Raw genomic sequence first — 72,089 nt, forward strand, 5'->3', positions numbered from 1 at the left:
AGTGGGGATTTCAGGTGGATTACATTCTGAGAGGGATGTACTTCCCATTTGATGTTTTAGAATTGGGTGAACCTGTTCATTGGTTTGGGAAGAACCACGACACGCACGAGTTAACATGTGGTAAATGACCGAGGTCGTGTGTGAGGTGCGATTTCAAATCGGGTGTAGAAATCGCTTGGGGTAAAACGAGCTTCGTGATTGTGGAGTTCAATGTGATTGGATGAGTCAGCTCGGTTGAATAGGACTTCTGTGAAGTCCTATTTCCGAATGGGATAGGGTAGCCTCGGAGATTCAACTCCTGGGTCGGGAATCGATCTTGTAATCGGATTTGGTGTCTAGCATTGAGAGGCAGTTGGAGCTACGTTTCCGACTATCAGTGGATAGTTCGGTCAGGCATGGACATTGAGTTTGGGGCCGGAGCTGAATCATCCTGGGGTCGACAATGAAATGATTCTGTTTGACGGGAGGTCAGACCTAGAGTAGAGTTTCGAACCTAGAGTAGAGTTTCGAACCTAGAGTAGGGTTTCGATTCCCATGTGGATTGGCAGGTCTTCATTTAGTGTTGAGGACCGAGTATTGAGGTTCACTCTTCAGATGGGTTCTGACAGCATTATCGGAGGTTGGTCATTGGTGCGAGATGACCCCGTTTCTTTGGGTTTCGATCGGAGTCGACTGGTGTGTCGGGCAGGAGTGTTCAACAGCTAAATATGGTTAACGACTTGTTCCATCAGTCGCGACGAGTAATCAAAGTTGGAGATGTTTTATCGATTCTGTTATTCGATGAGCGAATGACATGGGAATATACCGAATGGGCGATCAGTCAGGGAGACATACCACTACAGATACCAAGTTTTGGAGAGGCGGAGTTGGTTCTACAACAACGAAGGGTTCGTTCTTCTTTGAGTTGGAGGGTTCGGTTTGATTTCGGTTGTCTTGAGGGAGATCGGTTATGTTCCGAATAATCGGTTGCGCTTCTCAGGCTAATTGTTGGAATCTGAGTAATGATAAGGAATGATTTCGAGGGCGAAATCTAATTCAAGTGGGGGAGAATTGTAACATAATGTTTCGGATCATCCGTGATTTAGGGTTCGTGGGCTGCAACCCGGGCATGAGGAAGCCTTGGGGCTGCAACGAGTTGCTAGAAGCGTAGGGCTTCTTGCCACCTTTTCGTGGATATGAGGTTCATTGGAAACGGACTTATAACGATGAAGCTATGATAGTTTGAAGTTTTGGCAAGTTAGGTCCCTTATTTAAGAAAGGTGGCAGCTGAGTACGCGGGGCGTACGTGTGTGTACGCTTAGCGTACTCATGTGCGTGATTTTTAAGCGGAGCCACCTAGTACGCTGGGCGTACTAGGCCTAGAGTGAAAACCCTAATTAAGGGTGCGTCCCTATTTAAAGGACATGATGGCCTCTTCTGGCCACCATTCCCAGACCTCAACCCTCTCAAACCCTAATTTCTCGTACCTTGAGCTTGTATGTCCATTTGTGAGCTATTAAGTGTTCTTGTGGTTTCTTTGGAGTGAAGAAGGAGCTTTGAAGAGGAAGGAGTGGGAGGCCAGGCTTTGGATCTGAGCTTATCTGTGGTTGGAGCTTCAGTTATAGGTATAAATCTCAAAGCTTTCTCATCCTTTTTGATTTGTGCTTTATGTGGTCCATTTTAGGGGTTTTGGTCCTAAAGCTTGAAGCTTTATGAGTTGTTGAAACTCCAAAGCCTAATATATGTCCCTTTGAGTGTTTTAATGGAGTGGTTTCATAAAAATGGAGTCTTGGACGTCAAAACCACCCCATGCATGAGATATGAGCATTTTTGAGAATAGAGAGTGAGAGTTTTGGTGTTTGTGACTTCTTCAACTATGCAAAGGCTTAAAGTCACAGACTTTATGGAGTATGAGCCTTTAGGGAGTCCAGATCTGAGATTCGAGCTAAGGCCTTAACGGATTAAGACCAAATGAGTAGGAAGAGCAAAACTGGGGCGTACGCTGAGCGTAATCCCAGTACGCGCAGCGTAGGGTCGAGAATCCCCGATGCATGCATGGCGAAGGAGTACGCCCAACGTAGAGGGCTTGTACGCGCGGCGTACGCGCCGCCGTTGACTTTTAGTTGACTTTTAGGGTTTGGTCAATTTATGGACTATTAAGGTCATGGAAGGGTAAAATGGTCTTTTATCCTTCTTTGAGTTTGTAGAAGGGTTTAGTCTAGTTTCTTTGAGAGCCTTTATTAATTAGAGATAATTATCATTTGTGTTAGGCGGAGGCTAGACCGGTGATTTGAGTCGAGGTTATCCGATTTCTTATGAGGTGAGTCTTCTCACTATACTTACCTAGAGTGGTAATCTTTGTGTGACCGGAGGGTATTATGTGTTTATATTGAGTATTGTGATATCCTGCATATTGTCTTTGTGACTTATGTTCTGTATTATTCTGAGCTTACTAAGTTAGGACCGGAGGGTCCACCCGAGTTGAGGGACCGTAGGGTTCCACTGAGACACATTGACCAGAGGGTCTTACTTGAGTATAACCATGAGAGGCTAATGAGATATGTGTGGTATTTTGGGGAACTTACTAAGCTTCGTGCTTACCGTGTTATGTGATATGTGTTTCGGGTACTTCTCAGGATCGCGGGAAGGCACCGGCTTGGTTGTACACACACACACACACGAGATGGAGTTATGTTTTTGAGGATCCTGGATTTTATTCAAACAATTACGATCATGTGTTTTGGATAATTTGACAATTGGGGATTTTGTTAAATGTGTTGATGAGATTTATGTGAACTTAAAATGAAAATTTTGTTTGAAAATTTACGGTGTTACACTTAAAATCCCTATTTTCAAAGTACTAATGAATATTACAACAATCCCTATGCAATGTCCAATAACTATGGATAATCTACAATCAATTCATGACAGTATTAAATCAATACTTACTCCCAAAAGTATGACTCATTGTGGCAATTCGAATAAATTAATATCCAGGAAGTAACACGCAAAATGAAACACAATAATAAACTAATTTCCATATGGCTTCACACTCTTGAATGTAAATAATTCCTTATAATATAATCACCATAATAATTACAAAATTTTCTATTATATAAATGTTTCAAGGTAATCGACTTAATGACTAAACATGTCAACATTTTTCCCATGCAAATGCTCTTAACATGATATCATGTTTTCCTTTGGTTATCGCTATCGTGAACGAATCATCATAAATATATTCACTTCAAAACCAGGAATACATCCTCATCTTTATCTTGGATGTAGTGGAATCTCCTCCTTCTATGCATCGAACTTATGTGATCTCAAGAATCCTTAGTCAACATGACCGTACTTTCATAGAATGTTTCCAATGGCAATTTGTTACTTAAAACAAATCCAACGCCAACAACGAAGTTTTCTAGTCCATGTACGCTCCTTGGATACTTCACTAGTACCAGTGTGGTCTTACCCACATTGTCGAATCTACCACCATCTCCTACATGAACCTTTCATGTTACAACTTAAAATGACTATTCATTTAGACTATGACTTAAAATCATCTCTATAAATTATGTCACTCTAACTCTTCTCAAACATGTTCTCTACTATCTACAAGCAACTATTCCTTGGTATCTGTCAATACCTTAGAATGTTCTTGAAAATTATCTAATGATTCGGTCCAACAATTTCGAACACAATCTCCTCATGCTCAAAACATCTGAGACATCAGAATAAGCACACGTCACAAAATTCATGATCGATCCTATATCTGAGGCATTTAGGACTCAACTCATTTTATCAAATTCATGACTAGAACACAAGTGTAACAACTAAAAAATCACAACAAATTTAAACTTTTTAAAGCAACCCATAGTCATAAAACATTTACAAAATCGTTGTTTCCAAATTGTTTATCAATATCAGAGTATCCTAAAATCACAAAGCCATAAAACAGAGGATGTGTACGGTCACGCCTTCGCCTTATCGCGATCATCAGTAGTACCTGAAACAACAAACTAAAACCGTAAGCCAAAGCTTAGTGAGTTCCCCCAAAGTACCAACACACAAAAAGATAACATATACAATAACATGTCGGGTCTAATGAACCATCGGGTTGGAATACCCCAGGCCCAGTCAACCTCCAGGTCCAGTCATCCTCGGGATGGAATACCCTAGGTTGGAATGACAATATAGAACAGGTCTAGTCATCCTCGGGATGGAATACCCTCGTGCCCAATCAACCATCGGGTTGGAATGCCGCCGGTCTGTTGGCTCACACACAAAGTCGTAAGACTCAACCACCACACAAAATATGTCGACATATACATAACAAATAAACATATAATCAGCCAACAGACAAACAGGCAGATCTACAAATCACTACCGCATAACAACATCCTATAAACTAGGATACAAATCTAACATATAACTACAACATTGAAACATACGGTAAACTAGGATATCAATCCAATTAGTCGGCCTTGGTACCTTCGACCTGAAAGTACAATGAGGAAAAACTCACCTCACATTCTGAACAATAGTTGATGAGGTCTCGACTCCGAATCTCAGCTTTAACCGACACCTATTCATCCAAATGACCAATTCTCAAACACCTTTCAAATTACCCAAAATACCCTTAAGTCAAACTTGGTCAAATTCAAAGTCAAACTTGTCAAAATCAATAAGTCAACTGAGTCAACCCAGCTGAGTCAACTCAGCCGAGTCGACACAGAATGCGTATGCGGGGCGTACCCAAAGCTTGACCGCAGACGGGAGAGTTGACCTCGTACATGTTGCGTACTCAAGTTACACAGGGCGTACGCCAAGACTTCTCAAAACTCCATTAAGAGCTTAATGCCTTAAGCTCTTACGTCCAACTTTCAGATCCAAGGCTAAATCATCCTCAAGAGTCATAAAGTTTCCAACTTTATGACTTTGCATATCCGTTAAGTGCTTAACTCAACATCTTAATACATTAAGACCTTCTAAAGAATGCATGGAGCAAAACCAACCATTAAGACCCCATTTTTATGACTCAATACCCTTCTTAAGGTCTGAAAGGACAACTTAATGGGTCAAGAACATGTCATGCTCAAGATCACCATTTTGGGACCAAAAAGTGACTCAAAAGAACAAAAGTCTAGATCTACAAGATGGAGTGGTAAAGATGCAAGCTTTTTACCTTCTGCAACTTGCTAACAAGAAAGAAACCTCAGATCCAAAGTGCTTTCCAAACTCCAAGCTCTCCACACCACTCTCTTCTTCTTCAAGGACACTTCTAAACACTCTAAAGGCTCCAAAATTCTCTATTTCTCTTAGGGTTTGCTTGGGGGGGTCAATTTCACAGAAGGAGGCTGAGCAAGAATGAGATGTGAAGTTATAATGGGCTTTAAATATGTGCCAAACCCAAAAAATTAGGGTTTGCATGATCTTCATGTATGCCCTGCGTACGAGGTGTACTCCCAGCGCACTAAGGCGTGCCCTAGTACGCTTAACGTACACACGTACGCTTAGCAACTCCTAAAGTTCAAATTTACCAAAGTGCCACTATGGTCCCTTTTGCACCCTTTCTTATACTTAGGGACTAAAATGCTATATAATTCAATTATAGGGTCAAAATTAGAAGTACCTCATCATCAGCATGTTACAATAAGACTTTGATATTCACTCAAGTCTTTGCTATGAAGCATATGAACAATCTCTTTCTTAGAATTTTCTATGTTGAAACCCTTCAACACATTGTTCTTTGACTAGAATCCTATTAAACATGGTAATCTATACTTTTAGATCCAAATACCAATTATCAATGTCGATTTACCTTGTCCATCATAGTGAAACAATTCCCAATCTTTTGCACTTTGCATCTTAGGACAATGTTTCTTACGTAGGGTATTGTTATCTACATGCAATACCATGTAGATAACAACACTCCCACTAGCTTTGACATGTACTCAAGACTCATTTGGACTTCTAGATAGACAACACTCTTAACTTTCTCATGGAATAACAAATTACTGCTACGCGATGCTTATCTAAATCCATGAATAGATTTCTCATGCCTACACACCTTATTTGGATACTTTGTATGTTTAAATCCTTTCAAAATATGTCATATATCCTTTGAAGTTTTGTTATTGAGGAAAGTCATTTAAACATCTACTTCACCATACCATTAATCAAAGAAGGAAACAATGGTAGCTAATAACCAAATAGACCTTTCTCAGCTACTGGTGATAATGTTTCCTCATAATGAATTTCTTGAGTTCTGAGAGAAACCTATTTCCTACCATACTAGCTTTGAATGTGTGTACATTCCCATCCATGTTAGTCTTCACATTGAAGGTCTAATCGCAACCCATTTTCATAAGACGAGGTTTAGGATCAACCAATTTCAAAATTAGTTATCCCTCATGGACATAATTTCGCTATCCTTAGACTCTTCTAATGGCAGCCATAGGGCCCACCATTGCTTCCTAGTAGCTATTAGACTTATCCAAATTGATCAATGTTTTATAACTAATCAACAGATCTCCTTCCATAGCTAGAGGAAACTCATAAAACTTGGGAGGTGCTCTAACTCTACTATATTTTGCGAAGAGGTATGCTAATGCCATTTGACTCAACAGGTTTATTAACCTCAGGTTGAGATCTAGTGCCAAATATAGGTTCATTGTCAGGCATATATTGAATTTCTTCAAGTTCAGTGTGACTCCCACTGACTTCTTGATATCTATGTGTTCTTTCTCTTAAGGAACATTCCTTATAATCACAAATATCAAAAGTATTTAGTGAACGCAACACTTCATAAATCTCGATTAAAGTTGGTTATTGGTTTCTCGTTCAACGATAGACCTCACAACACTAGATCTAAATATGAGGGAATTTTCCAACTCCACATTTCATGAGGTGTTATTAAAACCTACTTACAAGGTTCAAAATATGCTCTACTATTTCAATGTGAGGGAACGTCCTTGGAGAAGCCAATTATGAAAACCTTTCCATAATCTCTATGATGATCGTAGATCTCGATACTAAGGCATTCTCCTTTCCTTTCAGATTGAAGAACATTTATCTTCTTGCCCAATCTTGATTCCATACTTTGAATAGATACTCTTTAAAACTTTTCAAAGTGTCAGAATTATGTTTAATCATATAAACATAACCACATCTATTGAACCTATCAATAAATATGACATAGTAGTATATGTCGTCCCTTGTGGTAGATATGATGGTTCTACACACATTATTGTGTGAAAGATCCAACAATCCTTCATCACCATTACATGTCCATGTGAACAGTAACTAAGTCGTCTTGCCAACATACGATACTCACATACATCATCTAACTCAAGGTCGAATGATTCTAAGTCTGGTCCTATTGGAGCTTGGTGATGCGATTCTTACTTATGTGGCCAAGGCGATTATTCCACAAGCACTATTACAAGAATCCATGTTCAAGTCATTACTTTTATTCTTAAAAACACAAACTACGATTTCATGAATGCCAATTTCAAGAAGATGTTTTAAACATAAAACCATCATATTTATAAACTATAATTGTCACCTTTCCATTAGCAAATGAAAATTGAAATTCATGTTTATACAACGCATAAGATGAAATTTTGATTTCTAGACATCTCTGAAGAGTGATAGCAAGCGACTAGTTTTATCCTAACTCCATTACTAAACACAAGCTCAAAATCCTCAATCATTGAGACATGCGACATTTGTCCATTCCAGTTATTAGGTTTAGCTTTCAATGCTTAACTTCTTTCTTTCCCATAGATCCTAAAATGCCATCATGCATCAAGGAAGTATGAATTGGATGTATTTATAATTTGATTATTTAAGTACTTTGTGTAGAGTCAAACATTTGACATTACAATCCCAAAATACTTAAGGAAATCTTTGTTTCCTATGATCCTTGTCATTGCATTAATTGCAACCTGCCTCTTTTGAATCATGGCTGCTTGGAATAGAGGACACCCCAATTCCATTCCTTCATAATGGGAAGTTATGGCCGAAACCATTCCTTTCCATTTAGGATTTGAACATTTCCAATACATTCCACCAACATTCAAAAGCGATAACTGGAATTGCATAAGAATTCTAATTTCTTTCCATTTTCCTAGTTTAGAGAAGTCTTTAAGAATCTTATCATTGTTTTCCTCCATACTATTCATATGATAAATTAAGTCGAATTTAACATAAGAAGTAATGAAATATCCAAGCACAAGATGTATAACATGACTCTGGTCAAGGTCAACATTGTGATTCTCGAGTTTGTCTATGTAGTGCTCATTGATTACACACAAAACTCTTTTCTTCAATTCAAATGCAATTAGGAAACCTTTTGATAAAAATTTTCAAATTGCTCTTGTCTTGTCATTTGGTGAAACATTTCACTCAAATGTGAATTCATTTCATATGTTCACAAAATTCTTTTGGAACATCGAGGACATAAACATAATGCTACAAGAGAACTTATTTGACAAATCTTCATTTTATAGGAATAGCAACTTATCTATAGTTGACACAATATTGATTTAAGAAGTATGCTCATTATGGACATCTTTCCAAATTTCAAAATGAGGAAGACCCATAACAAACGAGCCATTCGTGAGGGAGAACAAAGAGAAGCTAGGATTAAAAGGTTAGTGAGGAGGTGGGAGAGGATTCCATCTAACCTAAATGAGAAAGTTTAAATTAGTCGATTTTATTCTTAATTATTAACCCAATTTTAAATTAATGGTAGGATCCATAAATACAATTCGTAACATGAAGAGGGATGTCGTAATCACATCACAAATCTATTTAGGTAGGTAAAACACTTTACCAATTTCAATCATAATGAAACTACTAGATCTATTCAAATCATTGAACAATCAATGGCGTGTTAATCTCAGATTATGCGCTTAGCAATTGTGATTGGGATGCCGAGGATCACAATTAAGATGTGAATAACCATGCAAACTCGCTCAAACACTCTCAATCGATTTATAATCTCTCGTTGATGTGTCGGCTAATCACACACGCTCCATAAATAATCATAAACACGAGTTGTTTCATCATTTCACCTTTATAGTCCCAAATTAGTGTGTCGGTTAACCACACACGCTCCACTAACGACTCATAAGGAAACGATGTGTGTTTTCATGGATTAGCATACAATTTCACATTTTTCCTAAAGTAACTAGAGTGAGATTTTAAAAGGTTCTATTACTTTATATCATTTTACTTTTAATGAGGTTATGTCTTATCGAACCCCCTCCACCATACAAGGGAGCGGTGGGTGAGAGTGGACACCTAATGTCGGTCGTTTTATAGGCCGTTTCATTATACCCCCTAGAGTATGGCTTCGTGAATGAGGCATACTAGCGATTCGACTGACTTATGTTATACATATAGTATTAAACTTTTAATATATAAGTATAAGGGTGTATTTTAAACATTTTAAGATAATTTTCAGAAATTAATATTAATGATTTCAAAATTGATTCTCTTCATTTAATTAATCAAATAATTAAATTTTAATTAAATCATGTGGATAATTCAAAGATTCAAGATATTAGGAGATCAGATTACCAAATTAAATATTCAGAATTTATCCAATTAAAACAGTAGCTATTAATGTAATTATCCTAATCAAAATCTTAATCATACATAAAATTTCACTGAACAGGAGGTCCCTACGACGTGACAGATAAATCTCCACGCCGTGGCAGGAGAACTCCCTCTCCACTGCAGGCACAAACTCAGCATGGAACATCTCAGTAAACTGATCCCAAGTCACAACAGACCTCTCTGCTGGAGAATAATCTGATGTCATGAACTTCCACCAATCCTTCGCTCCCAGGCGAAGGAGGTTCAGTGCGAAACGAACCTTCAAGTTCTCCAGACATGAACAAGTGTAGAAGCATCCCTACACATCAGAGACCCATATCATAGAAGCACTTGGGTCCTTGACCCCATCGAACTTAGGAGGCTTCGTGTTGTTGAACTCTTGGTACAACATCGAATCACCCCCATGTGGTATGGCAGCAACAACTACAACAACAACAACCTCAGTGACGAAAACATAACACTCGTCAATCAAATCAATTGTCGTGGCCACCTCAGTGGCAACGATCCTACGAATCTCATCATCACTGGTACCCGGCCTCTCCGGGTCGCTGGAGCCTGAACCTCGGGTAACCGTCATACTAAAATACATAAGAAAAATGATTAAAACCAGGATACAACGCTCACAAACACTATACTCACTCCTGCAAGGTCCTTAGTTCCCAAGATTACTTCCTGAGTCGTGTACGGATCCTGCACTTTCAAAGTATGGACCCAATACTACCTTCCACACCTATCCATATTTGTCTCAAGTTGTCCTCCCAAGACCCTAAGTCACAAGAACACTATTCCTGAAGGGTATCTATACGCCCACAACTATAGGTCCCTTAGAACCATAACTAAGGACCTAGGTACTCATCCTAAGCTACTCCTCATCCCCACTATGCCTCGCAAAGATCTCTGTTATCCTCGCCAATTGCCTCGTGTATGCCAATCGTATACAATTCAGGACTTGATAAACAGTCGAATAAATGATTCTACATCAAGTCCACAACCAAACAAGGAATAGGAAGAAAGGATAAATCAGGCATTATAATGCTATAAAACCCTAACTATGTATAATTATGCAACATACACCAAGAAATTAGTAAAGATAGGTTCAATCTTATAAAAGCAGCCTCCTAGACTAAAGGCATCACAAATCAGGAAACTCTATCGTGTACTTCTTGAGGCATCCTTAGCCTCTCAACTAGCATGCAGTTCTATAAGCTCATAAGATAACAACTCAACACAATATGTAAAGCAAGTAGAGATATCTTGGGAAATCATCGCTCGAGCTTCGACTGATTGTACACACTGCTTCATCCTGCCTTTTCTTATCTGATATTCTTTGTTTATTTTTAATTTTTTTTATGAAAACTCTCAGATCCTTAGTTTGAGTTTAGAATCCCACAAGTGTTCATCCAAATCCCTCAAGCTAGGGTCCTGATACCAAATTGTAACATCCCAATTTTCAAACCAACTTTTTTCATTTTTAATTTAGATAAAACATTGTTAATAAACCCAAAATAAGTAAACATAAGTGTCAAATACAGTTATCCCAAAATATCATAGTATCAAAACATACGAAACACAAACGGTAGACAGATGTGTACAATCAAGCCTTCTCACCTTCCCACGATCATCTGAAGTACCTGAAAAACATTTAATCAACAACTGTAAGCACGGTGCTTACTAAGTTCCCTAAAATATCACATACACCATGTAACATTCCAAAAATACAGTCTGAAAATTTCGTTTTAAATCAGTAATAAAACCATAGTCATCATACGTCCTAGAAAAATCACAACAATGTATCTCAGAATAATATAACAACTGTCATGTATATCAGAGTATAAACATCCCAGGCTGAACAAATAATGTGTGCACTGCAATCTTCCCGAGCTCCTCTTTTGAAAACTGAGTACCTAAAACCAAAACTGAAAACTGTAAGCACGAAGCTTAGCGAGTCTCCCCAAACTACCACATACCATACAATAACATATAAAGCACATATTGGGCCTTGCCCACTACATCGGACCAAAGTCCGGAACTGACTAGGGCCTCGCCCTCTGCATCGGACCGAAGTCCGGAACTAACTAGGGCCTCGCCCTCTGCATCGGACCAAAGTTCGGAACTGACTAGGGCCTCGTCCACTGCATCGGACCGAAGTCCGGAACTAACAAGGGCCTTGCCAACTGCATCGGACCGAAGTCCGGAACTAACTAGGGCCTCGCCCACTGCATCGGACCGAAGTCCGGAACTGACTGAACATAGCATAACATAGCATATAATATGAACACATATACTGCATACTGCATCGAACCATAGTCCGGAACACATAACACATACCATGCCTGTATCACAAAGACACCAAGCATACTGAACTACTGTATCGGACCGTAGTCCGGAACTACTACTAACTAAACGGGCCAACATTGTGGCCATAGACCCGTTCCTACTGGAAGGAAACTCACCTCGCACTGTTGAAGTCCCGCAAATAAATCTCGGGCTGCTGGCTGACAGATCATCAAGCTGTCAACATCAAATTAAACCCAATTAATAATTGGATCCCAAATACATATCCATAAGTCCTCACTTGGGTAAAATACTACTTTACCCCTAACTTAGCTTGATTCAAGCCCAAGGCCCAATAGTCTGATGATCAACTAAAACCCAACTATGGCCCAATTTTCTAAATTGGGCCCAGATCCCTTACATGGTCTTACTTTAAAGGCCCAACCATTTATTTTGATCCAAACCCTTGGAAATCCAATAGTCCAATACCTCATAACTTTCAAGGCCCAAATATGGCCCATCTATGGCCTAATTTTTCCAATTGGGCCCAAGCCTGCCCAATGGGCCTTATCCTAAAGCCCAGTCCAATACTCTTGTCCGTATACGTGTTCTTAGATAAACCCACCTAATTATAATTCGCCATCTCCCCATCATAATTCATGTTTAACTCCATGACCTAATATTACCCGGTCTACATCAAATAACCATGTTCGTATAAGTGATTACAGCTAACTGTATTTAATTAAATATGGTCCATCTAATTGTCATATAATTATCATGTGATAAGTGATATATATATATATATCGACCCAAATAAAGTTTTGCTAGTGCACTCAATTTCCGAGTCCAATACTACATAGCTTCATCATTTAGCCAATTGGTTTACCAGCCCAATAAACAGTTCATTAGCCCAATAGGAATCATACCTAAGTATCCAAACAGGGGGTCAAGGGAGGCGGTACCTTCATCGCTTCCAGCTTTGATGCCAAACAGCTCCTTCCTCCTTGATTGTTTCCGCACTCCCACTCCAGCGATAGCCTCACCTCCGGCGAAGCTCTCATCTCCGGCCCACAATGGTCGTTTTTCGGAAGCACTCAACAGCCTCCCTCATCGTCTTCGGAGAGGACGAGGCTACCCAATCCGTTTCCTATTTCTTGATTCATTATAGGCTCCAAGAACGGTTTCTTCAAGAGCAAAACGAAAGCCAATCACCCTGGTAGTCATCATTGACATTGATGGATTTAAGCGCCACCATCGGTGTTATAGCTCGCCGAAAAATCATTAGACCAGAAAAAGAACGGGATTAAAACCCAAAAATTAATCTCTCTCTAATCGAAGTCACCAATGCGGGATACGAAATCAAATGATGAATCGAGTCTTACCTATCTTTACCGTTCTAGGGAACATACGAGATTCGTTGGAGACCCACACAATTGTCGGAGAATAACGCATCCATTGGAAGACGCCTCCCCATCGGGTTCATGGTGTCGAGCAGAGTGGGTGCTTGAAGGATTGATTCCATTCTCGCTAGTCTACCACCACCTCTTCTCTTAATGAATACTCCAGTGAGAGCTCCGACAGATGCCATAGCCTGGTGGCGGCAGCCTCCTCATCTCCGACTTCCCCTTGATTATGGCACCCTTTCATACCTCTCTCTCTTACTCCCTCTCTCCTTCTCTCTTAATGGCTAAGGACATATATTCCCTTCATTCTATCTAAGGATTTTCTCCTTATAACCCGATGATGCGGGTGAAGCAACAAGAGCAGGATACAACTCCCTCCCTCACGATCTGTCCCTTAACAGGGGAACCAAATGCTTAAATTTCACAGATAGGCATAACTAGTCCTTGATGTTTGGTCACCCTTCACACTTAACTCCTTCACCTTAAATTCCATTCAAACTAAGATCCATAATTTACCCTACAACCCTCCCCTTGTGAATTATTTGCAAAACTAATCCGAAATTTATCTTTTAACCCTTGCTTCCATAATTCCTTTCATAATAAGTCCTGAAGTTACCAATTAGCCCCCTAAACCTTCAAATCTTCTCAATTTAAGTCCTGAACGTACACTTTTAACACTCGACTTTCAAAATTCTTCACAACTTAGTCCAGGACTTACATTTATTAATTTATTTAAATAAACGGGGCGTTACACAACACATCACAAAATAAACAACTATGGGTTATCAGCAACCCCGTGGATTATCAACAATCCCAATAAGCTAATAGTACGCTCGGTGGGTTATCAGCAACCTTGAAGACTATCAGTAGTCTCAGTGGGCTAACAGCACGCCGGTTGGGTTTTTAGCAACCCTAAAGTGTATCAGTGTATCAACACTCTCAGTGGGCTAACAACACGCCCGGTGGGTTATCAGCAACCCTGGACACTATCAGTAGTCTCAGTGGGCTAATATCACACCCGATAACACCTAACAACAATATCAAGTAAGATCCAGTTGGTCAGCATGCACACATACTACGACATACACAATATAGTGAGGAGACTCACCTCTCACAAAAGACTGATAATCTCACACCCGAACTGCCGGTACTAGACTTCTCCTACTAATCATCCAAAAATAACCCTAATTAACAATTAAGGTAATTACTCTAATAGGCAAAATACCATTTTGCCCTTTCCTAGTCCAAAACCATCACATTTGACCAAAAGGTCAAACTCGATCAAAAGTCAAGGTCAACCTACTGTTGACCTACGCACCATGTAATACAGCTCTACGCATGGTGCAGAGCACCATGCTGCTTATGGGCTCCCAATAGGCTAGGCAGGGCGTAACCTAAGTTACGGACGGGCTCCCAATAACCTAAGTTAACTCATTAAGACCTTTCACCTCAACCTCAGATATGACCCTAAAAGGCATCCTACTCCATAAAGTCTCCAACTTTATGCCTTTTCATGGCTAACGAGAGCTCAAATCCACAACCCTAACTTATAACACCATCTAAACCCCCATAACTCTTGCATGGATGGAAGGGAGGGACCAAGCTTGCATTTTTATGACACCATGCACTCAAAAATGTCTAAAAGGACAACTCAAAATGGTCTGGAGTAGTCCATACTTATTTAGACCAAGATTTTGGGACAACAAGAACATAAACTTGCAACCTAACGAGATCTAGTAAAGTATGCCTCAAGGTTTGAACTTTATACCATCGGAAGATGAACAATAGGGTGTACGTTTTGGATCCAAAAGCTTGAGTGCACCACAACTTCCACAATGATCTTCCTTCACCACCGAAAATGTACCAAAAGTCACTCAAAAGCTCCAAAACTCTCTCCAAGGAATTAGGGTTTCGAAGTTAGGGCTAAAAGGGATGGAGACTTGTCATAAGAAGGTCCTTGAGAAGTTAATGTCCTTAAATAGGGGTCACAACCCCGGATTTTAGGGTTTTCACCCAGGCCGAGTACACCCATCGTACCTCTTATTTATGCATGGCATAAATCATTAAAACCCGCCACCCACTTAACCTTCTACGCAACGCGTAGAGTCTATCTACGCCCAACGTAGACTTAAAACCCATAATTAAAACTTACCAAATAAAGAAGGGATTTTACCTGAAATGACCGGGTGTTACAAAGTCCAGTTGATTTCTGAGTACGTATCAAAGCTAGTGGGAGCATAATTCTTATGCTGGTATCGCATTCATAGGGCACAATGTCTCTAGTTTGCAAGTTGCAAAAGTTGGGAACTGTTTTGCTATAGTGGACATAAAGGAGAGGGAACTCATACATCGTTACAAATCTAAAGGTTTAGATTGTATAGTTTAATAGAACTTAGTCAAAGGCATATATGAATAGCATGTTGAAATGTTTCAATATTGGAGATTCTATATATGGAAATATTATAACAAGAAATTGAACAAATATTGGACCCTTGTAATAAGGATTCAATTTCTGTATGCTTCGGATATAGGATCAATTACATATGCTATAATATTCAATTATTCTAATTTTTCAAATGCGCTGAGCATTGTGAGAAAAAGGACTAGAATTTTAAGTGACTAAAGTTGTTAAACAATTGTTAAGAATATTCTGAGGTTTACCAAAGACTGGTTGCTTGTGGATAGTTGGAAGTATGGAATTATTTGAGAAGGGCCATAGTGACACGTTATGGATTGAGATGATTCTTGGTCAGAATTGATGGTCATATGGAAATAGTGGAAATGTCTCCATAATAGGAGATGCTTATAGAATCTACCTGTAAGTTGGAAACTTTAATGCAAAAGAAGTGTTCAAGGAACGTACCTTAAATTTGAGACTACATAACCATAGAATTGTTTCAAGTAACAAGTTCAAGTGGAACATTATATCGAAGGCTCGGTCTTTGTAACTTTAGAACCTCGACATCACAGAAAGACAATGCATGTAAAGATGAAACTCTACTACATCTTAAATAAGGACAAGAATTTGGAAATGTGAAATGAGCATCATTGGAGTAATGTCCAGTCGATCTGTTCACAAATGAACGACCATCGAGAGGCGTAGTATGCATGTTCATAACATGGCATGACTAATGTTATTTGATTCAAGTGGTTAGTTGATTACTCGAAACATTATACAATAAATAAATTTGTAATTTTTTGGTGATTAAATAATATGGATTTATTTATAATCAATGGGTAGGATGCCATAGTTAATTAATTTATTATTGTGTTCCATTTTGCATGTTTTACTTCCCTGAGTAATTTAAATATTATTCAAAATTACACAGTCGTTCATACTTTTGGAAGTAAGTAGTGAATTAATATTATCATGAATCGATTTGTTGATTGTCCATAGGTATTGGACATTACATGGGATTGTTGCAATATTAATGAGTACTTGGAGTAGGGATTTTAAGTATTAGATAAACTCACCCTTAGACATTACTTCATGGATTCAATCACGAGTGATTCTAAGACGATAATATCTTCTATTCTTCAAACAGATATACATAAATTGTATTTACAAGTCGATTATGCATTGGTATTGTGAAAACGCATCGGTAACATGATGTTATAAAATGTAGTGTCATGTATGATTTGGTGAGTAAAGGTTATAGTTATGTAGTCAAAGTTTATTCATTCATTTTGCCTTAATAGGAAAAACGATATCTGTAGGCCCCTCGGTGATTGGAGTTGACATATGAAAAGCCAGACGCCTGGTTCGGACTAAATTGATGTGCTCAATTTTGTAGTCTAAATTGATCATAAATTGGGAAATCGGGAAACAAATAAATGAACATGAGTTTGATCATTTAATCAATTACTCTGTTCATATGATATCTTGTAGAACGAATGAATAGTTGATCACTTATCTTAGGGCTAACTTTTGATTTGAATCAGAGTTCGGCAGTGGCTTTGGAAAGCACTCTTTGCTGTTTGGTTATACTTTCAATTGTAGTTACAGACTTATCCAAGTAGGAGACTATTGGATTAAGGTGTCTAAGCCAATAACTTAATTGGTATATTCTTGTAATTAGAAGCAAAGTCCTTTTTAGGTTGCTCTCATAACTAGAACTAGATTAGAATGACATTAATAGAGATAGGATGATTTATTAGATTATTATATGATTAATAAACTAATTAGAAATTATGAGGAAATAATTTGTTAATATATTATATGATTAGTATATTAATTGGAAATATATAGTTGATTTGTTAATTTATTATGTGATTAATAAATTAATATGAGGTCAATTGTTAAAGTAATTGATTTGTTAATTTATATGATTAATAAATTAATGAGAAATAAATTAGAATTAATTAATTGTTAATCATAATTAATCTGGAATTAATTCAGGATTAATTGGTATTAATTAAATGTGTAAGGGGTGAACTGTAATTGTTCAATAGTTGAACAAAAGAGATAGTTCTAGAACCATCATAGGGTGGATGGTTTTGGGGGCCCTTATAGGGTTTCCAGAAGCCTCATGGATGCTGATAAGGAAAGGATTTGAATTATGTTTAAATCCATGATTTAATTATTCAAATCTTGTTTTGTCCCTAAGGGGCTGTTTGGCAGGATCTGAATTTTTAAGATCTGAATTTTTAAGAGATCTGAATTTCTAAGAGGGTCTGAAATTTTAAGAGCTGAATGTTTAACATGATGTTTGGTTGGGACCTCTGAATTGTTGTGTTGAATTATTAAAATGACCATTTTACCATTCTGTTTTATTTTTTATTAAATTCAAGTGTTTGTTTAGAAAATAACATAATAGATTTCTTAAATACGTATAAAAAAATATATAAACACCATATAAAATCCAAATTTAGCATAAATCAAAATTAAACACAAATCCAAATCAAACATAAATATTTTTAAATCCACAAAATCATACTAAAATCCAAATAAAATCCTATAAATTTAATTTGACCCCAATTGATTCGCAATCTGGTCACACAAATTATTCATCTATTCATTACCTTGTGAACCTTATTCCATATCGTGTACGTTTTGGCCATCATTCTCTCCCCCTTGTGCCTGACCATTGTTCTCCTCGAACGCCATAAGTAACTCATCATGAATATCGCATTTCCTTATGAAATTGTGGACTGCAAAAAAGCAACGACTATATCTCTTTGCACTGAAAAAGGAAAAAGAGCCATTCGCTTTAGGATTGGGAATCTCGCCTTCAAAACACCGTAAGCACGTTCAATAACATTTCTGAGTTGCGCATGTGCATGATTGAATTTTTCTTCCTAAGTTAAAGCACGTCGCCGTCGATAATCGGATAACCAATACCTCGTGTTGCGCTAAGGAGTCATAAATCCACGAGTGTTGGTGTATGCAGCATCGCAAAGGTAATATTTATCTATACACATGAGTGAATGAAGTATTATATATAGAAATTTAAAATCATATTTTAGAATAAATTTAAAAAGAATTACAAACCTGGAGGAGGGAACGGAAAGCCTGAAGTTGGGTTAAATGCAACTTCATTCAAAACTCACGAATCATGTGTTATACCCTCCCAACCGGCCCATACGAATGTGAATATCATATCAAAATCACAAATTCCTAAAACATTTTGAAAGCATTCACCTTTTCCTCTTCCCCTGTAGCGAGTTTGTTGATCAGCAGACACGACTGAATGTACAAGAGTTCCATCTAACACACCTATTGCTCCAGGAAATATTTCTTTTAGCCTACGATGTCTCTCTGAGGAATTCACGGTTGCATTAGAATTCGTTGGCACTATAATTTCTTTTGCAAAAATCATCATTGCATTTAGCACCTCATGAAAGCATCTATGTATAGTTTCTGTGGAGTGTTAAAACCTTCGTTTGATAATCTTGAACCATTTATTATGTGCTATAGTTGTCAAAAACATAGCCATCTTTTCTTCAACGTTTATATGCCTACTACTTTGCAACCAATTGTTTTGTCTAAAATGATTGCATAAAAGTACATAAACTTCATGTGAAAGACACATCAACTCATGACATTGTGTAGAAGTTCCATGTAACAATTTTTGTGTATGTTGATGACCGCTCATTTCTGAATCGTTATCAATTGCCCTTCCAATTCTATTGGATGCTAGATTCAACCAATAGCAACATAGTAAAATGAAAAATGCAATTTCTTCTTCCGAATCCATATGCAGTCTGTTATTTTGAAAATACATAACAATTACATTAACAACATATAACATAAAAAATCATCCAAAACATCAAGTCATTCATGTCATATAAAAATCTAGTTCAAACCAAAGATCAAGTAATACGAAACATCAAGTCAAAACATCTAGTTATCCAAAAAAAACCCATCAAATCATTCAAAACATGAAGTCATTCAAAACATCTACTTATCCAAAAAAACCATAAAATTATTCAAAACATCCTTAGCAAAACATTCCATAATGTGCTCCAACAGTCTTGACCCAATTCTCACAAATAGTTGGATCAATGGTTAACCACATGTGCCTCTTATCCGCACCTTCACCAAAAAGAGCAACATCAGTAGTGTATCTTGGATCAAATATTCCCCATCCTAACTTCTCCAACTTTTCCATACACACACCCAAATTTGAAGAAGCATGCTTTTCCACAAATATCTTAACAACTGTTGCAATATCTTCCCTGATTTCAAGCAATCTTGAATTCGATGCATCTTTGCCCTTATCTTTACTTTTATTTTGAATCTTTGCCGTATCTGTAGTCTTTTGTTTTTTTGATTGAGCGGAGGACTCCTCACTGAGACCTACAGTTTCTTGTTGACTGCAATTGATGTCGTCAAAGTCATGCAAACTATAATGGCTTGAATCTTGAGTAGGACGGGGAAGGGTAGAAGTTGGCCCCCAACTATGAATGCATGTCGCAGTCGCGCCTTCAAACAACTGTGTGCAAAGGTCGGGGTACGGTAGTGGCGTGCGTCTCAAAGAATCCACATGTTTGTTTGAATGTTTGGAAAAAATATTTTATTATTTAAACATGATAATATATTTTTTATAACTAAACAAAATACCTTCGATTCTAGTTCCCATTCTTCTTTGGAAAGATTGAAGGTGTTGGTTGTTGAATTGTACACATTGCCGGTTTTGTTTTTTAACTTCAAAAAAGCACCAAACTTTGACTTTAGGTAGTCATAGCGGTTCTTCATTTGGTTTTGTTCGGCAATAAAGTTATGTTCAATTTTTATGTGGAATTCACGATTGCATTAGAATTCGTTGGCACTATAATTTCTTTTGCAAAAATCGTCATTGCATTTAGCACCTCTTGAAAGCATCTATGTGCAGTTTCTGTGGAGTGTTGAAACCTTCGTTTGATAATCCTGAACCGTTTATTATGTGCTATAGTTGTCAAGAACATAGCCATCTTTTCTTCAACGCTTATATGCCTACTACTTTGCAACCAGTTGTTTCGTCTAAAATGATTGCATAAAAGTACATACACTTCACGTGAAATACGCATCAACTCATGACATTGTGTGGAAGTTCCATGTAACAATTATTATGTATGTTGATGACCGCTCATTTCTGAATCGTTATCAATTGCCCTTCCAATTCTGTTGGATGCTAGATTCAACCAATAGCAACATATTAAAATGAAAAATGCAATTTCTTCATCCGCATCCATATGCAATCTATTATTTTGAAAATACATAACAATTATATTAATAAAATATAACATAAAAATTTATCCAAAACATCAAGTCATTCATGTCATTTAAAAATCTAGTTCAAACCAAAAATCAAGTAATACGAAACATCAAGTCAAAACATCTAGTTATCCAAAAAAAACATCAAATCATTCAACACATGAAGTTATTCAAAACATCTACTTATCCAAAAAAAACCATAAAATCATTCAAAACATCTACTTAGCGAAACATTCCATAATGTGCTCCAACAGTCTTGACCCAATTCTCACAAATAGTTGGATCAATGGTTAACCACATGTGCCTCATATCCGCATTTTCACCAAAAAGAGCAACATCAGTAGTGTATCTTGGATCAAATATTCCCCATCCTAACTTCTCCAACTTTTCCATACACGCACCCAAATTTGAAGAAGCATGCTTTTCCACAAATATCTTAGCAACTGTTGCAATATCTTCCCCGATTTCAAGCAATCTTGAATTCGATGCATCTTTGCCCTTATCTTTACTTTTATTTTGACTCTTTGCCGTATCTGTAGTCTTTTTGTTTTTTTGATTGAGCGGAGAACTCCTCACTGAGACCTACAGTTTCTTGTTGAGTGCAATTGACGTCGTCAAAGTCATGCAAACTATAATGGCTTGAATCTTGAGTAGGACGGGGAAGGGTAGAAGTTGGCCCCCAACTATGAATGCCTGTCGCAGTCGCGCCTTCAAACAACTGTGTGCAAAGGTCGGGGTACGGTAGTGGCGTGCGTCTCAAAGAATCCACATGTTTGTTTGACTGTTTGGAAAAAATATTTTATTATTTAAACATGATAATATATTTTTTATAACTAAACAAAATACCTTCGATTCTAGTTCCCATTCTTCTTTGGAAAGATTGAAGGTGTTGGTTGTTGAATTGTACACATTGCCGGTTTTGTTTTTTAACTTCAAAAAAGCACCAAACTTTGACTTTAGGTAGTCATAGCGGTTCTTCATTTGGTTTTGGTCGGCAATAAAGTTATGTTCAATTTTTATGTGGAATTCACGGTTGCATTAGAATTTGTTGGCACTATAATTTCTTTTGCAAAAATCATCATTGCATTTAGCACCTCATGAAAGCATCTATGTGCAGTTTCTGTGGAGTATTGAAACCTTCGTTTGATAATCTTGAACCGTTTATTATGTGCTATAGTTGTCAAGAACATAGCCATCTTTTCTTCAACGCTTATATGCCTACTACTTTGCAACCAGTTGTTTCGTCTAAAATGATTGCATAAAAGTACATACACTTCACGTGAAATACGCATCAACTCATGACATTGTGTAGAAGTTCCATGTAACAATTCTTGTGTATGTTGATGACCGCTCATTTCTGAATCGTTATAAATTACCCTTCCAATTCTATTGGATGCTAGATTCAACCAATAGCAACATATTAAAATGAAAAATGCAATTTCTTCATCCGAATCCATATGCAATATGTTATTTTGAAAATAGATAACAATTATATTAATAACATATAACATAAAAATTCATCCAAAACATCAAGTCATTCATGTCATGTAAAAATATAGTTCAAACCAAAGATCAAGTAATACGAAACATCAAGTCAAAACATCTAGTTATCCAAAAAAAACATCAAATCATTCAAAACATGAAGTCATTCAAAACATCTACTTATCCAAAAAAAACCATAAAATCATTCAAAACATCTACTTAGCGAAACATTCCATAATGTGCTCCAACAGTCTTGACCCAATTCTCACAAATAGTTAGATCAATGGTTAACCATATGTGCCTCTTATCCGCACCTTCACCAAAAAGAGCAACAACAATAGTGTATCTTGGATCAAATATTCCCCATCCTAACTTCTCCAACTTTTCCATACATGCACCCAAATTTGAAGAAGCATGCTTTTCCACAAATATCTTAGCAACTGTTGCAATATCTTCCCCAATTTCAAGCAATCTTGAATTCGATGCATCTTTGCCATTATCTTTACTTTTATTTTGACGCTTTGCCGTATCTGTAGTCTTTTGTTTTTTTGATTGAGCGGAGGACTCCTCACTGAGACCTACAGTTTCTTGTTGACTGCAATTGATGTCGTCAAAGTCATGCAAACTATAATGGCTTGAATCTTGAGTAGGACGGGGAAGGGTAGAAGTTGGCCCCCAACTATGAATGCATGTCGCAGTCGCGCCTTCAAACAACTGTGTGCAAAGGTCGGGGTACGGTAGTGGCGTGCGTCTCAAAGAATCCATATGTTTGTTTGAATGTTTGGAAAAAATATTTTATTATTTAAACATGATAATATATTTTTTATAACTAAACAAAATACCTTCGATTCTAGTTCCCATTCTTCTTTGGAAAGATTGAAGGTGTTGGTTGTTGAATTGTACACATTGCCGGTTTTGTTTTTTAACTTCAAAAAAGCACCAAACTTTGACTTTAGGTAGTCATAGCGGTTCTTCATTTGGTTTTGTTCGGCAATAAAGTTATGTTCAATTTTTATGTGGAATTCACGGTTGCATTAGAATTCGTTGGCACTATAATTTCTTTTGCAAAAATCGTCATTGCATTTAGCACCTCTTGAAAGCATCTATGTGCAGTTTCTGTGGAGTGTTGAAACCTTCGTTTGATAATCCTGAACCGTTTATTATGTGCTATAGTTGTCAAGAACATAGCCATCTTTTCTTCAACGCTTATATGCCTACTACTTTGCAACCAGTTGTTTCGTCTAAAATGATTGCATAAAAGTACATACACTTCACGTGAAATACGCATCAACTCATGACATTGTGTGGAAGTTCCATGTAACAATTCTTATGTATGTTGATGACCGCTCATTTCTGAATCGTTATCAATTGCCCTTCCAATTCTATTGGATGCTAGATTCAACCAATACCAACATATTAAAATGAAAAATGCAATTTCTTCATCCACATCCATATGCAATCTATTATTTTGAAAATACATAACAATTATATTAATAAAATATAACATAAAAATTTATCCAAAACATCAAGTCATTCATGTCATTTAAAAATCTAGTTCAAACCAAAGATCAAGTAATACGAAACATCAAGTCAAAACATCTAGTTATCCAAAAAAAACCATCAAATCATTCAAAACATGAAGTTATTCAAAACATCTACTTATCCAAAAAAAACCATAAAATCATTCAAAACATCTACTTAGCGAAACATTCCATAATGTGCTCCAATAGTCTTGACCCAATTCTCACAAATAGTTGGATCAATGGTTAACCACATGTGCCTCATATCCGCATTTTCACCAAAAAGAGCAACATCAGTAGTGTATCTTGGATCAAATATTCCCCATCCTAACTTCTCCAACTTTTCCATACACGCACCCAAATTTGAAGAAGCATGCTTTTCCACAAATATCTTAGCAGCTGTTGCAATATCTTCCCCGATTTCAAGCAATCTTGAATTCGATGCATCTTTGCCCTTATCTTTACTTTTATTTTGACTCTTTGCCGTATCTGTAGTCTTTTTGTTTTTTTGATTGAGCGGAGGACTCCTCACTGAGACCTACAGTTTCTTGTTGAGTGCAATTGACGTCGTCAAAGTCATGCAAACTATAATGGCTTGAATCTTGAGTAGGACGGGGAAGGGTAGAAGTTGGCCCCCAACTATGAATGCCTGTCGCAGTCGCGCCTTCAAACAACTGTGTGCAAAGGTCGGGGTACGGTAGTGGCGTGCGTCTCAAAGAATCCACATGTTTATTTGACTGTTTGGAAAAAATATTTTATTATTTAAACATGATAATATATTTTTTATAACTAAACAAAATACCTTCGATTCTAGTTCCCATTCTTCTTTGGAAAGATTGAAGGTGTTGGTTGTTGAATTGTACACATTGCCGGTTTTGTTTTTTAACTTCAAAAAAGCACCAAACTTTGACTTTAGGTAGTCATAGCGGTTCTTCATTTGGTTTTGTTCGGCAATAAATTTATGTTCAATTTTTATGTGGAATTCACGGTTGCATTAGAATTCGTTGGCACTATAATTTCTTTTGCAAAAATCGTCATTGCATTTAGCACCTCTTGAAAGCATCTATGTGCAGTTTCTGTGGAGTGTTGAAACCTTCGTTTGATAATCCTGAACCGTTTATTATGTGCTATAGTTGTCAAGAACATAGCCATCTTTTCTTCAACGCTTATATGCCTACTACTTTGCAACCAGTTGTTTCGTCTAAAATGATTGCATAAAAGTACATACACTTCACGTGAAATACGCATCAACTCATGACATTGTGTGGAAGTTCCATGTAACAATTCTTATGTATGTTGATGACCGCTCATTTCTGAATCGTTATCAATTGCCCTTCCAATTCTATTGGATGCTAGATTCAACCAATACCAACATATTAAAATGAAAAATGCAATTTCTTCATCCACATCCATATGCAATCTATTATTTTGAAAATACATAACAATTATATTAATAAAATATAACATAAAAATTTATCCAAAACATCAAGTCATTCATGTCATTTAAAAATCTAGTTCAAACCAAAGATCAAGTAATACGAAACATCAAGTCAAAACATCTAGTTATCCAAAAAAAACCATCAAATCATTCAAAACATGAAGTTATTCAAAACATCTACTTATCCAAAAAAAAACCATAAAATCATTCAAAACATCTACTTAGCGAAACATTCCATAATGTGCTCCAATAGTCTTGACCCAATTCTCACAAATAGTTGGATCAATGGTTAACCACATGTGCCTCATATCCGCATTTTCACCAAAAAGAGCAACATCAGTAGTGTATCTTGGATCAAATATTCCCCATCCTAACTTCTCCAACTTTTCCATACACGCACCCAAATTTGAAGAAGCATGCTTTTCCACAAATATCTTAGCAGCTGTTGCAATATCTTCCCCGATTTCAAGCAATCTTGAATTCGATGCATCTTTGCCCTTATCTTTACTTTTATTTTGACTCTTTGCCGTATCTGTAGTCTTTTTGTTTTTTTGATTGAGCGGAGGACTCCTCACTGAGACCTACAGTTTCTTGTTGAGTGCAATTGACGTCGTCAAAGTCATGCAAACTATAATGGCTTGAATCTTGAGTAGGACGGGGAAGGGTAGAAGTTGGCCCCCAACTATGAATGCCTGTCGCAGTCGCGCCTTCAAACAACTGTGTGCAAAGGTCGGGGTACGGTAGTGGCGTGCGTCTCAAAGAATCCACATGTTTATTTGACTGTTTGGAAAAAATATTTTATTATTTAAACATGATAATATATTTTTTATAACTAAACAAAATACCTTCGATTCTAGTTCCCATTCTTCTTTGGAAAGATTGAAGGTGTTGGTTGTTGAATTGTACACATTGCCGGTTTTGTTTTTTAACTTCAAAAAAGCACCAAACTTTGACTTTAGGTAGTCATAGCGGTTCTTCATTTGGTTTTGTTCGGCAATAAATTTATGTTCAATTTTTATGTGGAATTCACGGTTGCATTAGAATTCGTTGGCACTATAATTTCTTTTGCAAAAATCGTCATTGCATTTAGCACCTCTTGAAAGCATCTATGTGCAGTTTCTGTGGAGTGTTGAAACCTTCGTTTGATAATCCTGAACCGTTTATTATGTGCTATAGTTGTCAAGAACATAGCCATCTTTTCTTCAACGCTTATATGCCTACTACTTTGCAACCAGTTGTTTCGTCTAAAATGATTGCATAAAAGTACATACACTTCACGTGAAATACGCATCAACTCATGACATTGTGTGGAAGTTCCATGTAACAATTCTTATGTATGTTGATGACCGCTCATTTCTGAATCGTTATCAATTGCCCTTCCAATTCTATTGGATGCTAGATTCAACCAATACCAACATATTAAAATGAAAAATGCAATTTCTTCATCCACATCCATATGCAATCTATTATTTTGAAAATACATAACAATTATATTAATAAAATATAACATAAAAATTTATCCAAAACATCAAGTCATTCATGTCATTTAAAAATCTAGTTCAAACCAAAGATCAAGTAATACGAAACATCAAGTCAAAACATCTAGTTATCCAAAAAAAACCATCAAATCATTCAAAACATGAAGTTATTCAAAACATCTACTTATCCAAAAAAAACCATAAAATCATTCAAAACATCTACTTAGCGAAACATTCCATAATGTGCTCCAATAGTCTTGACCCAATTCTCACAAATAGTTGGATCAATGGTTAACCACATGTGCCTCATATCCGCATTTTCACCAAAAAGAGCAACATCAGTAGTGTATCTTGGATCAAATATTCCCCATCCTAACTTCTCCAACTTTTCCATACACGCACCCAAATTTGAAGAAGCATGCTTTTCCACAAATATCTTAGCAACTGTTGCAATATCTTCCCCGATTTCAAGCAATCTTGAATTCGATGCATCTTTGCCCTTATCTTTACTTTTATTTTGACTCTTTGCCGTATCTGTAGTCTTTTTGTTTTTTTGATTGAGCGGAGGACTCCTCACTGAGACCTACAGTTTCTTGTTGACTGCAATTGATGTCGTCAAAGTCATGCAAACTATAATGGCTTGAATCTTGAGTAGGACGGGGAAGGGTAGAAGTTGGCCCCCAACTATGAATGCATGTCGCAGTCGCGCCTTCAAACAACTGTGTGCAAAGGTCGGGGTACGGTAGTGGCGTGCGTCTCAAAGAATCCACATGATTGTTTGAATGTTTGGAAAAAATATTTTATTATTTAAACATGATAATATATTTTTATAACTAAACAAAATACCTTCGATTCTAGTTCCCATTCTTATTTGGAAAGATTGAAGGTGTTGGTTGTTGAATTGTACACATTGCCGGTTTTGTTTTTTAACTTCAAAAAAGCACCAAACTTTAACTTTAAGTAGTCATAGCGGTTCTTCATTTGTTTTTGGTCGGCAATAAAGTTATGTTCAATTTTTAATGTTTCAGCTACATTCATCCAAGATAGTGCTTTCAAACTACTCCCTTCCTGTCCATTGACCGTAACTTCACGTAAACAAGCTTCTAGAAACGTTTTCTCTACACCTTCAACCTTCCAACTAATCCTATCATTCTTTTCTTCCATTTCTTTGATCAATTCAACGAAAAAAATGCATGTTTTAGCAACAAGTTAAGCATTGCAAATACACATTTTCAACAACAATTTAAGCAATATAAAGGCACATTTTCAACAACTACTTCAACAAAAAAATGCACAATTCAGCAAAACTAATGGATATTTCATGATAACAGCAAGAACATATATGATTTCACTATAACATCAAACACAAATATTATGTCAGCAACAACATTTCAGCATAATACTCAAACATAAAAACATTAAACATAAAAATTTGAGTATAAAAAAATCAAACATAACATCAAAAATTCAACATCAACATTTCATCATATCCATTGAACACATTCAGATTCGAGCATATAACATCATAATCGAGCATATAACATCAAAATCGAGCATAACATCAAATATTGATTTTGATTGAACAAATTAGAAACTGATAGCATAACAATTTCGATTTTTGATTTTAAAGATTGAGGGGAAAGAAGGAAGAAACAGAAGAAGGGCAATGAATTCGATTTTAAAAGAAGAAGAGAAACAAACCTGCTGCGGTCGGCGGAAGAACGAGTTGGAGACGGAAAACCTTGCCGCTGCGGAGGAAGGTGGCGTTTCTGGGTGCAGCGGCATCGGCGATTTGGGTGGGCGGCGTCGCTGGCGTCGTCGGAAACTAAAGAGAAGAAGATGCGAAGTAAGCAGACGCGAAGGGAAGAAAAGAAGAGGAGGCGGTCAATCCTGTTTAGGGCACATAGAAACGCGCGTCTCTTTTTTTATTTTTCAGACTTTGTTTAATATCTGAAAAAATAAGAGGCATTTTTAATTTTAAGAGGTAAAAAATAATACGCAAACAAACGGTCTGAATCTGAAATGTTAAGACATTGTCTCTTAATTTTGCAATTAAAAGGTAAACAAACAGGGCCTAAGTTACCTAAACTATAAATAGGATCCCTTGGGCATCAATTTTCGTGGATACTCTTTCTTAGAAGCTTATGAATGAAAATTATACCTCTCCTCCTCTCTCCTCAAGTGTCTTCTAGTTCTAGGGTTTTGGTGTGAGCCATTAGAGGCATCATCATTTTGGTGCTAGCTTTCCAAGCTCTTTAAAGGAAGGATTAAAGTAAATTGTTTGCTATAACAAGTTTGAGGTATGTATCTTTAGTTTCTGATTTTGGAAATTACTAGGATGCATATTAGGTCTTTGTTATTCAAAGTATGTTGCCTTAATGTGAAGACATAGATCCTTTTAGGTTGCATGTGCCATCTTCTTAATTGTTAAAGTGATTTTCTGTATTGAGCAATTTTTTTGTTCTAACCTAATAAACTCATCAATACAAACCTGATAATTTTTCTCTCATCATACATCTATTATCCATCATGCCCGATCCATTTCTCCTAAATTCATTTTCTTAGTTTTTTATCCTTAAATAATCGTATAAGATCATTTATAGTCATCAGCAACGTTTTATGTAACACCTGTTTTCCAGAATAGATCGGTTGAAGGTTTGGAAGGATCAAAGGTAAGGTTTTTGGGAAAGACCTTGTGTCACGATGTGGCGAATGGAGTTCCACGGCGTGGCATGTCAATGCATGAACGCACATTCGGGTGTCTGCCACGACGTAACAAGAGGAAGGCCACGACGTGGCATCAACTGGAGCCCAAGCCCATGATCTTTTAGGGTTTCCTCCATATTTAAGCCCCTAAACTCAAGATTTAGGGTATCCTTTTCAGCCTCCATCCCATCCAAACGAAACCCTAGCCTCCTTAAAGCTTTGAGGGCTTATTCCTTGAAGTTTAGTTCTTAGTCTTTAGATCCACCATCTACTTCATATTTCTAAGTGATTAGAGGTACAAAGATCTCATCTTGACTTATGTTCTTCTTGGTGCAAGTTTGAGTCCTTTTTGTACGATTTTGGTCCCTTCCTTGGATGTTCTTGGATGTTGAAGAACTCCAAAGCTTGTGATGGCTTTTCTAGGACGCTAGGCTTCTGTGGAATGAGAAAAAAGACCATGTTTGGCATATCTTGTGTTTATGCTCAAGTTATAGCCTCATTAAGGACTTAATGGACTTAGGATTGAAAATCTAGCCTTGGTATGGAGTTATAATGGATGAAGTTGGAAACTTTAGCCATTAAGTCAGTGTGAAAGAGTAGATCTAAAGTTTTGGTCTTAGATCTGTAGGGATTAATCACTTAATTAAAAAGATGGCATTCTGCAAATCCTACGATGTGGCCAAGGGTTTGCCATGTCGTGGTGGTACTCTGATGATCGAATATATTGTCCTTAGTTGGCCACGGCGTAGCCAAGAGCTTGCCATGTCGTGGGGGTCGTTGACCTGTTGACCGCTGACTTTTTGACTAGTTTGACCTTGGGTAAAACTTGAAGGATTCGGGATAGTGATTAAGGTTCCACTTTGGTTTGATGCTAGTCGGTTTACGTGAGCAATCCGTGTAGGGAGTGAGTGTGTTGATGTGTTCCTTGGGACTTCGATTCAGGTAAGTTTCCTTACTATACTATCTATTGCAGTGTATATCCTTGTATGTTAGGATATAGAAGTAGTAGTGTACTGGTTAAAGTACCAGTAAGATGGTGATCGTCTAGTGGAGTACCCTAGGGGTTGTATGTAGTCACGTAAGATAGCCTTAAAATTCTTGATCTAGGCTTTCTTACATGTTTATTGTTTGGTTGTGGCTCTAGAGTGGGATCTCCTGTTCGAATGTCTATATCACCTCTGGTTACATATAGTTATGCATTCCTTAGGGATCTTCCAATAGTTGGGTAGTGTACTTTACGAGGCTTGGTATGTTGTAATGAGTTGTTGGATATGTAGACTAGGGTAGATAATTGCATGTGCTTATGTGTTTTCTTGATTGCTTGCTTGTTTCACATGTCGACATATTGTGGTGGGGTGGGTTGAGCTGATCCTGCTTTGTGCTGAAGACCAACAAACTCGGGGGGAATATAGTCTTCGTTTTGTGGGCTCGGGGGCAATCCAGTCTTCGTACTATAGGCCCGGGGGCAATCTAGTCTTCGTCATGTGGGCCCGAGAGAAATCTAATCTTCATGTTGTGGGCCCAAGGGCAATTCAGTTTTCGTGATGTGGGCTCGGGGGCAATCCGTTCTTCGTGCTGTGGGCCCGGGGGAAATCCAATCCTTATGTTGTGGGCTGGTGTGCATGCATTGTATGTATATTGTGGTGTGTGGTATTTTGGGAGAACTTATTAAGCTTTGACTTATAATTTTTGATTAAATGTTTTTCAGGTACCAATGGTGATCGTGGGAATGCGAATGCGTAATAGTACACATTCTTCAGCAACCATAGCCATGGAGATTCCGCGTTTAATATATTACTTTGATTTTAGACAAATGTATCTTGGAATAAATGGTTTTTCTTAAATGGGATCTTATAAATATGAAGTTTTACCTTAATTAGAAACAAAAAACTTTGTTGTGAAAATGGAACGTTACATTTTATCAACCCATTCAACCTTTTTCTCAAGTGGAAATCAACACATCTAGAAAAACAAATCATTTATCTTATCTTAAAAAAGGATAATAAAGTGGCAACTGATCAAGATTGTAACAAATCAAGGGTAGTGTTCAAGCTAGACAAAGGAGAAAATAACCAAAAAAACGTCCAATACCATTAAGTAGACGTGTTTTTGACCAATTCTCCTTTAAAAGGAAAAATAATAAGTTATTTATGCAAAGTTGACAAACAAAAAGTAAATTACTGTCAGATCAAAGAAAATATGTTTTGGCTATATACACTTCTAATTTTCAAGTTAAATGGTTGATGTTTGCCCGCTTTTTAGGTGAATTCTCGGTGTATATGTCATTTGTTTGGTCATTGATCGTTTTTTACAAGAATTTGTATATATATATATATATATATATATATATATATATATATATATATATATATATATATATGTTTGGTGACAATATTTCTTTTAAAAGAAAGTATCTTAAAATCAGAACTAATTCGTGTATATTATATCAAAAATTTGAACCTTATTAAAACATTATTACTTGTTAATCTATATATTTTATCCAAAAAAAGACTTCAACTCTTAACCTTTTAACTAAAAATCATTTATCTTTCAACTCCTTCCGACACAGCTAGGTTAACCACTCAGACAAGTATCCTTTTAGTAGATCACTTCTGTAAACTTAACACATCTTTTAAACTGGTTTTGATTTCTAAAAACATAAATATTCACCAAACATTAGTTTTTAATTTTTTTCTAATACTCTTTTCCTATAAAGTCGAGTCGACATAAAAGTCTCCCAAAAACATCATAATCAACTTATTGATTACTTTAAAACTACATGCATGCTAAAAACAATGACATAAACGGTTGGCAATTAAGATAGAAGATTCTAAAAGCCATGGACAAAATGTTTCTCACTTTCAAGAAAGTTAAAAGATAGATAGATCACTACGGAAAAAGAACTAGAGAAGATAAGATAGACACGAATGAAATTTTGTACATTTCATAGCTGGTCTTAAAAATGATCAAATTGTGTGCTTTTATATATGATGTTTCGGGATTGAACTATAATCGATTTCTACGTGTTAGTATTTATGAATCCAAAAAGAAACATTTTTGAATTGCACCCACGTGATATCTAAACCAGTGGCATACATCAAATTATTCCACAAAATTAAATATTTACATTCAAGAAACAAACAAAAAGTTGAAGTAAAATGGGATCTTGGAGACAAACAAAAAGTTAAAGTAAAATGGGATCTTGGAGATTGATGATCAACAATGATCATCCCATTGTGTCCAATTGGTTTCACTACCTCTACGAGGGATAGAATTGACCCTTGCGTAAGTGTCCACTTTGAAATTAGCCCCACACATCACCCCTTCACTATCCACCCTTGGCATAGCCTTAATCTTGTTCATTGGATGCTCAAAACTCATCAAACCACCCTCACTATGGAACATACACCCTGCAAATTCATCCCAAAACACATGTCAAATCTTGATATGGATTCACTAAATCTTTACAAAAATGAAATCTTGAAAATGGGTTATATATACCTTTCGGGAAAGGTGCAAATGACTTAGCACAACCTGCTTTTATGACCTCCAAATCATCGGAAATGACGACTGATCCATCTGCAGCTATTCCCCAATACAACTTTACTCCTCCATCTGAACCCTGTAATTATATATTTTTTTTCATTTAGGCATTTTCACGAACAGTTGGCAGGTGAAACAAAGTAAAAAGAAAAACGGAGTCTTGTGAACCATGAATATGGAAGTTTACCAGTGCAGTGAAAACAGTTCCGGATTTACTATCGTAGACAACAAATGCGAAACTTCCTTCAAGATCTTTGATGACCTGATCGGCGGGGTAAGGCCCACGGTCTCGTAGCGTCCGATAAGCTTCGATCACGAACATGGCTTCGTTGGTGTTCTTTGACAGTCCGTATTGTTTGATTTGGGAGCAGAGATTGTTCAAACTCCCCATGAACAAACAGTATATGTCATCAAAGGCAGTGAACAACCTTTGATGAATGGAGTAAGGATGATCGGGTTTAACATAAGCAAGAGCAGCAGCGTCGCCGAAGGTCATGGAGAAGGTGTTTGTAGGATGAACTGAAAGGAATTCTTCAAGGGTTTCTTCCGGGAGTTTTGGTTGCTTGGAGCAATGATGTGCCGCCGGGCTGTTTAGTTCTTCCGGTGGGTGTGCAAACGCCTTATGGAAGATGGCCAACATTTTCTTGTTTTCGAAGTTGTAAATTCAAGGAAAAAGGATGAAAGAATGTGGATCCATTGAAGGGTGTTTGCAGGGTCTATAAATAGGTCAGGTGTGGACCCGACTTGGGAGGGACAAACAGTGGTGGTTTTTGGGTGGCGCGTGGCGGCGTGGAATTACGTGGTGATGCATCAGGTCGATAACGATAACGATCGCGGATAAGCTTCTCGTACTTCGTGTAACGCTTCTTATTATTTTAAAAAGTTACAATTTACAAATATTAAATGACGATGGTTATATCTTTTTTATTTATTTATTTTAGATATATTTGATCAGTTATTTAAATGCCATCAATAATTTTTTATTTTATATGATCTATTTCAAGTATATGATCTAAATAATTTAATTTTAGTGATTTCATTGTCAAATAGTATCAATTTTATATTTGTTCCATTCGAAAACCTAGGAATTAACATTTTTTGCTATGCTCCTCTTTTACTTATTTTAATAAGGATAAAATAAAAAAGAAAATTGAATGATTAGACATTTTAAGAAAAAAAAAATTAAACTAGCAAACTGAAATTATTATCATACTTTATATAGTGGCATTTTCTTTAGGCTGGTTGTAACGATTATAACGTTGTTTCTAAAATAGACGAAAAAAACAGAGTAAAGGTAGGTATTATCTTCCCAATAAGGCAATAAGTATTTATTTTCATTATAAGAATTTTTTATTATAAAGTTTATATTTATAGAAAATCAGTATTTCGAGAAAAAGAAAATAAAGTGGAGCGAATGGATTTCGGAGCATACCAGATAAGGTCGTGTGTGACATCTTATCTACTGTAAAAAAATTTGAATACAGGCACAACGCCGTATGTTTTCCCAACCTGTGGGCTGTCGCCACGTCGGATTGTCACATGATGTTTTCTTCGTATCGACCTCCCTGGCGGCTGAAGCTCAATAAGGACCGGATATGAGGCCCAATATCGTATAAGCCGGGAAATCAAAACCCAATCTAGCTAATAAGGCCTTAAAGTTAAACAAAATAATTGGTCAATTAATCTGAAGCCCATTAATCGAAAAAATAAGAGCCACGATTAATTGCACATATACACAAGAATAACGAATCAACAATTTTATGCATATTAGAATTTATAATTATGGACTGTCGATAATAAATTTGTTGAAGATAGCACAGGGATGTTTAACATCCTGTCTCAAATATAAGGTGAAAAGGCATTTTTTAAGTTTACTATCAAATGACCAATTACCAATGACAAATGAGTTTAGCACTACAAGAGCCCAATAACACTACCAACTATTTAGCTTCAATAGAACCTGGCCCATTTTTTTAAACAGTTGAATTATATATATGTTAACACGTTAGCAAAAGCTAATAAAATAGAATGGATTTTGAAGTTCCATATAACTCACCACATCATCAAATAATCGCTCCAAAGATGTAAGTTTTGTAATCGATAAGTGAATTGTGTCGATCCAGTTTACCACCTTGGACACATCTACAAAACCCGGAACAAGTAAATCACAACAATTTCCTATGAAATCCCACAAAACTGAAGCTACTTTACAAGTAATAAAATTGTGTGGAATCTTTTCAGAATGTTGAGAACATAAGGAGCAAAATATTTTTGTTTGGGGATTGTTATTGAGTCGACTTCCTAGTTGTTTGGGAACTAGGAATAGTAGAGTTGTAGTTAGTTGGATTTGTTGGTTTTAACATCCTTTAAACATTTTACTTTGGTTTTTTAGCTAGTTGGTTTTCGTTTAATAAAATATCCAGTTGTTTGCAAATAAAAAAAAAATCTAAAATCAAATGTATTATTTTAAAGCTAAAGATTTGAAAACATGTATGAAGTGTTATATATCCTAAAAAAAAACTTGGTCGTTCCATTTCTGAATATTTTCTCTAATATATCTTGAATGCTTGATAACTCACATCAATGAATTTAATCGTTTGTTTGCCAACCAAATTTATCCAATTGTTCGAAAAACATAAATCAAGTGTTTCTTTTTAAGCTAAAGATTTCAAAACATGTATTAAATGTTATCCTAAAAAACTATGTCGTTCCATTTCTGAATATTTTCTCTAATATATCTTGAATGCTTGATAACTCACATCAATGACTTTAATTGTTTGTTTGTCAACCAAATTTATCCAGTAAAAAAAAACATAAATCAAATGTTTATTTTAAAATTAAAGATTTGAAAACGTCTATTAAATATTATCCTAAAAAAACTATGTTGTTCCATTTCTATATAAAACATAAATCAAATGTTTCTTATAAAACTAAAGATTTGAAAATGTCTATTAAATAGTATCCTAAAAAAACTATGTTATTCCATTTCTATACATTTTCTCTAAATGTCTTGAATTCTTGATAGCTCACGTCACATCAATGACTTAAATCGTTTGTTTACCAACCAAGTATTTAAAGCTCTATACTTCATTTTCATATGTGAGAGGTCTCGAGTACAGGAGTGTCTCTTTCTTTTAAACTCTGCTTCATCTTGTTTGTAGATAACTTTATCATTCTTGTAAGATCTCTATCTTATATCTCAACGAAAAAAATTAAAAAGTAAATATAATCTGAGATTTTTGGGAAAAAAATCTCCATTCTCCTTTAATAAGATATCTCCACGTGAATTTTCATGGCACAATTATCGATATATCCGCATGCTTCCTAATACGGGTTTTAATCTCGATTTGAGATCAGAATTAAGATATTCATAGCCAAACTTCATGATTATCAATCCAACGAAATTTCAATGCATGTGCATCCAATTTAGTTTTAACGAAAACATTCATGCTAGGTAAAGGTCTTAGGAAAACAAGAATATTAAGTTTAATGTGTTGGAATCCTAAGTCGATGAGGACTTGGAGACCAAACAATCTAATTTATGAAAAGTTTAGTTTATGGCAAGTTGGTCATAAGTTTCCTAGTCTAATACAAGTTGGTTTGTTAGGCTATATATACATGTTCATAATCGAGTTTATGATTATGAGAACATATTGTAAAACATTGGTTTTGAGTTAGTTTCCGATTAATCAATGAGTTATTTTGGTTATTTGTTTTGCATTCTTGTTTTCTAAACTTTAATTGGTATCAGAGCGAGGTGAAGACGGTGCCGATTTGAGAGTCGGTTTCAAGAAAAGTGTAGCCTTTCATTGCGGGGCAGACGCAACATGAATCGGGTTCCATTGAAGGGGGTGTGATTTCGTTTTGATCGTAAGCAACCCCGATTTTTTTTGATCGGGCTTGTTCTAAGGTAGAGAGAAACTAACCGGAGGCGCGGAATAAAACGGACGGGAAGACGTCAAAGCGGGTGGCTTTGATTCGGTTCGTTTTGCGGGTGACGAAAGACGGTAAAGGTGGTCATGACCTTGTCTTGTTGTTCGATGGAAAAGTGCTCTCGGAACAAGCTTGATTAAAGAGGTCGGGGTGGTGAAAAGAGATAATAGGATGTTGATTAGGGTTGAATAATTCTCTAGAAGGACTTAGAGATTCGGGGGTGATTGTTGGAATCCTAAGTCGATGAGGACTTGGAGACCAAGCAATCTAATTTATGGAAAGTTTAGTTTATGGCAAGTTGGTCATAAGTTTCCTAGTCTAATACAAGTTGGTTTGTTAGGTTATATATACATGTTCATAATCGAGTTTATGATTATGAGAACAAATTGTAAAACATTGGTTTTGAGTTACTTTTTCCAATTAATCAAAGAGTTATTTTGGTTATTTGTTTTGCATTCTTGTTTTCTAAACTTTATAATGGTTGGTAACATCAATACAAACGAGATTGACATAAAATGTTAACTAAATGCACGGAGTGCACAAATACATTTCATCCAAACGAGTTTCCGAACAACAGGTAAAAAGATAGGTATTTAGTTATTTTATACCGAACGTCACAGTCAAATTTGACTTTGATATTATATTTAGCATTTAACAAAATATTTATATTTGCGAAAACAATTTTCAAGTAGTGATGAAATTATACATTTAAAAACAAGAAAACATATATATACAATGCAGTACATAATCTCTGACATATATATATGGTAAGTATGTAGATTGGTTTAATCTTGAATCTTATTAACACCTACTGAAATACTCAACAAACATAAATATAAGACTGTGGGGAGTGGTGCGGTCTCTACCGTACTTTTTGCCACATAAGCAGGGGAACACCGCCCCCCTATGCGGTCTTGGGTGCGGTTAGGCCGCAGCTCTCCCCTTTTTGGCCACGTGTTCTAATTAGATAAAGGAAAAATGAACCGTTGAACGGTCAAAATTTTATACATTTAATTTTTTTTTTCCTTATAAATTAAACCATCTACTTCATTTGTTCAAACCAAAACCAAACTTTTACATTTCTCTATTGTTGTCTCTCTCAAAATTAATAGAAAATGTCTTCTTCTTCATTTTCTGAAGAACTTCAAGTTATTTTTGATGCTGCTATTGATTGTGCTCAAATGACGGAACAAACGTATGACACTTTATGCAATAACGCAGCCGAAAGTTCTCAACGGAGAACACGAAGACATATTTGCAGAATCGTGAAGAAGTCAACCAACGTTTGATACAATACTACGTTCACGAGAATGCCACTTATCAAGGGTACTATTTCCGTAGACGCTTCAGAATGTTCAAACGTTTATTCGAACGTATAGTTGAAGATGTAACGAGGGAGTGAAGTTTTTTCCAACAACGTTCCGATGCTAGAGGTACACCCGGTTTCACTCCCTTACAAAAATACACAGCCGCACTTCGTCAATTAACATATGACATTACACCTGATTCGTTGGATGAGAGTTTTAGGATATCTGCTAGGACTGCACGAGATACTCTCCACTATTTTTGTAAAACTGTGATTCAGTTTGATAGTCCAAAATATTTACGTAAGCCTACACGTAATGACATCTTACAATTGCAAATAAAACCGACCCGAACCGAACCGTATAAAGGCGGGTAATCACGGTTCGGTTCACGGATATCCGTTAAATATAAAAAAATAATAATCAATCAAAACTATAAACTCCATTTTAAACAATTCTTTTCTAAAAATAAAAAACTAACAAAATTAAGAAAAAAATCAATGCTTGCTAATAAACCAACTCTTTAATATTATAAAACCAATCATCAATTCTTTGATATAGTGATATTTAATATTTATCAATTCTTGTTTTTTTTGCATGTGGCCTCAAACTAATTCTTTGGTTACGAAGGATAATTAATTTGATATCATAAAACCAACTTCACATCTAGATTTACGCATAACAAAACACAGTATATTCGCATTACAGTTAAAAAAAATTAGTTATTTGATGTTTAAATTATAATCAAATATATTTATATAACCGAATCTCGTGTGTGTATATATATATATATATATATATATATATATATATATATATATATATATATATATATATATATAGAGAGAGGTAAGTTCAATTGAGAAAATAAAAAACGTTGAGAATGGGGGAATCATTCTCAGTCATTCATTTATTTTTGCCGCAAAAGCCTTCGTTGTACCAGCGGAAATGGATAAAGAATACACATGTGTTTCCAACAAAACATGTTTCCTTAAACTATGCTAATCATTACATTAATATATACAAAAACATAGTTTTTTTCGTTTTTTTAATTTTTAAGAAGCTATTTTTATCGAAAAATAATTTTAAATATACCAAAATTCATGATTTTTTATTCTTTACAAATAGATATCCATATTGATATACTTTTAAGATAAAATAATTTTTTTTTATATATATTTTCAGCTATCGTTATTCATAAGTAAATAAAAATGCATCAGATTTTTACTACAGTACATTCGTTATTCACTTATGAATAAAAATATATAATTAATTTTTTTACAGTTTAAGTATCATTTATACTACTTATTCATATATGAATAACAAATTAACTGTAACAAAAATCTGATAAATGTTTTATTCATATATGAATATAAAATATGACGACAACTAATACACATTTTATTCATATATAAATATAATATATGACGAAAGATGATGTAAAAAAATATATTTTAAGTAAAAAAATATATTTTAAGTAAAAAAAAACTTTATTACGTGTCATATTCATATATGAACGATACTTAAACTATAAAAAAAAAAAAATTAAGCATACGTTTTATTCATAAGTGAATAACGAATTGTAACGTCCCAATTTTCCAGACTAAAAATTTCTTTTATAAAACATTACTTAAAACACATTCATCAATCCATAACATAATCAGAGTATTAATTCCAAAACATATTTTCATTATCAGAGTAAAACAATCCCAGGCTGTCTAATCTATGGTGTATGCCATGCGATCACCCCGAGCTCTTCCCTCCGCTACCGGAAGTACCTGAAACCAAAACTGAAAACCGTAAGCACGAAGCTTAGTGAGTTCCCCAACCTACCACATACCCTGCATAAACACATACTGCAAATATTGGGCCACGCCCGCTACTTCGGGCCTCGCCCACTACCTCGGGCCTCGCCCGCTACAACGGCCCCGCCGCTCCAGGCCCCGCCTGGCTTCGAGCCCCGCTCGGATACAGATCTGTTTCTCTTAGGCCCCGCCCGCTAACATATACTAACACGTAATCATATCACAACACATAACTGAACATATACTACTGAATCCTGCTCTAAGGCCTCGCCTATCTTGGGCCTCGCCCTTGTCCTGTTACTGATGAGTTGTGGAACCCCGTCCACACTCCTACTGATAGTGAGATACGGGCCTAGCCCACACTCACTCTCTTCCTAACTTGGGCCTCGCCCCTGCCCTGCTGCTAATGAGATATGGAACACCGTCCATACTCTGCTATTGGTGAGATACGGGACCTCGCCCGTACTCACCTCCCTACCAGGCTCATACAAGTATCACACAGACAACAAGTATACTCTATCTTGCAAACCATTTCTGGGCACCCGCCCGCTATCAATGGACCTTGGTCCCAAATATCATACTAGCATATAGTGCCTAGGGCTAACCCCCGGGTCTTCCTACTCATAACTACATGGGCCGGCATTGTGGCCGTAGACCCATCCACACAAAGGGAAACTCACCTCAACTGTTGAAGCTGCTGATAATCCCTCTGGCCGTTGCCTACCAACTCTCTCTGAACTGCTGCTCCACTAGCTCCCCGAGCTACCAATATCAATATAACACTTAGTCTAACTGTCCTCTGAAAGTCAACTGAGTCCACTCTGGTCAAAGTCAAAGTCCTGGTCAAAGTCAACCTTCCAGGTCAACCCTACTCGCCGAGTCTGCCTACTGACTCGCCGAGTTCATACGCTCAGAATCCTTTCATTCGCGACTAGACTCGCCGAGTCAGCCCCTGACTCGCCGAGTCTACCGATTTCCGTGTCCTGCCCTGTCCAACTCACTGAGTCCCCACTCAACTCACTGATCCGAGTCTTAACTCGAAGGGTTTGTGTAACACCCAGAATTAGGAAGACCAAGAAAGGAAAGGAAACCCCTACGTTAAAGGGGTCAACTCGTCGAGTCCATGGGTGAACTCGGCGAGTTGGAGCGGGACCCGTGTCGGGGTTTAAGTGACCGACTCGGCGAGTCAGGTCTGGGTTAGAAAACCCTAATTTCCGGGCTTGGTGCCCTATATAAGCATCATTTCAGGCCTTCACCCCAACCTCCATCACTCCCTTTACCTTCTCTCGAAACCCTAAGCAGCCATTGAGTGTCCTTGAGCTTCTCTTGCCATTTTTGAGTGATTTAAAGCTAGAAGGAAGAAGGAAGACCTTGGGTGATTCAAGAAGTAGCAGTGGACTCTGTGTTGGTGTGTCATTTCAGATCCTAGAAAGGTATGAAGCTCATACCTTGGCCGTTATTCACTTAGATCCCCTTTCCTAGTTAGATTTTGTCATTTTGGGCCATTTCCAAGGCCAATCCGTGTATTGTGCCTTGTGAACAAAGAGAACTTCGGATCTAGGGTTGTCTTGGCCTAGAAACCCATAAAGCAGCAGTCTTTGGTGTGTTGGTGAAGCATGCTTGTCACAAAACCAAGCCCTAGAGTGTTTAAGCCTATAGCATCTTGGTTTCATGTAAAGTTTGCAACTTTACGTGAAAGATGGGACTTAGAAGAGTGGATCTACAGTTTGGAGCCCCTGCATGGCTCGAAGAGCCACTGTATGGATAAAGAGCTGAAGCTACTCGGCGAGTCACATGGGTGCACTCGGCGAGTTGGATGAAGATAAGCAGGAACTCGACGAGTTTGAAGAACAACTCGGCGAGTCTGATGAAGATAGGCAGGAACTCGACGAGTTGGAAGAACAACTCGGCGAGTCTGTTGAAGATTGCCTTGGAATCGGTGAGTCTGATCTTGGACTCGGCGAGTCTGGTTGTGGAACCATAGCCTCTTCTGGTTGAGCTGTGAATCGGTGAGTCGAGGGATGACTCAGTGAGTTGGACAGGACAGGACTCGGAAATCGGTAGACTCGGCGAGTCAGGGGCTGACTCGGCAAGTCGAGTCGCGAATGAAAGGATTCTGAGCGTATGAACTCGGCGAGTCAGTAGGCAGACTCGGCGAGTAGGGTTGACCTGGAAGGTTGACTTTGACCAGGACTTTGACTTTGACCAAAGTGGAATTAGTTAACTTTCGGAGGACAGTTAGACTAAGTGTTTTATTGGTATTAGTAGCTCGGAGAGCTAGTGGAGCAGCGGTTCGGAAAGTGGGCGGACAGCAGCTAGAGGATTATCAGCAAGTTCAGCAGTGCGAGGTGAGTCTCCTCACTGTTTGTATGGGTCTACGGCCACAATGTCGGCCCATTTAGTTTATGTATGATAGGAAGACCCGGGGGTTAGCCCTAGGCAATATGCATGAAAGACCAGGAGGCGGCTTCTGGCACACAGTATGTTATTATGTATGATAGGAAGACCCGGGGGTTAGCCCTAGGCAATATGCATGAAAGACCAGGAGGCGGCTCCTGACACACAGTATGTTATTATGTATGATAGGAAGACCCGGGGGTTAGCTCTAGGCAATATGTATGAAAGACCAGGAGGTGGCTCCTGGCGTACAGTATGCTATTGTATGAAAGACCAGGGGGTGGCTCCTGGCACACTATATGCGGAGTAGCCTAATAGAGTAATCTGTATAGTTGTCTTTGTGATGCTTACATGGAAGACCAGGGGGTGGCCCTTGGCACCTGTCTGTAAGACCCAGGGAATGGCCCCAGCCTTGACCAGGAAGACCACGTGCGGCCCATGGCATAATAGTAAGACTATGTTTGGCACATAGCACCCTAGTAAGACTATGTTTGGCACATAGCAACCTAGTAAGACTATGTTTGGCACATAGCACCCTAGTAAGACTATGTTTGGCACATAGCACCCCACTTGATTATGGATATGTATGGCTCTTGGCTACGTATGGCATGTATGGATCAGTTGGTTTGTATGGTATGTGGTATCTGGGGAACTCACTAAGCTTCGTGCTTACGGTTTACAGTTTTGGTTTCAGGTACTTTGTTTTCAAGGAAAGGAGTCGGCTCGATCGCAGCGCATCACACTATGTTTTCCGCACATGAGATCTTGGGGATCGCACTCTGATAGAGTTTTATGATAATATGTTTGATTACTGACACTTTGGCCTGACACGAAATGTTATTATGAATGTTTTTATAACTGATGATTTATGTAATAACTTATTTAAAAATGAAATTTTTGGCCTGTATTTTTGGGATGTTACAAGTTGGTATCAGAGCCCTGGTTTGAGGGATTCGGACACACCTTCGGGGGTGTCTGGACTCAAATCGAGGGATTAAAAGATTTTTATAAAGAAATGATTTTCTAAACGCTAAGTAAAAGGATTTTTGAGAAAGAGCAAGTGTGTGATGTGCGCGACCGGCCGAGCTCAAGTAAGTACCCCAAGATACCCATACAAGTTATGTTATGATATGATTATTAGAACTGCATGCTAGATTAGGACTAAGGATCTAGGAGGATGCCTTATGTGCCTGTTATATGTGTATGAGCCTTATGAGATGCATGCTAGAATAGATTCCTGAGTAGAGGATAGAGCAATATGGTTGGATTATGTGGTTAGATTTTCCCTTGTCTGAATGCTGCTTGCTTTGTGCATTGTGGGATTATGAGTGATGGGAGTTAGCCATTAGGTGAATACGTCACGTCACATGTGGTCAGGGTTGAATAATCTCAGAGTGTTGGATTTGGCCCTATTGCGCAGCTCTCGTCTGAGTCTAACCGTTGTAGGGACGAGTCTTTTACTCGAAGGATTATCTGAGCCTCGTCACATGTGATGGTATTCAGGTAATGGCTAATTGGCATCACAAGGAGGCCTTCAGCAGCTGAGGACTGGTTTGAGTTGAGTCAGAGGTTTCCCTAGGGTAAGCCTAGGATGAGATAGTGCTGTAAGTTGTAGTAGTAGAGAAAGGGACCTGGTGGAGTCGAAGCAGTTCTTGAGGAAAGTACGGATAGATGTGGAAGGTAGTATGGGCCCGTACTACTGAAAGCAGAGGATCCGTACTCGATTCGAGAAAGGCCAAGATGAGACCGGGAACCTTGGAGAGTGTGTTAGACCTCTCGGGAGTATGTATGATCCTGACAGTTACGCGTGTATTTTCAGCATGGTGACCAAGCGACACGGAGCAGGAGGATCAGGATCCGGTTTAGGATCAGGTTCGGGCGCGGGATCCGAGCAAGTCGATGATGGGTTACGCGAGTTCATCGCTTCTGAGATTACGAGAGGCATCCTTGAGGCGACCCCGGTCATTTTCGGGTCGATCAAGGAAGGGATCATTGAGCTGATGGAGGATCGCCTCCGAGCTTTCAGAAGTGATTTGGCGTCTAGCCAGGCGAGTACGCGCACACTGTCCTTCAAGGACTTCAGAGGGAGTGGTGCGCCGGATTTTCACGGGGTGAAGGACCCCATTGCTGCCAGAAGATGGATCGCAGACATCGAGTCTGCACAGTTGACGAGCTTCTGCCCGGAGGGGTCGAAGGTCCGCTTTGCGGCGGGACGTTTGAGAGACAGAGCTAGAGATTGGTGGGAGTCAGTTGGTGACTCATTGGGAGCCTCGGTCGTCGAGGCTATGACTTGGTCAGACTTTGTGACCAGGTTTAGGGCGGAGTTTGTGCCGGCGGTGGAGCTTCAGCAGCTGGCCAGAGAGTTCCTAGACATGAGACAGACGACAGAGTCGGTGGCGGAGATTACCGTCAAGTTTCAGGAGAGGGCCTTATTAGTGCCTCAGTATGCAGGGGATGATGAGATGCAGAGGACCCACTATCATGACATGTTGAGAGCGGATATTCGGGAGCATGTCAGCTTCTCGGCATGCCCGACCCTGGGCTCTATGATTGCCAGAGCTCGGGAAAGGGAGATCGATCTGGAGCACATTGCGAAGAGGAGGTCAGATCAAACGTACACTTTGGAGGGTCCCAGGAAGAGACCCAAGACTTCAGATCAGTGATTAGTAGGTCGGCAGGGCCGAAGTCAGTGCAGCACGTGCGGGAAACCGCACGAGGGAGTGTGTCGTTCCAGGGGTTCAGGCTGCTACAAGTGTGGCAGTGATGGTCATGTCAGCAGGGACTGCCCACAGGGGGCAAGCCCATTATGTTTTCACTGCAATCAGGTGGGCCACAAGAGGACCGACTGCCCGACGATGAGGGGAGGAGCAGGGAGTGTGTCTGCCCCGACGATTATGAGGATTACGGATGGGCAAGAGGGTAGGGCCTTGCAGTGACAGATGAGGGAGATCTGGATTACAGCAGGGAATGTTGCAGGTACGTATCTATGGCTATTTTCACTTCTGTGTGAATTAGGGGAGTTCTTACCCCGGACTCAGGGGATAGTAGGAATGAGTTATCTCTCTGCTTGGATTCGGATTGTATTTGGAATCGTTATATGCCAATTGCATACCAGGAGTATTAGTAGCTAGTGTAGGTCATCTTTCACTTCGGGTTCGAAGTGTCCAGTATCATCTCAGTTACGGCTGAAAACGGTTCAGGGAGTAGTCAGCCACCATCATCAGGGTTTGATGGTTCTAGTCTTGGCGTTTGGGATAGCTTTTGGAAGCATCAAAGGAAGTGGCTTATCACCGAGGAGTTGCCCTGAGCAGTAGTTATTCGGACCATAAGGACATTAGCTGGAGCTCAGGGGATTTTCAGGATCTGGGGGGGTGCAGGAGGTGTCTGTCTAGTATTCGATGGTCGTACGGTATTAGGAGCAGACTAGCGATGGATCGTTAGCGACATCAAGGCGAGGGTGGTTATCATGCCTATCGTATAAGGAAGGAGGGAATGGAAATCCTCGGATTTTCGCGTGCAGTAAAGACTTAGCTGAAGCTAAGTGGGGGAGAAACAATCATGTTGTGAGAGCAGAAGGGGTTTTTGAACTAGGATAAGTTCCGCTCCCCTGTCAGGAAGAAAGACGGCCCAGGTGGCTGTATCAATTGAGGACAGTGTGAATTGGAAGTTTGGAAGACTTGCCAATTGCGAGACCTTATTCTCGAGATGTCACGTAGCAAATTGCAGAGGAATCGGTTGGGAGTTCCATTTGGGACATGAGTACCACTTTGGGGTACTAGATTATGCTTGTATGATCGACTATGGGTTAGTCGCAGCATCCACTAGCAGCCAGTCGGTGTGAAAAGGTGTTGTCAGACTACCGGATGGCCGTAGCATTCACCAGTGGTCAGATAGTAAGAAGAGTGTGGTAAGACTACGGGGCGGTCCGTAGCAATGGTTAGCAGATAGTGTTGAAGTGTGGTAAGACTGCGGTGTGGTCCGTAGCAATCGTACGTGAGGATAGTTAGTAAGACTGCGGTGTGGCCGTAGCATTAGATTAGTAAGACTGCGGTGTGGTCCGTAGCAATCGTATGTGAGGATAGTTAGTAAGACTGCGGTGTGGCCCGTAGCATTAGATTAGTAAGACTGCGGTGTGGTCCGTAGCAATCGTATGTGAGGATAGTTAGTAAGACTGCGGTGTGGCCCGTAGCATTAGATTAGTAAGACTGCGGTGTGGTCCGTAGCAATCGTATGTGAGGATAGTTAGTAAGACTGCGGTGTGGCCCGTAGCATTAGATTAGTAAGACTGCGGGGTGGTCCGTAGCAATCGTATGTGAGGATAGTTAGTAAGACTGCGGTGTGGCCCGTAGCATTAGATTAGTAAGACTGCGGGGTGGCCCGTAGCAATCGCATGTGAGGATAGTTAGTAAGACTGCGGTGTGGCCCGTAGCATTAGATTAGTAAGACTGCGGTGTGGCCCGTAGCATTAGATTAGTAAGACTGCGGTGTGGCCGTAGCAATCGTATGTGAGTATAGTTAGGCTACGGTGTGGCCCGTAGCACTGGTTTAGCAAGACTGCGGGGTGGCCCGTAGCTTTGGTTGGCTGGCAGCGTAGAAGTGTTGTAAGACTACGGGGTGGCCCGTAGCATTCGTCGGTCCCCATTCGCTAAAGCGAATGTATCAGTTGTATGATTCAGTGGCGGGGTGTCAGGTAGATAAGTCCAGGACGGGGCAGCCACCCGGATGTGAGCGGGCCACATTATGAGTGGGTCCGGAAGACGGTAGGTCATTGGAGACCAAGAGTGGCGTAAGGCTACGGGTAAGCCGTGGCATTCATTAGTAGCTTAGTTCGTGGAGTGTGGTCGAGGGCCCGTATCTCCGAAGCGGCATGGGGGGAAACCGGTATCCGGGTAATGGTAGACCAGTTGGGACCAGGGCGGTCTCGGTTCATCCGGTAGGCGGATGGGAGTCAACAGGACTACAGGCAGGAATGATGGTAAAGGATTCGGTGTGAAAAGCCGTGAGCTGGTCGGATGATGCTAAGCTGCTCATCGCGGGATCGAATGATCTCAGGGTAAAGGATTTGGCTCGGTGACGCCGTTCTCGTCTGAGCCTGAAACGTAGCAGAGAGGAATCTGCTACCCGCAGGATTGTCTGAATTCTCACGATTGGGTGGAGCTTTCAGTATTAGAGCATTGTATAGGGATTATTCCTTGAGTACTGGTTTGACGGCCGGCACTGTGAGTGGCCGGGATTGCGGTTTTGGCAGAGGATTGGTCCTCGAATGAAATTAGGAAGATTGTTGCTTGTGGAAAGTGCCTTAGAAAGGCCAGTGACAGTGTAGGGTGAAAGAGTAAACCCCTTGCGAATCAAGGGTAGGTGTATCAGGAGTATTGGTACGATTTACCGGTTGGATAAGTGTTGTACTCGAAGGTTGCAAGTAGCGGGTTATTCTGAAGATGGCATCTTCAAGGTTTGGATCGAAAAGTGGTGGAGTGTGTACCTTGTGGTAAGCGGCGACCAGATGGTAAGGTAGTTGGCCGTGACAGACTTCGAGGACGAAGTCTAGTTTAAGTGGGGGAGTGTTGTAACACCCATTTTCAGGAAGACCAAGAAAGGAAAGGAAAACCCTAAGTTAAAGGGGTCAACTCGTCGAGTCCATGGGTGAACTCGGCGAGTTGGAGCGGGACCCGAGTCGGGGTTTAAGTGACCGACTTGGCGAGTCGAAGGGACCGACTCGGCGAGTCAGGTATGGGTTGGAAAACCCTAATTTTCGGGCTTGGTGCCCTATTTAAGCATCATTTCAGGCCTTCACCCCAACCTCCATCACTCCCTTTACCTTCTCTCGAAACCCTAAGCAGCCATTGAGTGTCCTTGAGCTTCTCTTGCCATTTTTGAGTGATTTCAAGCTAGAAGGAAGAAGGAAGACCTTGGGTGATTCAAGAAGTAGCAGTGGACTCTGTGTTGGTGTGTCATTTCAGATCCTAGAAAGGTATGAAGCTCATACCTTGGCTGTTATTCACTTAGATCCCCTTTCCTAGTTAGATTTTGTCATTTTGGGCCATTTCCAAGGCCAATCCGTGTATTATGCCTTGTGAACAAAGAGAACTTCGGATCTAGGGTTGTCTTGGCCTAGAAACCCATAAAGCAGCAGTCTTTGGTGTGTTGGTGAAGCATGCTTGTCACAAAACCAAGCCCTAGAGTGTTTAAGCCTATAGCATCTTGGTTTCACGTAAAGTTTGCAACTTTGCGTGAAAGATGGGCCTTAGAAGAGTGGATCTACAGTTTGGAGCCCCTGTATGGCTCGAAGAGCCACTGTATGGATTAAGAGTTGAAGCTACTCGGCGAGTCACATGGGTGCACTCGGCGAGTTGGATGAAGATAGGCAGGAACTCGACGAGTTTGAAGAACAACTCGGCGAGTCTGATGAAGATAGGCAGGAACTCGACGAGTTGGAAGAACAACTCGGCGAGTCTGTTGAAGATTGCCTTGGACTCGGCGAGTCTGATCTTGGACTCGGCGAGTCTGGTTGTGGAACCATAGCCTCTTCTGGTTGAGCTGTGAATCGGTGAGTCGAGGGATGACTTAGTGAGTTGGACAGGACAAGACTCGGAAATCGGTAGACTCGGCGAGTCAGGGGCTGACTCGGCGAGTCGAGTCGCGAATGAAAGGATTCTGAGCGTATGAACTCGGCGAGTCAGTAGGCAGACTTGGCGAGTAGGGTTGACCTGGAAGGTTGACTTTGACCAGGACTTTGACTTTGACCAGAGTGGACTTAGTTAACTTTCGGAGGACAGTTAGACTAAGTGTTTTATTGGTATTAGTAGCTCGGAGAGCTAGTGGAGCAGCGGTTCGGAAAGTGGGCGGACATCAGCCAGAGGATTATCAGCAAGTTCAGCAGTGCGAGGTGAGTCTCCTCACTGTTTGTATGGGTCTACGGCCACAATGCCGGCCCATTTAGTTTATGTATGATAGGAAGACCCGGGGGTTAGCCCTAGGCAATATGCATGAAAGACCAGGAGGCGACTTCTGGCACACAATATGTTATTATGTATGATAGGAAGACCCGGGGGTTAGCCCTAGGCAATATGCATGAAAGACTAGGAGGCGGCTCCTGGCACACAGTATGTTATTATGTATGATAGGAAGACCCGGGGGTTAGCCCTAGGCAATATGTATGAAAGACCAGGAGGTGGCTCCTGGCGCACAGTATGCTATCGTATGAAAGACCAGGGGGTGGCTCCTGGCACACTATATGCGGAGTAGCTTAATAGAGTAGTCTGTATAGTTGTCTTTGTGATGCTTACATGGAAGACCAGGGGGTGGCCCTTGGCACCTGTCTGTAAGACCCAGGGAGTGGACCCAGGCTTGACCAGGAAGACCACGTGCGGCCCGTGGCATAATAGTAAGACTATGTTTGGCACATAGCACCCTAGTAAGACTATGTTTGTCACATAGCACCCTAGTAAGACTATGTTTGGCACATAGCACCCCACTTGATTATGGATATGTATGGCTCTTGGCTACGTATGGCATGTATGGATCAGTTGGTTTGTATGGTATGTGGTATCTGGGGAACTCACTAAGCTTCGTGCTTACGGTTTACAGTTTTGGTTTCAGGTACTTTGTTTTCAAGGAAAGGAGCCGGCTCGATCGCAGCGCATCACACTATGTTTTCCACACATGAGATCTTGGGGATCGCCCTCTGATAGAGTTTTATGATAATATGTTTGATTACTGACACTTTGGCCTGACACGAAATGTTATTATGAATGTTTTTATAACTGATGATTTATGTAATAACTTATTTAAAAATGAAATTTTTGGCCTGTATTTTTGGGATGTTACAGTTTGGGGTTTCGCGACGTGACTCGCCGAGTGCAAGAACAGACTCGCTGAGTCCAAGGCAATCTTCAACAGACTCGTCGAGTTGTTCCTCCAACTCGTCGAGTTCATCTCCATCTTCATACTACTCGCCGAGTCCACTCGAAGGACTCGCCGAGTCTATTCAGTCCTTCAAATATTCAGAAGCTTTTTGAGTCATGCATGGACTCCAAACTGTAGATCCACTCTTCTAAAGCCTATTCCTCACGTAAAGTTGCAAACTTTACGTGTAGCTAAGGAGATCTAGGCCCAAAACACTCCAAACTCGGGTTTAAGACAACCATGCTTCACCTACACCCCCAAGACTGATACTTTATGACTCTCTAGGCCAGAATACACTTAGATCTGAAGTAGCAACTTTAGATTTGGGCTCTAACTCGAAATGGTTCAAGGACATGGTATAAAAGCCCCAAATCTCATAACAAAGGGAAAACTAGATGAAGAAGGGTGAAAATAACGACTTAATACCTTCAATAACTCTGAAAGGTGACCCAAACTCTGGATCTAAATCCAATCCTTGAAGCCCCAAAGATTCCTTCCTTCCTTCTTCCTTCAAATCACCCAAAAATGGCAAAAGACTTGAATATACAACAATGGAGGCTGAGGGTTTTAGTTTCTGGATGAGAGAGGCTCCAAGGAACCCTAATGGAGAGAATAAGATGCTTAAATAGTGCACAAAATCCCGGATTTAGGTTTCCCTTTTCAGACCGGACTCGCCGAGTCCTCTTTGCCGACTCGCCGAGTCGGTTACTTAATCGATCCCCCGGATCCCGCTCCGACTCGTCGAGTTCCTCCCTGGACTCGACGAGTTGACCCCTTTGACTTAGGGTTTTCTTTCCTTTCTTGGCCTTTCTGATTTTGGGTGTTACAACTCTCCCCCACTTAAACTAAACTTTGTCCTCGAAGTTCGCTATGGCCAACTGATCTATGATCTGCCTCCAACACTCTGTCTGGGAAACCTAACACCTGCTGGCTACCTCTGTTGGCCTTTCGCCTGACCATTCTGACTATCATTAACCTTGCGGATAATATTCTCGGTCCACCCTCACCCTGACCATCCTGTGAGCACAACTTACTCAACTGACAATCCTTCTGGTACTCCCCGAGTACCTACGCTGAACCTCTCGGGGTTTACTTCTCCTTATTGCCACTACCATTTACTGGAAATTATGTTTCCCCTCATCCGCCTACCGGATGCACTGAGACCACCCTGGTCCAACTAACCTGCCAATATCTGGGTTGACCGGACCCCCACCGGTTACTACACCCCAACGCAATCTCCTAGTCGCTCCCAGCGACTTCTGAATATACTTCGACTATCTATAACTGTTCTATCTATTCTGCCACCCTGGCACTACAAGTCTTGGGATCCTCGATCCCCTATATTGACACTACGGTCCCTACCAGGTCTCACCGGCACTGCTATAAACTCACGGGCCTCGCCCACGGGTCTCACCCGTCTATAACCTCAAGTAGGGATGTTATTCGGGTCGGAACCGAACCGAACCGACCCGAACCCGAATAAACCGAAAACCGAATAAGGGTAATTGTATGAACCGAAAACCGAACCAAATAAGCAATACGGGTTCGGTTCGGTTCGGTTCGGGTATTATTCGGTTCGGTTTGGTTCCGGCCCGAATAACCCAAATAACATGTACAAGATGATTAAGGAGCCGAATAACCCAAATAACATTTAGAATGTGATTATAAATATTGTATTTTGTATGACTGATATGTGCATAATTAATCATATGTTTAACATATATTTCTATTCATTTTTGGCTAATTATATGCATAATATGGACAAAAGGTACTTAATAATGCTTATATTGTGTTTTCAGTCCAAAAGACATGCTTGGAAGCAGAAAGGAAAAAGGAGAAGCAATTAGAGACCAAAGAATGAAGAAAAAGGGAAAACTACACACCTACTCGGCGAGTCCACGCATGTACTCGGCGAGTTCATTAGAATGTTCCCGAAAGAAAAGTCAAGATTCCTTACCGAACACGGATTTCACACTAGTACTCGGCGAGTCCACGACCTACTCGCCGAGTAGCCCCTGTTTTGTGATAATTATAAATAGCGGATCTTAATCCGATTAAAGGACTTCTGGAACCTTTGGGGAGAAGCAAGCTGCGATTGAAGAGCCAGAAGAACCCTAGAGAACGAAGATACAACCTAGAATCCAATTCCGAAGAAGATTTGAGGCACATTCTCATCATTCTACTTAATCTATTGTTTCTCAATTATGGTTAGACAATTAGAATTCGTTTTATTGCTGTTAATTACCTCAATCATGAGCTAAAACTCTTAAACTTCTGTTTGGGGATACAAAATTGATATTATGGTTTGATTAATGGTAGGATTAATTAAATATTGGTGATTTTGTTAATTTTAGCTTGTTAAAGAACCTTGTGTGTGAATGATAACTAATTTTCTGTTAATAGGAAGATAATTAAATAGTATGAACATCTTTTAATTATCAACCCTATATGTTTATGTGACCACTTTATCATATGTCTAGGACTAACGAACGTGAAACTAGAATTAATAAGAAAAATTAGGTAAATTCATGTGTGAGCTTGTTTGATGACCATCAGCAAGAGGTTAACTAAAGGACCAATTTAGTTAGCTATTACAAGTCTAAATTAATCCGAATAAATAATCTAGTGAATTAAATTAAATTAGACAACTGATCACTGTTTGAGTTAGTTTGTTTTCTAAGGATTATCGTAGCGAACGCAAGGCTAATCACTTGAATCGGTAGCCAATAGAAGAATTAATCCATTGCACTATTACCATAATATCAACCATAGGATCAATTGAGTTGAACTAAACAGAAGTCCCTTTTATTATTAAATTCAGTTAAATCTTTGTTTTTCTAGTTCTTAGCCTAAGTAGTATTAGTAAGTTTCTAGTCTTGTAAAACTAGAGAAAACCCATATTTACTATTTAATTTAGATAAAATTAGTCTTTAGTTTTAATTTACCGTTCCCTGAGTTCGACACTCTACTTACCAACTATACCACTAAAAGACAGGTTCACTGCCTTTGTGTGCTTAATTTATAACTCAAAAGTAGGATTAAAACCAGTGCATTTCACACACATCAATGACTTTTGTAGCTTATGATTTCATAACAAATCTTTTAAAGAAACAAATTAAAAGATTGAGTAGTAGATTAACACATTCAAATTTCAATGAGTAACATACATAATAACACATTGAAAGATTGAGTAGTAGATTAAGATACAAATACTTACTTGAGTTTCTTGATTTGGAACCCAATTTTCCATGACTTGAATGAAGTTTGATCACACTAGAAACTAGAAAACAAGGATGAGGAGACGATTATTTTTTCCAGACGCAAGGGCCGACTTTTTTTTTTCTTATCGTGAATGGACTTTGAAGTTTGAACTTTGAACTAGTAATGATCGATCAATGATTCCAGGTTATCGCAAGTCGCAAGGAGAGCAGCCGCAATCGTAGATCAAAGAGTAATGTCGCAAAGATCATAAAAACCTCAATCGATCAAAGAGTAATGTCGTCGACTCGTCGATTTGGTGTAATACGCTACTGTCGATTTGGTGTAATACTGATGATCGAATTCGATTTTGTTGATTTTTTTTGGTGTATTACGTGGGTTTTGTTGGGTAACGATCGATAGAAAAGAAGACCGAATAAGCAATCGTGTTAGGAAAAAAATGTGACTTTTCATATTCGGTTCGGTCCTTTTGGACCGAATAAGCCCTTATTCGGGTAACCCGGACCGAATAACCCGAAAACCGAATAAGCCTTATATAGATACCCGAAAACCGAATCGAATTGCTTATTCGGTTCTAATTCGGTTCGGTTCGGTTCGGTTTTCGGTTCGGTTCAGGTTTTCGGGCCAAATTCACATCCCTAACCTCAAGTGGTCTATTCCTCTAGTCTCACTTGCCTAACGACTCTCGCATGGGCCTCGCCCACGGGTCTCACCCAACCATATTACTGAGCAACCCTGCTCCTAGGTCTCACCTATACTGCTCCCAGCATACGAGCCTCGCCCACGGGTCTCACCCAGCTACATCCTGGAGCGGCCTCTCCCAAGGTCTCACCTCTCTAGGGCTATGAAGGCTAGCTCCATACTACTCTCATCAACTACCCATTCCCGATCTCTACCGTGATCACTAGGAGGTAAGGGTCTCGCCCAAACTCCACTAACTGGAAGATACGGGCCTCCGCCCGATCTCTGCTACTAAGCTGCTAGGGAAAGCTACGGCTTACCCGTAGTCTTACAACGCTTTCCTTGCTAACTGGCCGCTAGTGAATGCTACGGATATCCCCGTAGTCTTACAACACTTTCCATACTACTGGCTACTAGTGAATGCTACGGCTATCCCCGTAGTCTTACAACACCTTCCACACTACTGGCTGCTAGTGAATGCTACGGCTATCCCCGTAGTCTTACAACACCTTCCACACTACTGGCTGCTAGTGAATGCTACGACTATCCCCGTAGTCTTACAACACTTTCCATACTACTGGCTGCTGCTGAAAAATGTTACGGCTCTCCTGCTGCTCTACCATGCTCTGCATGCCGTCTTTGCCACTGACTACTAACACGGAAGCATCTCTTGCTAACCGTTCTCAAGATTCTCATTCCGACTCACTAGAGTCCTATAAGTGGTCCTCCAACCTGGATTCTCAACCAGCTGCCAACCATCTCAATTACATGAACTAACTGTTGGGAAGTTCCTTAAACTCCCAATCCTGAACTCCTCAATCCATCAATCGCTGTACTACTTTCTTTTCTTCTCAGTGGTCGCGTACTCATTCTGGATCTGCGTGCTCTTACCCTTGTCTACTCAGAGGGTTCTCCCCCACTTTGATCCTGCTTATACCTTATTGCTCAAAGTTTTGGTATGAATTTCCAATCCTTACCACCATTCCGTAATCAACCTGCTGTAAAGCCTAAACTTATCATAGCTATGGGATCTAACCAATCTATTCCTCAACAGCACCTCCCGGAAACTAGCGGGACACCTCCGAGCCCCACATAGACATGCTACAGTTACTGCACCCTAAGTAACCTGCTCTAGGAAGGAACATCCTTTAACTATCATTCTCAAGTCCTCGGTATGCAGATGACATATTTCTTACTCACAAGCAGGCCACCCTATTCTAAAATACTCGTACAAATAACGATGCAGAACCATAACAATATAATCATGAATAAAAGTCAACAAGGAAATAAAAGATACGCACCTGCAACGTCCGGTGCTGCTCGTGTCTCCATGGTAGACATCTGAAAAGCCCTGCCCCCTACCGCAAGCGCGTCTGCTCGACCCTGACGGCCATCCGTGATCCTCAATGTCGTAGGAGCAGGTGCTACCACCCGTCCTGCTGAAAGCAAACTGGGACACTGGGCCTTCTTGTGGCCCCACTGACTGAAGTGAAAATATATCAGGTCTGATCCTTGTGTGGTGGTAGCAGTACAATCCCTGCTAAGATGACCAGTCCGGCCGCACTTGAAGCAGCCCAAATCTCCACCACTACCACTCCTACACGCACCCTCATGCGTCCTGCCGCACCTCCCGCATCGACCGTGGCTCTGGAATTCCCTCGATCTCAAATCTGACCCCTTGGGCCTTTTGCCCGAACCTGTGGCTACATGTATCTCATCCGGTTTCCTCTTCCGGATCTGCTCCAAATCAATCTCTCTCTCTAGCCCGAGAGATCATATCTTCCAGCGTCTTACAGCCGGACCTGCTCACGAACTCCCTGATGTCAGCCCTCAACATCTCGTGATATCGGGCCTTCTTCATCTCTTCATCCGCGACATACTGCGGAACAAGAAGGGCCCTCTCCCTGAACTTGGCGGTGATCTCCGCCACAGTCTCAGTAGTCTGCGTCAAATCCTGAAACTCCCGTGCCAGCTGCTGCACCTCAATAATCGGCGAAAACTCAGCCCTGAACCTGGCCGAGAAATCGCTCCAGGTCATCGCGTCCAACGCTGCATCATCACCAATGGCGTGACCAACCTCCTCCCACCAATCCCTCGCTCTGTCCTTCAGAAGACAGGAGGCGAGTCTGACCTTGTCCCCCTCGGGGCACCGGCTCGTACGAAAAGCGTTGGCAACATCGGCCAACCACCTGCTGCTAGCGATGGGGTCCCTAGCCCCGTGATAATCTGGCGTTCCGCAAGCTCTAAACTCTCGGAATGTCAAAGTACGAGCTCCCATCAAAACCATCATCTCTGTACGGAAGGCTCCCAGCCTCTCATCCAAAATTTCCAGTATCCCCTCCTTGACCGTGCCAAAGATCACAGGAGTCTGGTCTAGTATGCTGCGCGTAACCTCTGCTGATATAAACTCTCTCATACGCTCCTCGAGCTGCTCGGTCCCTGAACCCGAGCCTGATCCCTCTCCGGTGCCTGATCCGCCTACTGGTCTCTCGCGCAACGTCACCATGCTGATAAACATAACACATAACTATCAGAATAATCCTCACTGCTGAGGGATCTCACATACACATTACAAGTTTCCTGGTTTTACTTCGGCCCCTCTTGAATCGAGTACGGATCCTCTGCTTTCAGTAGTACGGGCCCATACTACCTTCCACATCTATCCGTACTTTCCTCAAGAGTTACCTCTATTCCACCAAGTCCCTTTCACTACTACTATTGCTCCCAGCACTATCTCATCCTAGGCTTACCCTAGGGAAATCTCCGACCCAAACCAGTCCTCAGTTGCTGAAGGTCTCCTTGTAATGCCAATTAGCAATCACCTGAATACCATCACATGTGACGAGGCTCAAATAATCCTTCGAGTAAAAGACTCGTCCCTACAACGGTTAGACTCAAACGAGAGTTGCGCAATAGGGCCAAATCCAGCACTCTGAGATTATTCAACCCTGATCACATGTGACGTGACGTATTCACCTAATGGCTAACTCTCATCACTCAGAATCCCACAATGCACAAAGCAAGCAGCATTCAGACAAGGGAAAACCATAACGCAAGCAATCATAATCTCATATCAAGAATCTGTACTAGCATGCAAAATAATCTCATATACTCAGGCATAACCTAAACAGGCTACCCTACTACTGCCTAACCAGCACTATCCTGCAGCTCAAAGCACATATAACAGGCACATAAGGCATCCTCCCTAGATCCTTAGTCCTAATCTAGCATGCTGTTCTACTAACTGATAATCATAACATAAACTTGTATGGGTATTTTGGGGTACTTACTTGAGCTCGGCTGATTGCATGCACCACACCCTTTTCTCTTATCAAAGTTCTTTTCTTTCTGAATTCTTGTTGCTTTTCTAAACTGTTTTCTTTCTCAAAACTCTTTTTACAAAACTTGTCTCTTCATTTTGAAAACTTTTATACCAATCCCTTAGTTTGAGTTCAGACACACCCGAGAGTATGTCCAAATCCCTCAAACCAAGGCTCTGATACCAACTTGTAACGTCCCAATTTTCCAGACTAAAAATTTCTTTTATAAAACATTACTTAAAACACATTCATCAATCCATAACATAATCAGAGTATTAATTCCAAAACATATTTTCATTATCAGAGTAAAACATTCCCAGGCTGTCTAATCTATGGTGTGTGCCATGCGATCACCCCGAGCTCTTCCCTCCGCTACCGGAAGTACCTGAAACCAAAACTGAAAACCGTAAGCACGAAGCTTAGTGAGTTCCCCAACCTACCACATACCCTGCATAAACACATACTGCAAATACTGGGCCACGCCCGCTACTTCGGGCCTCGCCCACTACCTCGGGCCTCGCCCGCTACAACGGCCCCGCCTGGCTTCGAGCCCCGCTCGGATACAGATCTGTTTCTCTTAGGCCCCGCCTGTCTCTGGGCCCCGCCCGCTAACATATACTAACACGTAATCATATCACAACACATAACTGAACATATACTACTGAATCCTGCTCTAAGGCCTCGCATATCTTGGGCCTCGCCCTTGTCCTGCTACTGATGAGTTGTGGAACCCCGTCCACACTCCTACTGATAGTGAGATACGGGCCTAGCCCACACTCACTCTCTTCCTAACTTAGGCCTCGCCCCTGCCCTGCTGCTAATGAGATATGGAACACCGTCCATACTCTGCTATTGGTGAGATACGGGACCTCGCCCGTACTCACCTCCCTACCAGGCTCATACAAGTATCACACAGACAACAAGTATACTCTATCTTGCAAACCATTTCTGGGCACCCGCCCGCTATCAATGGACCTTGGTCCCAAATATCATACTAGCATATAGTGCCTAGGGCTAACCCCCGGGTCTTCCTACTCATAACTACATGGGCCGGCATTGTAGCCGTAGACCCATCCACACAAAGGGAAACTCACCTCAACTGTTGAAGCTGCTGATAATCCCTCTGGCCGCTGCCTACCAACTCTCTCTGAACTGCTGCTCCACTAGCTCCCCGAGCTACCAATATCAATATAACACTTAGTCTAACTGTCCTCCGAAAGTCAACTGAGTCCACTCTGGTCAAAGTCAAAGTCCTGGTCAAAGTCAACCTTCCAGGTCAACCCTACTCGCCGAGTCTGCCTACTGACTCGCCGAGTTCATACGCTCAGAATCCTTTCATTCGCGACTAGACTCGCCGAGTCAGCCCCTGACTCGCCGAGTCTACCGATTTCCGTGTCCTGCCCTGTCCAACTCACTGAGTCCCCACTCAACTCACTGATCCGAGTCTTAACTCGAAGGGTTTGGGGTTTCGCGACGTGACTCGCCGAGTCCAAGAACAGACTCGCCGAGTCTAAGGCAATCTTCAACAGACTCGCCGAGTTGTTCCTCCAACTCGTTGAGTTCATCTCCATCTTCATACTACTCGCCGAGTCCACTCGAAGGACTCGCCGAGTCTATTCAGTCCTTCAAATATTCAGAAGCTTTTTGAGTCATGCATGGACTCCAAACTGTAGATCCACTCTTCTAAAGCCTATTCCTCACGTAAAGTTGCAAACTTTACGTGTAGCTAAGGAGATCTAGGCCCAAAACACTCCAAACTCGGGTTTAAGACAACCATGCTTCACCTACACCCCCAAGACTGATACTTTATGACTCTCTAGGCCAGAATACACTTAGATCTGAAGTAGCAACTTCAGATTTGGGCTCTAACTCGAAATGGTTCAAGGACATGGTATAAAAGCCCCAAATCTCATAACAAAGGGAAAACTAGATGAAGAAGGGTGAAAATAACGACTTAATACCTTCAATAACTCTGAAAGGTGACCCAAACTCTGGATCTAAATCCAATCCTTGAAGCCCCAAAGATTCCTTCCTTCCTTCTTCCTTCAAATCACCCAAAAATGGCAAAAGACTTGAATATGCAACAATGGAGGCTGAGGGTTTTAGTTTCTGGATGAGAGAGGCTCCAAGGAACCCTAATAGAGAGAATAAGACGCTTAAATAGTGCACAAAGTCCCGGATTTAGGGTTTCCCTCTTCAGACCGGACTCGCCGAGTCCTCTTTGCCGACTCGCCGAGTCGGTTACTTAATCGATCCCCCGGATCCCGCTCCGACTCGTCGAGTTCCTCCCTGGACTCGACGAGTTGACCCCTTTGACTTAGGGTTTTCTTTCCTTTCTTGGCCTTTCTGATTTTGGGTGTTACACGAATGTACTGTAATAAAAATCTTATAGATTTTTATTCACTTATAAATAACGAGAGCTGAAACTCTAAAAAAAATAAATTTTTTATTTTATCTTAAAACTATATCAATATGGATGTCTATTTATAGAGAATAAAAAATTATGAATTTTGATATATTTAAAATATTTTTTCGATAAAAATGGCTTTCTAAAAATAAAAAAACTAAAAAAAGTATGTTTTTATGTATATTAAGGTAATGATTAGCATAGTTTAAGGAAACATGTTTGGTTGGAAAACACATGTTTATCCATTATCCATTTCCGACGGTACGCCTAAATGTTGTGCGGCAAAATAAATGTGTGGTTGAGAATGATTCCCCCATTCTCAACTTTTTTTTTCTCAATTGAACCCTCCTATATATATATATATATATATATATATATATATATATATATATATATATATATATATATATATATATATATATATATATATATATATATATATATATATATAACCAACTTCACATCTAGATTTACGCATAACAAAACAGAGCATATTCGAATTACAAAGAGAGTTAGTTCTTTGATGTTTAAATTACAATCAAATATATTAATATAACCGAATCTCATATATATATATATATATATATATATATATATATATATATATTACGGTTCGGTTCGGATATCCGCAGATATCTAAATATCCAAACTGAAACCGACCCGTTGGTACCCGGTTTTTTCGGTTTCGGGTTGGCCGGATCGGCTCGGTTTTGCGGTTTTTTTGCACACCCCCAGTTCGCTGTGAGGGATGAATATGATTTTCTTTAAAATAACTAGACAACTAGATATAAAGACTATAAATATAATAAAAAAATCATAAAGAAAAATATATTTAATAAACTCTTACAAAATGAACCTTTGTAAAATAGGACACTACAAAAAATATAGGTATTAACAACGACAAATGTTGATGCTAAAGACCTAACTTGTTGCCGCTAAAGGTATTATTGGCAACATGTTGTGGTAAATGGAGGGAACATTTTGTGGTCGATTTTTTTGGGTATTGGCGGCGTCATCATCACCGCTAAATATTGTCGCCGCTGTTGTTGTTGTAAGATGAGCAACAACTGACCGTTGGATTAGATGCGAGATCGACAGATGGGGTGTGATGTGTATTTTTAATGCACTAGTTTTTTATTTATAATTCCTATTTTATCGCATCTAAACCACACATTACAGGCAGTGAACTCGATCGAGTATAGTATAACTTTGATAAGCAAGGGTGTCGAACTCAAGGGGAACGGTAGTGAATTAATTTAAAATGTTTGATTATAGGTTACGCAAAACACACAAAAGCAGTAAAGAAAAGGTTTATTACATCTCAAACGAACAACTAAATAGCTAATCTCGATAAATTGATAGGAAGACAAATCTCTTTAGGTACTTTGGTTTAGACAGATTATATCTTAAAATCATAGATAATTGCACACACAGATTTATTTATTCATGTTCACCGATTTCTAAAATGATTAGGCTCATGTTCACTATTACTAATCATTTAGCAAATAAGTCAATTCAAGCAGTGATCAGTTGATTAAACTAACAGCTTTCCTAGTGTTCAGTTTGTATCAAGCAAAACTTGTAATAATAGTTAGTTAAATTGGTCGTTCAATTAACCTCTTGTTGATGGTTCGTCACACAAGACTCACACATTAACTTACTTATTTCCTAGTTCACCCTAGTTTCACGTTCGCTATTCCTAGGCATATAATCTTGATGGTCATCAAAATCATAAGAGACAAGCAATCAAGCAGATGTTCATACAACTCAATATACTTAATAATTAACAAAAAATAATTGTCATTAACACATAAGGATCTTTTAACAAGCTTAACAAGATAAATTAAACATGAATAAAACAATCAAATATAGCAATTAATCCAATAATCAAGGTTTCATCTAATCATAAACACAAATCAAATGGTTTTAACACCAAAATCAGAAAGTAAACACATAGTGGCATCACAATGGAATACTAAACATGGTCACGATAACAAACCACATGATTACCGACATGAATCCACTCTCCAATCCCTTAGATCTTTGCTCCATATCAGCTTAACGGCCCTCCGGCCTCCCTCTAGACCCTCAAAACTGCAGCTATGAAGATTTCTTGTCGCACAAGTCGAAGTGAAATATCATAGATTATGAAAATGGGTGAATGATATGGGGTATTTATAGTTTATGGATATGGAATATTAGAGTTGGATTGGAATAAGGAAACTAATGGTAGCTTAGGGATTAAGCAAATAAAAATAAGATAAGTGGTGCTTGGGGAATAAGTAACTTGGAGGGAATTTCCGTCCAGCTTTTATGCTTCATCTTCAAGGCCGATTTTGGATAAGAAAAATGTCGAATTAGCGAAAAGGCCCTCTCACATAAATCGTAGGAAATTTCGTCTAGTTTTCAAAACATTTTGAATCTCACAAATCGGGCTTATGAGTCATCAGATATACCCGAAACACTGAAGATGGGTAAATCTGCCAGCAATATTCTTTTTGCATCTTTTTAGCTCATTTTTCCTCCTTTTGCATTCCAGCTCCCATTTTAACTGTAATTTAACATTTCAAAGCGTATTAAGTATCTTTTAGTTCTAAATAGAATAAAACATAGTATAAAGTAATAAGAAAACATCATAAATATATGCATAAAATAGACGTTATCAGGGTGCAGCTTGGAGTGGATTGTTTTGGTAAAACATAGAAACCATGGTCATCTCCATATATCTTCCCAGATCCCATGCTAATTTTTGTAAATGGTCTAGTTGGTTGTAGATGACAACATGATAAACATTTCCCCATGAATGATCCTAGTTAAAAGGCCTCCCAAAACACATATATGTTGCCAGAACAAACGTTTGCGACGTTCTACGGTGTCTTAGAACAATATGCAAAGACTAACCATTCTCCTATTCTCATATCGTGAGGAATTCACAGTAAACAACCGAAAACCCATTTCTACATATCACACAATATATCTTAATCATAATTTTCCACTTTTATAGTAACTAGGATTTTGACCGTCCGTGCAATGCTGCGGAAGCCCAGTATGTTCAAAAACGCAGATTGACACCATACATACCATGAAGACGATTAAATCATATAAACTGGAGCATAAAAATATCAAAATAAAATTTGGATACAAATAATTATGTACGGAGGAGGCTGACGAAAATAAGATTTGAAATTGTATCATAAAGAAATTGATAAAAAAAGATTATTAAAAAAATATGTAAGGGGTCGAAGTGTAACTTTAAAATATAATAAGAGATCAAATCGTAATGTATAAAATACCAATAATTTAACTTTAAAATTATCAGGGGTAAAAACTGTTAAATAAAAATTAAATGAGGGGAAAAGATTATAAATATGAAAATCTTCTATGACCAGAACTTAAATGACTATTTCCAAAAACTATTGTTTTACATTTAATAATGCATGCTTGACAATATATAACATGATTTGGGTTTAGTAAACTTGAATTTGGAAATAGAAAAAAGAAATATAAATCGTGGGAACATCATAGAAAAAAAAAGGACATGACACCACAATCGACGGATAAAAATAGAAGTTGAGATGAGTAGTGATTTGCCTCACAAACGGATTTTGGTAATTAATATATATATATATATATATATATATATATATATATATATATATATATATATATAATATATATATATATATATATAATATAAAAATATAATAATCTAGATTATCATATTCCTAGAGGCACAGCCCACCGTCCGATTTATCAACTTGAAAAATATGATTATAAATTCATTTTATCAAGTACAATTATTAATTTAAGGAACTACAAAAGCATCTTCAAAAAATACGAAAGGCATGTGAAACAGAAATGAGGCATAATATATAAGATAAGTGATTGGCCTTTTCACGTTGATCAATGATCAATCGTATGTAAGTTGTGTACAATGACGACCTTGCCCCTTCCACATGAGAGCAACCTCTGTACTTTTTTGTCGCATTTAAATCGTACGTCTTGACAACTCATACCCCTCAACTACCCCATCTCTTCCATGTGCCCCCTTTTAATTTTTTTTAATAATAATTTTGTTTTTTCGGTTTTGTTTTCGTACATTTTATTTATTGTCGAGAAAAATGCCAATATGTGTTTCTATTTAAACAAAACAAATGCTTAGCTTAGTAAGTCAATACTCGAACGAGAACTTAGAACCATGACATACAAAAAAATGTTTCATCGATCTATGCAATCGTGGTTTATTTAGAAGCAACAAAAGATGGAGATTTGAAAAGAAATTGAATAAAGACAAAATAATCAGGCTTTAAAGAAAGAAAGTCTAATTCATACAGCTTTTTGATTTTAACATATATTCTTAAAGTTTAATAACATAAAAATCATTATATATATATTTTTAAATTTAACAATTCAACTTTAATAATGTGTTTAAAAGAACATTTAATTTTTTAATAATGTGTTTAAAAGAACCATAATTTTTTTTATAAAAGTTCTATAACAATCATTATAACCGGCAAATAATCGGTCTAATAGGTAATTTTAAAAATTACTTTTTATTTATATATTTGTTCAAATTAGAAAATTTGTTGAATCCATTACTTTGTAGTTTTTTTGTATGCTTTATGAATAAGTAATTTGTTATTATAATTGCAAATTTTAATTATTTGATTGCTTTGATTAGGATAAGTTTTTGCGAATGATTTTTGGTTATTGTAAAACTGAAATTTGCGGGTCTTGTTTTATGAAAAACCGTCCGCAGAAAAGAAATCAAACTGATTCCAATAAAAAATAGTTTAAATTATAGAAATATACCATATGTTTGTATGAAAGTTGTTTTTCAAACTGAATTATAGAAACCGGATTTTTCGGTTTAGTTTTTCAACACAAAAAACCAAAATCAAATGGTTTTTAAACCCAAAAAACCATAATCAAATTGTTTTCAACCCAAAAAACTGAAACTAAATTGTAGAAAAAAAATTTGAATGACTTTTCAAACCAAAAAACTGGAATTAAACATAGATTCCAAAAACATAATATTTTTTCAATAAAAAAAAACCTAATTTTGAGGTTTGGAATCAGCAAGCATATATCGACTCTAATATTTCTTTATTGAGGTCAATAGATTATAAAATTTTGTAATAGTAATTTTTTTTTAGTAAAAATAAGCTCTAAAAGAAAGACATACATGCAAAATACCACAGTGGTTTGATATCTTTAAAAAAATATATGAATGATTGTAAATAAAATGTGGCAAAACCGGCATTATATATATATCCTAATAAATAAGATTGATTTTACCACATGTCTTCTTCTCCTTCATTTTGACACTTGTAATTTTCTAGATTTTTTTTGAATTATCAAATATCCATTTGTCATTTTTATAGTTTTTTTTTTTATTATTCAAATTTCATCTATTAAATGTCACCTCATATTAATTAATTTTATTAATAGATTAATTAATGCATATAATAACTTTCTATTTCTGAATTCATTTTTCCATTAATATATTAATTAATGTAGATGTAGATAGAATTCATATTAATTAGTTTTATTAGTATAAATTAATTAAGACCAAATTACATAAATGATCCATGTGGTTTACGGTCATACACTCAGTTGTTGCTTTTTTTTTTTAATATGATCCTTGTGGTTATCAAAACTTACGTGAATGGTTTTTTTTTGTCACACCGTTACTTTTGGTCCTTTTAATAAACATGTGTAATACACGAGTCTCACACCTAGTATTATAATGATTACAATAGAATTTTTTATAAAAGGTAATATACATTTTTAATCTAAATTGAAATTAAATGGTTAAACCAAAAAATAACAGAATATAATATTTTTTTCAATATTACCAGCATTATTGTTAAATAGCAATAGTGTTTGTTTATCGTTCTTAACTAAAACGTGATGCGTTGTTTAGCTAATACGAAACTCATCGTTCTTAACTATTGTTAAATAGCAATAGTGTTTGTATAAGAAGTAGAATTTCACAGTATATATATTTCTTAAGTTTTTGAGTTTTTAGTTTTTTTAATATATCTTTATGATAACAATGCAACAATCAAATTTCACAACAAATAATTATTTCATAACTGATCATATAAAACATCATCTCTATTACAACAAATAATGATTTCATAACTGATCATCAGGGAATTGGTGGTTATTAGTAAAATTCAACAAAAAATAACTATTTTATATATAAAACATCATCTGTATTAATAATCGGGTAGTTTTGTCTCTTTTTCATATTTAAATAGCTACAACCTTTCTATTACTATATAAAAACAATAATATTGTTATTTTGAGTTTGACGATATTAAGTTTATAAATATTTCACCGATTGTTAAATTGAAAGAATCTAGACAATAATCGTGTTTTTTTGGAAACTTAGTTGGAGATCGACAAAAAAATCACAAACCACACTACCAAAGTAGTCAAATGGAATACTTATACTGTAATGTGAATAAACAAGTCAATAAATCAATACTGTTCCGTGCAAAATAAATCGATCCATGATAAAGAAATACTTTCTATTTTGATACCCACAGCCTAATATCATCTTTTTATAATCAACATCATCAAAGATATATATTAACTACTGGTTTATAAATCGTGGAAACCACGGTTATAAAATTAATTCAATTTTCATAAATTCGTAATTATTAATCAATTATTTTAAATAAATTATTAATTAAGAAATATATCAAATTTTAAAGTTAGTTATAACTTCAAATTTAACATATAATTAAAAAAGTAAATGTTTCTATAAAAATTTTAAAATCTATTATTTAAATTTTTAACCTCATTAATTGTGATAGTGATTTGCCTAATATATCTCTTTGACACATGACATAATATTAATATGGAGGTGTATTAGAGTGACACATGACAAAATGAGATTAAAACTATTCTTTTATTAGTATAGGGACTAGTTGAGAAAATGTGCGATACCGCGGAAAGCCTGGATAGGATTAAACAGGAAAATAGGAATGTCTTCTCTTGATCTATATTGTAGAATTTGGTTAAAACATTTGTAGGCATAAACTATTTATTAGTTTATTTAAAGTTCTTTATTTTTTAAATGGATAAATAAGAAATTTGTTGAATTCCTAATTTTGGTGAATGAAATGATATTTAGGGTATTAGGATCAACGAAAATGACATACAATTTATTAAATTTTTGTGGACTCGAACGCTCTTAAATCTTTATATTTCATGTAACATCCCAAAAATTCAGGCCAAAATTTTCGTTTTATCTAAGTTATTATAAAACTAACAGTATAATTAAACATCCATAATATCATGTCATGTCAAAACCAAAGTGTCAATAATCAAAACATAGTATGATAAAACCATATCAGAGTGTAATCGCAAAGATCTCGTGTGCGGAAAACATGGTGTGATGCGCTGCGATCGAGCCGGCTCCTTTCCTTTGAAAATGAAGTACCTGAAACCAAAACTGAAAACCGTAAGCACGAAGCTTAGTGAGTTTCCCAGAGCATACCACACACAATCCACATAACACGTATACTGTTAGCTATAAAAGCTACACACGTATCATATATCCTGTTAGCTATAAGAGCTACACACATATCACATATCCTGTTAGCTATAAAAGCTACACACGTATCCCATAAGCCATGCATACATAAAACCTGTAATAGTGCCATGGGCTACCCCACATGGTCTTTACCTAGGACTGCCATGGGCTCCCCCACATGGTCTTACATCCAATGTCATGGGCTACCCCACATGGTCTTTACCTAGGACTGCCATGGGCTACCCCACATGGTCTTACATCCAATGCCACGGGCTCCCCCCGGGGTCTTCATGCAAAACACACAATCACATATCATATCAAATCACAGAAGGACTAACACATATAACATAATCACATAATGGGCCGGCCTTGGTGCCTTAGACCCATAGGTATGGTGAAAAGACTCACCTGGCACTGCTGAAGTCCCGTAGACTCCACCCCACACTGCTGAAGTCTTGCAGACTCAACTCCAGCTGCTGGATGACAGATTCCCGATCTGTCAATACCAAAACATCACCCAATTAATAATTGGGTTCCACTACATAACCATAAGTACATTCTTTGGGTAATTACTACATTACCCCTAGCTTGACTTATTCAAGCCCAAGGCCCAATCCTTAGGCTCAAAGTCAACTGGGAATCAAAGCCCATCATATGGCCTATATTTCTAAATTGGGCCCAAACCCCTTACATGGGCCTTACCCTAGGCCCCTTAAATTATTCTAGTTCAATTGATTGTTCTAGGATGGCCCATTATCATACCAATCATTTAGGCCCAATAGAAAGGCCCAACTCAAGGTCCTAGTGAAATTAGGGTTTCACATAAAATGACGATTAGGGTTAATCTTCCTACTTAACCCATTAAGGACTTAATCCATTAAGTCCCACATGACCTTAGGTTAATTTGCAATGATTATTAATTACTAATTTAAGTTCATTAAACAATTCTCATGCGGTCCCGATAATCCCAAATTAGGGTTTCATTGCATTAGGGTTTTCAAAACCCTTATTAGGGTTTCCAACCCATCTTAGCCCAATAGGCCCATTCGCTAAGTCTTTAGATCCATTAGGGTCCATTAAGCCCATTAGACGCATGTTTGGGCTTAATGTCAATTAGGGCTTCATTGAGCCCATTAGGGTTTATGTCCCTTGTCCAAACATCACCAACGAGTCACCATACAACGAGGCACACCGCCACCCGACACGGCGGCCGGTGGCGGCAGCCACCACCCTAGGGTGGTGGTTTCCAATTTCTTTCCATTATTTCTCTTTTGAGTTACAATTACAATGAAAATACCAAAGCAACACACACACACTAACTAAGCTAAACATACACACACAAACCACCTTGAGGTGGCCGGCGGTGGTGCATGGCGGCAGCCACCACCGTGGCCCTTCTTCTCACTTTTCCGACCAAGCATGGAACACACACAACACACACTAAGAAGAATACTCTTCTATGCTCGAGAAATGGCTCCAAAACTCCCACCTACGGTGGTCGGAGGCGGCAGAAACGTCGACATTGCTTTGACAGCCACCACCTCGCGGTGGTGGTGGCGTTCGCTGATGATCCACTGCCTAGCAACACCTTAACCCCGCCCATCATGTCGTCTGGTGCAAGGCGCTACACCCACGCCGGCAGAAGAAGACCACGGTAGCTTCACAACTCCGACAAGGGCAGCAACGGAGGGTGCTCCATCTTCAGTAGGTAAGGAAGCGGCGGTGGCAGCGCTGAGGTCGCTGGCGGCCTTCGTTGCTTGGGAAAAAGTCACGGTGGCATCGCGATGGCGGAGGAAGGATAGCAGCGGCTCCGGTTGTCTACTTCCGATCGTTCACGGATCTACAGGCGGCAGCAGGTGACGGGATAATGGCGTTTGTCGACGAGGCAGTAGGCGGGACCGGGCTGTCGGGCTTGGTGACGCAAATGGTGGCTGAGGAGGCTCCAATGGTAGCAGCGGCTACCGGAATGAAAGAGGAGATGGCGGAAATCCCAAATAATCCCAAATTAGGGTTTCATTGCATTAGGGTTTTCCAAACCCTTATTAGGGTTTCCAACCCATCTTAGCCCAATAGGCCCATTCGCTAAGTCTTTAGATCCATTAGGGTCCATTAAGCCCATTAGACGCATGTTTGGGCTTAATGTCAATTAGGGCTTCATTGGGCCCATTAGGGTTTATGTCCCTTCTCCAAACATCACCAACGAGTCACCCTACAACTAGGCACACCGCCACCCGACACGGCAGCCGGTGGCGGCAGCCACCACCCTAGGGTGGTGGTTTCCAATTTCTTTCCATTATTTCTCTTTTGAGTTACAATTACAATGAAAATACCAAAGCAACACACACACACTAACTAAGCTAAACATACACACACAAACCACCTTGAGGTGGCCGGCGGTGGTGCATGGCGGCAGCCACCACCTCACGGTGGTGGTGGCCCTTCTTCTCACTTTTCCGACCAAGCATGGCACACACACAACACACACTAAGAAGAATACTCTTCTATGCTCGAGAAATGGATCCAAAACTCCCACCTACGGTGGTCGGAGGCGGCAGAAACGTCGACATTGCTTTGACAGCCATCACCTCGCGGTGGTGGTGGCGTTCACTGATGATCCACTGCCTAGCAACACCTTAACCCCGCCCATCATGTCGTCTGGTGCAAGGCGCTACACCCACGCCGGCAGAAGAAGACCACGGTAGCTTCACAACTCCGACAAGGGCAGCAACGGAGGGTGCTCCATCTTCAGTGGGTAAGGAAGCGGCGGTGGCAGCGCTGAGGTCGCTGGCGGCCTTCGCTGCTCGGGAAAAAGTCACGGTGGCATCGCGATGGCGGAGGAAGGATAGCAGCGGCTCCGGTTGTCTACTTCTGATCGTTCACGGATCTACAGGCGGCAGCAGGTGACGGGATAATGGCGTTTGTCGACGAGGCAGTAGGCGGGACCGGGCTGTCGGGCTTGGTGACGCAAATGGTGGCTGAGGAGGCTCCAATGGTAGCAGCGGCTACCAGAATGAAAGAGGAGATGGCATCTGTAGTTCTTGCGCTGGGGTTAGGGTTTGAACCCTTAAATACCCGCCTCCATACATAAGTTTGCCATAATGGCTAGATAGGCCCCTCCGCCCTCCTTTTCTTTCAAAACAAATCCCCAATTTACCTTTTTAACCTTCAGCCTTAAAATCCTTTACAAATTGAGTATAATACTTACCAAACAGCCCCCCTCCCTTCAAGATCTTTTCAAATAAAGTCCCAATAATTACCATTTAGCCCCTACCTTCTTAAATACTTACAAAACTAGTCTGGAACGTACACTTTTAACCCCCAATCTCTTAAAGTGTGACAATTAGCTCCTCAAGATCAACCTGTGAAATATAATTATTTATTTTAGGGCTACTATTCATTCATTAATTTATTTATTTATCTAATAAATAAATAGGGTGTTACAACTCTCCCCCACTTAAATTAGATTTCGTCCTCGAAATCATTCCTTACCATCTCTTATGCGCCGAACCACTCGAGTAACATGGTCACCATCCTGAGCACACCCTAGGCTTCCCAGGGTAGCCGTGACCAATCTTTGTAAAGACCTAAAATCCTCAGGTGAACGAACTTCTCACAACAAGATCACACCCACTTCATCTGAATTCTACTGTCTCGGGATGGTCTGAATCCCCGCCAGACCACTCTTACCGAATCATCATCGTTGAATCTACTCTGATTAGGCCTCAACTGGCTACTCAACTTCTGATAACCTGAGGTTCCCACTATAAACAGGATCACAGACCTGATTATCTCTGCAGATCACTCGTACCTAACCAAGGCTCAGAAACTCCTGTTGTGAGTGAATTATCACTCCTCAAATCGTCTAGCTATTTCGCCCGTACTCGCAACCTGGAGCACAAATGCTAACACTGCCCAAATGCTAAAACTGCTTGAATACTGAACTACCTGAAGTAGTGTGCTGCCACATAGTTGCTTTCCAAAATCTATTGAGACCTCCCTGGTCTCAATTCATCTATCAATCGTCTGAAATACCAGATTCCAGCCCGGCTGTGGAGTCAAAAGGACTCCCACTTAATCGTCTCACATGACTTCTGAACGAAATCCTTTTCTGGAACTAGTTGCCACTAGTTGTCATGCCACTGCGACTCTAACAACCTCCTGATCCGACCGATCGGGTCCATACGTCGAATCCTGACGTCACCAATACAGGCTAAAAGTGATTGCTACCTAACCGATGGTAACCTTATATCACAAGCAATCTTATACAGCCCATTGCTTCCCTGATCCCGCAACTGTAGTGGCACTCCTACAGTTGTATCACTACCTCAACCTGATCTAATCCTTCTGGGTAATTCCGAAATCCAATCTGTGGGTTTCCATATCCACACTGCTGCACCCGAACTGGTGGGAACTTCTGTTCCTT

General features: G+C 39.0%; 1 protein-coding gene across 1 annotated transcript; it reads right to left on the minus strand.

Moving 5' to 3' along the window:
- Positions 1–32,604: 32,604 nt before the first annotated feature.
- On the minus strand, positions 32,605–33,845 carry LOC145117770 (aluminum induced protein with YGL and LRDR motifs). Its single transcript, XM_079054087.1, has 3 exons — positions 33,334–33,845; positions 33,105–33,225; positions 32,605–33,013 (listed from the first exon to the last, which is right to left on the minus strand). Exons 1-3 carry the CDS (start codon positions 33,784–33,786, stop codon positions 32,820–32,822), a joined length of 768 nt encoding a protein of 255 aa, XP_078910213.1. The 5' UTR covers positions 33,787–33,845; the 3' UTR covers positions 32,605–32,819.
- Between the last annotated feature and the right edge of the window lie 38,244 nt (positions 33,846–72,089).

Source organism: Lactuca virosa, chromosome 5 (genome assembly GCF_052849685.1).
Source record: "Lactuca virosa cultivar CGN04683 chromosome 5, Lactuca_virosa_CGN04683_v6, whole genome shotgun sequence".
In the NCBI taxonomy this organism is placed as follows: Eukaryota; Viridiplantae; Streptophyta; class Magnoliopsida; order Asterales; family Asteraceae; genus Lactuca; species Lactuca virosa.

What these genes read in the sequence shown, in the direction of transcription:
- LOC145117770 (XM_079054087.1), bottom strand. Translation starts at nt 33,786, where the DNA reads ATGTTGGCCATCTTCCATAAGGCGTTTGCACACCCACCGGAAGAACTA. An exon ending in GAACTGTTTTCACTGCACTG is followed by an intron (nt 33,226 to 33,333) that starts GTAAACTTCCAT and finishes ATATAATTACAG; the next exon opens with GGTTCAGATGGAGGAGTAAA. An exon ending in ATTTGCACCTTTCCCGAAAG is followed by an intron (nt 33,014 to 33,104) that starts GTATATATAACC and finishes ATGAATTTGCAG; the next exon opens with GGTGTATGTTCCATAGTGAG.